Below are 72,089 nucleotides of genomic sequence, written 5' to 3' on the forward strand. Positions count from 1 at the left end.
TCAAATATTTTATAGAAAAATAATAGTTGATGGTCCGGTCTACCCTACTCCTCAAATTAATGATAAAATAGTAAGAAAACCCTTTTTCTTTTTGAAGACTAAGTTATTTTGACCGGTTCATGTAACGCCCGGAAAATAAGTGTATAGTTGATTTGGACGTTTGTGACATTTATTGGAATTGTACCGTTTTTGGAGTTGTTTCAGTCGGTATTAGTTCGGGATGGCGGACTAATATTTAATTGAAGGTTTTCATATTTTTGGTACCGGAAATATTATTAAGGTAATATTCCGCGTTTTGGGGCGTTTGAACGATATTTGAGCGTAGGGGCATTTTGGTCATTTCCGCGAGGAAGATATTTTCTTTATAAATAAAACAAAGATAGAAAGAGAAAGGAAAGAAAGAAAGAGAAAGGAAAGAAAGAAAGAGAAGAGAGAAAGAAGAAGAGGAAAAGAAGGAAAAGAGGAGGAAAAAGTGTAGATTGGTGGATTCTCGACCGATTCGAGTTCCGATCGTTGCTATAGCAAGGTAAGGGGGTGAATCTAATTTATCTTGGATGTATGATTCTTATAGTCTTGTTCTTGTTCTTGTTCTTGTTCTTGTTCTTCTTGTTCCAATTTCCACAATTTTCTTGTGTGATCTTTGTTTGATCTAAGTTTGTTTGAGAATGATTGTATGATGAATAAATGATATCCTTGTTGTGTTGTGGTGATTGATCATGTTTGTTTTTCATTTCTATGGCTTGATTGAGTTTGGGTAAAAAGTTAGGTTTTGGGATAGATTGGTGAATCAACCATGAAAAGGGTGATAATAGGTTGTTTCTATGGTTTGTATGTGTTGTATTGGTGTTGTAATGATGTTTTGGAGTGGTTTTTGTGGGTATAGGGGGCCTGGAACAGTTCTGGTGCGTTCTGGTTTTTTCTGGGTTTACGCAGGTCCGCTGAGCGGAGGTGGGTCCGCTGAGCGGAGGTCCTGTTGCAGAAAATTCTCTGCGAAGGTCCGCTGAGCGGAGCTGAAGCGGATGACAGCTTTTTCTGTTTTTCCAAAACTTTGAAACTTCGTAACTCTTGAACCGTAACTCCGATTTTGTCGCCGTTCGAAGCGTTGGAAAGCTAACGCAATGAACTATATTATTATCTAATTAAATGATTCATAGGATGTAGTATTCCATTATTTTTATTAGGATCAAGTGATGAGTTGTGTAGTGTGTTCAATTATCCAAACTTTGAAACCTTGTAACTTTTGATCCGTAGCTCCATTTCGTACGCCGTTCGAAGTGTTAGGAAGCTAGTTGGATGTTCTATATGATAGCATAGGCTTGGTTAGCTTGTTATTAATTGGTTATGAGGTGTTGTTGATGAAAACACATAATTGTTTATATGCGCGATATGATTGGTAAATAATCATAGTGCTTGGTTGTAATTGATAATGATGTGTTGTGTGAATGTTATCGTATTGGTACGAGGTATGTGATTAGTTGTCGATAACATGAGATCATGTTCATATGTGTTATGTATTAATGAATGTTCATTCTTGATATGTGACGATGTTTGGTTGTTTGTTATTAACATGATGTGTGGCCTTATGGCAAGTAAATGTTGTTATGAGAATGATGTATTATCATTGTTGAATTGTTGTTATTACAACTTGTTGATGATGTATTGATGAAGTTGTGGGCCGATGGCCAATATTAATTTGATGTGTATAAGTGTGTTATACGTTCATCTATGCCGATGTGGCCAGTATGTTTGAACGGTGAATGTGTGTTGTGTGCTTATTAATGCCTGTGTGGTAATTATGGTGTGATGTAATTGATAACGATGTTATTAATTGGTGATGTATCCTTTTGGATAGAATATAAACGGTGTAACGTGGGTATGTGACCGTGTTATATTGTTGATGATGTTGTTGTCGTGTAATAGAGTCATATATTTGCACAGCATAACATTTCATTACGTTAATGGCGGAATGCTATTAGCAGGTGGCCTGAATTGGCAATTATTACCAGTGGGGGCTTAATGCTCGGTAAAAAGGTGTATTTGCCCGAGTGGCAAGAGGTCATCAGTGGGGGCTAAATGCTCGATGACGTTTAGTCGTAGCTTGATGCTCGACAAAGGTGTATTTTCCTGAGGGAAAGAAGTCCCAGCATAATGCTCGGCAAAGGTGTATTTGTCATAATGACAAGGGGAGTTTTACTCCGGATTTGGTACCACATGCATATGCATAGTCGAGTCTCATTCATCATTGTCTGTCTTTATAATTTATGTTATCATTCATGTGTCACATTACTTATATATTGATTGTGGTTGAATGAGTGGATTACTTTGTTGTATGATTCTTGATGATACTTGTTGGCATTACTATAATTGTCATGCTTTCATTATGAATTATATTCTCACCCTTCTGCTGATTTGATGCTTGAGTGGCATCCTGCAGATTAGCCGCTTTGGGAGTCTTTTGGAAGAGGTAGTTCTCCAGTCGGTCTTGTCAGTTGCTCTGATACGTAACACCAGGGAGTCGGGAGTCTGTTGTTATTTATTTATATATGACTCTTTGAACATGTATATGTGATAATGTGTTGATGTGTATTGTAAACACTTTATTTTGGAAAACTCCTCTTTGAGAGTGAGAGATATATGTATATATATATGTTCATATCTTCCGTGTGTTATGTATCATTTTATTGGCAGGTGTGTATGCTTTTGGCATCGTTGATGTCTGTTTATTTTCTAGGTGTTTGTTTGGTTTCTTAGTGTAACATCCTAATTGCGATTGTATGAAATTTTAAATACTCTGATATTTGTACCTATATGCCTGGGTAGAATTGGGGTGTTACATTAGTGGTATCAGAGCAGGTCGGTCTGTCCGGCCAGTGTTGTCTAATGTTGTTTAATTCCTCAGTACGTGATAAGTGTGTGGAGCACTGTCAGTACTTGTTGTGCCTCTAGTCAGTTGTATGCAGGAATGGTTTGAAGCTAAGTGGGGGAGAAGATATGCTTCTCGGATATGTTTCAGTTGCAAGATGTTAGTATGCTACTGAGGGCAGCAGTACTAGTGTTGTTGGAATTTGTTGTTTTCTGAAGTGAAGGCGACTTGGACTTAAGACTTTGGTTGTTAATCAAGTTGGAGTGTCTCGGAGTAGATTTTGGTTATTTCTAAAGAATGGAATTTAGAAAGTTGTGATGCTCTAACGCTACTGATGGACTATGAAGTTGTTGTTTGAGTAGCCTTGTGTGAGGTGTCGTTGTTGGATCAATGACTAAGGAAAGTATTGTGGTAGACTTTGTCGTAGGAGTTATTGAGGTTGTTGGAAACGTTTTGGAACTCGAGTAAGAATTAGGAGTATGAAGAGATGAGTAGAATCTCAGGTATTTTGTTTTGAGATATTGTTAGAAGTGTTTTGGTACGTAGCTACCGGACGTCGGTGTTAGCTGGTTTAGATGATCTTGGGAGGTTTGTGAATTATGGAATCATAGTGCTTCTGTGCTATGAGCAAAAGTTGGAAAAGAATATTATTAATGTTAGTACTGATAGTTTATACTCTATTATGATTGTCGGCTACCTATTGACAAATTGAGGACTTGATCACCCTTAATCTCTTGTTGATAGTAGACGGAATCGTATTGGATGTGATAGGCTTATCTGGCTAGTTTGATAATATTGGAAGTGAATGAGTCGATGCAAGGTGGTACGACGTTGTTTATGTTGTCGACGATTTTGGATGTCCTTGAGAAAGAGTAATTGTGGGAATTGCGGATAGTTGCGCATTTGTATAAGTGTTTCTTGAAGGATTAATTGATTCATCGTCGAAAGGAGGAATTCTGTCTTGGAGTTCTGTTTTGACGGATTTAGTTCCTAGAAATATTGTTGTGTCGAGGATTCCGTGTCGGATGCCATCTTTTGAGTTGAAAGAGTTGAGGAGTCGACTTAAGGATTTCCTGAGAAGAGGTTTGTTCATTCGAGTGTGTCGCCGTAGGGTGCACGTGTTTTGTTGGTTAAGAAGGAAGGTTCTATGAGGCTTTGTGTCGATTTTAGACAATTGAGAAAAGTGACAATTAAGGAAAAGTATCCACTTTCGAGGATTGATATTTTGATGGATCAAGTTGGTTTGAGCTTGTTTGTTTTGCATGTTTGATTTGAGGTGTGGGTATCATCAGTGTGAAGATGGTCATGCTAAGTACTTGAGAATTGTTTTGTCCGTGTTGGGAAGAAGAAGTTGTTTGCTAAGTTTCCTTGTGTGAGTTTTTGGTTGAGTGAAGTGAATGTTCAAGGGGTAAGTGGAGGTTTATGCTTTTATGCAAGTTAAGATTTTTGAAAGGATTTATCTGTCACAAGATTTAGAGTTGGCAGTTGTTATTTCTGTTTGGGAAATTTGAAGGCACTAATTATTTGGATCGAGATTTGTGTGTGTAAGTGACTACAAGAGTTTGAAGTATTTGTTTGATCAGAACGAGTTGAATATGAGAAACCATTGCATACGTCTATGTTGATGATTCGAGTATTGTGATTGTTGAAGCAGTTGTGAGATTTGAGTTTGGTTCGTAAAGTGACTTCTTCAGGTGTTGAACTTTATACGTGGGAGCTTACTTATGGTATTCTCGATGAGATTAGAAAAGGTCAGAAATCGGATTTGAATGGGTTGATAAGATGACATTTATTAGTCAAAGGTAAAGATGGTGATCTTCGGATTGATAAGAGCAATGTCAAGGGATGTCATGATCAAGGTTGTATTCCTAATGTTCGGATTTGAAAAGAGGACTTTGGATGAAGTGCGTCATATTGATTTGAGTATTCATCCTGATGCTACTAAGAGATATCAAGATTTGAGAAGGTCATTTTTAGTGGCAAGGTAATGAAGAAGGATATGAATGGATTTGTTTATTTGTGTTTGACTTGTCAGGAGTCGTCTGGTTTCATGTAACTGTTATCCATTCCTGAGTAGAAGTGGAATAGCGTTTCTATGGATTTTGTTTCTGGTTTGCCGAGGACGTTGAGTAATTGTGAGGCGATTTGGGTCATTGTGGATATATTGACGAAATCTGCTCATGTTATTTCGATAAGAATGGATTAACCGATGGGAGTACTGGCGAGTGGTATGTTGATAAAATTGTTTGTTGGTTTGTTTGTTTGCATGGTGCTTCGAAAGGTTTTGTTCAGATTGAGATCCGAGGTTTATTTCGGAAATTTTGAGAAGGTTCTCAAGGTACCTTGGGTACGAAGTTGCGTTTGAGTTTGGCGTATCATCCTCAAACGGATGGTCAGACTGAGAGGACGGCTTGGTCACTTAAGGATCTATGAGGGCTTGTGTTGTGAAACAAGGATGTGTTTGGATTAGCTTTTGCCTTTGATTGGATAATACAAAGACTTTTGCCTGGTGTGCGAGCTGACACGGCAGATTAAGAGGTTGAGTATGTTAAGAGAGAACAATGAGTTTCTAGTGAATACTAGGAGGAGTTGGAAGTTGGTTATGAAATTGGTAAATCTGTTTGTTGTGGGAAATCAGAGTGTGCATCGGAAGCGTGAAATGACGCGGTTCGTATGTGTATGAATTGTTAGAGTTCAAATTGTGGACAGTGGATGTGGTAGGAATTATAAGACCACCAGATGTTTTGGTTACATGTTTGACTGCTATGTCTTGGCATGGTTGTTTGGATGTTGTGTGACCGGGTTGTTGTCTGTGTCTTGATTATTTCTTGTGTTTTGGTGTTAGTCGATGAGTGCATTGTATGGGCATTGCATCTCGTTGTCGTTGTTGTGTTTTGGTTGTTTTGCTTTTAGCTAGAGTGGTTCGTTGTTTGGCGCTGATTGTGTCGTTGCTTTCGTGGCTTGATAGTTGGTTAGTCGGAGGCGATAGCGTATCCAAGTTTGTTTGTGTTTGGGATATTTCCGAGGACGGAAATCTTCTAAGTGGGGGAGAGTTGTAACGCCCGGAAAATAAGTGTATAGTTGATTTGGACGTTTGTGACATTTATTGGAATTGTACCGTTTTTGGAGTTGTTTCAGTCGGTATTAGTTCGGGATGGCGGACTAATATTTAATTGAAGGTTTTCATATTTTTGGTACCGGAAATATTATTAAGGTAATATTCCGCGTTTTGGGGCGTTTGAACGATATTTGAGCGTAGGGGCATTTTGGTCATTTCCGCGAGGAAGATATTTTCTTTATAAATAAAACAAAGATAGAAAGAGAAAGGAAAGAAAGAAAGAGAAAGGAAAGAAAGAAAGAGAAGAGATAAAGAAGAAGAGGAAAAGAAGGAAAAGAGGAGGAAAAAGTGTAGATTGGTGGATTCTCGACCGATTCGAGTTCCGATCGTTGCTATAGCAAGGTAAGGGGGTGAATCTAATTTATCTTGGATGTATGATTCTTATAGTCTTGTTCTTGTTCTTGTTCTTGTTCTTGTTCTTCTTGTTCCAATTTCCACAATTTTCTTGTGTGATCTTTGTTTGATCTAAGTTTGTTTGAGAATGATTGTATGATGAATAAATGATATCCTTGTTGTGTTGTGGTGATTGATCATGTTTGTTTTTCATTTCTATGGCTTGATTGAGTTTGGGTAAAAAGTTAGGTTTTGGGATAGATTGGTGAATCAACCATGAAAAGGGTGATAATAGGTTGTTTCTATGGTTTGTATGTGTTGTATTGGTGTTGTAATGATGTTTTGGAGTGGTTTTGGTGGGTATAGGGGGCCTGGAACAGTTCTGGTGCGTTCTGGTTTTTTCTGGGTTTACGCAGGTCCGCTGAGCGGAGGTGGGTCCGCTGAGCGGAGGTCCTGTTGCAGAAAATTCTCTGCGAAGGTCCGCTGAGCGGAGCTGAAGCGGATGACAGCTTTTTCTGTTTTTCCAAAACTTTGAAACTTCGTAACTCTTGAACCGTAACTCCGATTTTGTCGCCGTTCGAAGCGTTGGAAAGCTAACGCAATGAACTATATTATTATCTAATTAAATGATTCATAGGATGTAGTATTCCATTATTTTTATTAGGATCAAGTGATGAGTTGTGTAGTGTGTTCAATTATCCAAACTTTGAAACCTTGTAACTTTTGATCCGTAGCTCCATTTCGTACGCCGTTCGAAGTGTTAGGAAGCTAGTTGGATGTTCTATATGATAGCATAGGCTTGGTTAGCTTGTTATTAATTGGTTATGAGGTGTTGTTGATGAAAACACATAATTGTTTATATGCGCGATATGATTGGTAAATAATCATAGTGCTTGGTTGTAATTGATAATGATGTGTTGTGTGAATGTTATCGTATTGGTACGAGGTATGTGATTAGTTGTCGATAACATGAGATCATGTTCATATGTGTTATGTATTAATGAATGTTCATTCTTGATATGTGACGATGTTTGGTTGTTTGTTATTAACATGATGTGTGGCCTTATGGCAAGTAAATGTTGTTATGAGAATGATGTATTATCATTGTTGAATTGTTGTTATTACAACTTGTTGATGATGTATTGATGAAGTTGTGGGCCGATGGCCAATATTAATTTGATGTGTATAAGTGTGTTATACGTTCATCTATGCCGATGTGGCCAGTATGTTTGAACGGTGAATGTGTGCTGTGTGCTTATTAATGCCTGTGTGGTAATTATGGTGTGATGTAATTGATAACGATGTTATTAATTGGTGATGTATCCTTTTGGATAGAATATAAACGGTGTAACGTGGGTATGTGACCGTGTTATATTGTTGATGATGTTGTTGTCGTGTAATAGAGTCATATATTTGCACAGCATAACATTTCATTACGTTAATGGCGGAATGCTATTAGCAGGTGGCCTGAATTGGCAATTATTACCAGTGGGGGCTTAATGCTCGGTAAAAAGGTGTATTTTCCCGAGTGGCAAGAGGTCATCAGTGGGGGCTAAATGCTCGATGACGTTTAGTCGTAGCTTGATGCTCGACAAAGGTGTATTTTCCTGAGGGAAAGAAGTCCCAGCATAATGCTCGGCAAAGGTGTATTTGTCATAATGACAAGGGGAGTTTTACTCCGGATTTGGTACCACATGCATATGCATAGTCGAGTCTCATTCATCATTGTCTGTCTTTATAATTTATGTTATCATTCATGTGTCACATTACTTATATATTGATTGTGGTTGAATGAGTGGATTACTTTGTTGTATGATTCTTGATGATACTTGTTGGCATTACTATAATTGTCATGCTTTCATTATGAATTATATTCTCACCCTTCTGCTGATTTGATGCTTGAGTGGCATCCTGCAGATTAGCCGCTTTGGGAGTCTTTTGGAAGAGGTAGTTCTCCAGTCGGTCTTGTCAGTTGCTCTGATACGTAACACCGGGGAGTCGGGAGTCTGTTGTTATTTATTTATATATGACTCTTTGAACATGTATATGTGATAATGTGTTGATGTGTATTGTAAACACTTTATTTTGGAAAACTCCTCTTTGAGAGTGAGAGATATATGTATATATATATGTTCATATCTTCCGTGTGTTATGTATCATTTTATTGGCAGGTGTGTATGCTTTTGGCATCGTTGATGTCTGTTTATTTTCTAGGTGTTTGTTTGGTTTCTTAGTGTAACATCCTAATTGCGATTGTATGAAATTTTAAATACTCTGATATTTGTACCTATATGCCTGGGTAGAATTGGGGTGTTACAGTTCATCCTAATTAAATGTGTTATGTATTCGTTAATAATTGCGAGCAAATGTTTATGTTTTGAAGAATGTGACATCTTAGTTTTGTGATGAATATTTTAAATGAATTTTTACTCTAATTTTATTATTATTCGCCGGGGTAAATTAGGGTGTTACACCAAGTTTTCCAAAGAATCATTATGATAAGAGTCATGATCAGATTGTGAATTTGAGAGCTCCAATTTCTACCAACATGTTTGAATAAGCTTTTGGAACTAGTTCTATCAATGTTCATGACGAGCAATCGCTCCATCCAATGCCAGAAAAGTAAGGTGTGCCCGTATCTAAGAAATATTCATGTGTACGTGTATGTTTGTGATCGACACATCTAAGAAATAGCCTTGCAAAAAATTTAGCACTCTAACGCTCTTGTCTATATGTAAATGAGCGTTAGGGGGGAGATGCTTTTTGCACCCCGGTAACACTCCAAGCTCAATGCCTTTTAAAATATCCAGAGTTTAAGTTTGTCATGAACCCCTTACTAATATAACTTCCCTGGTGAACATGTCAATATACTCAAGTAACGTCTCCTCTTACTTTGTGGAATGGTTCTAAGAAAGACCAATATATTCAGTTGGAGTTTGCGTGTTGTGAAGTGGGATGTGCGCTCATCGCACAGTTTTCTCCACAAATTTATGGACTTGTCAATTGTGATAACTCATTAACAACACATGGGTATTTCACCATGTCTTTCTTTTATTTGTGTTGGCACACTCTTGCAGGATTCTTTCATTTGATGTGTTTAATGTAGTGTAATTTGAGAACCAAACGGGGGTCTTGAACAAAGTCATCACGACCCTTTTCATAAGCTTCCAACTTTGTGAAATTCTCCAAAAACTTAGGGATGTGGCATTAATAATTAATTTTAGGAATGAGTTCTATCGACAGTGAGTGAAAAACTAGTCAATGGAGTTGTGCTCGTGCTTTCTTTGTGAACTAAGTCGTCATGGTCCCTTTTGTTTTAATATTTGTAAAATTGATTTATATTGATATTAATTTTTATAATATTTAAAGTATTTTATTTTTGTTTCTTCTGATAAAAAAAAATCTAAATATTTAAATTTTCATGAATTATAAAATAAAAAAGTGACATTTAAAATGATTAAGGTAAAGAAACAAAAATGAATAATTAAATAATCATTTTATCTTGTAGTTATAATTTGTTAAAAAAAAATATTATCATTATAATTAAAACATAAGGAAATTGCAAATACATCCATAATGTCTTATTTGTTAGTAGAGTTTACAAATAAATAAAGTTAACAAAAAAAAATGCTGAGATTAAATTATTACCTAAATGCATATTGATTTGAAAATCAAAATAAGTAATAATATAAAAAATTGTTGAGTGAAAACAATGTTTGAATTTGAAAATGACATAAATTGAAAAATGAAGATACACACATTCAGTTTTTACGTTTACTATATTACCTTTCATTGCAGCAAATAAATTTAAGTGTGATAACATTAAAACCAGAGTTGAACAGAAAGCGGGGATAGCTCAGTTGGGAGAGCGTCAGACTGAAGATCTGAAGGTCGCGTGTTCGATCCACGCTCACCGCATTCTATTTTGAAATAAGCATTTTTAACGAAACGAAACAAACGCTCACCGCATTCTATTTTGAAATAAGCATTTTTAACGAAACGAAACAAAGAAAAAACTGAAAATAATAAATGGAGATGCGGGGTATCGATCCCCGTACCTCTCGCATGCTAAGCGAGCGCTCTACCATCTGAGCTACATCCCCATGTTGTTTAATTGCTTGGAAAGCCAGTATCTGTTTGTTATACTCCGTTAAGAAACTGTTGTGTTGTGGGCATAAATAAACATAATTTAATTGTTAAATAATAACTTTAAATCATATTTGTGAGTCTCACACATAAGTGAAGAGACCATGTTTTGTACAGGTGATTCTTTTTATATTAAATCATTCATTTTATGTACTCTAAATCGTAATAATAAAACCATAAATAATCTTGAATTAAAATAAATAAAGTATTATTATTTTGATATATTTTCTTTTACATGCTTAATAAACTCAGCCTCTTATTATTAAAATATATTAATCTAGATTGTTTTTTTTATGACCCCAATAACAAGGTTGAGTTCAAAAAAAATTATTGTTATCGCATCCAATTGTTCTTGAATATTGTTCCGTTCGAGAATTAAAAATCGATGATCTACCTCCACGAAGGAACCAAAAATGAAGAGTGTTGGATAGTAAGAAAATTGACATAAATTTAAGATGTGAATGACTTTATTGATATAATAGAAATTATATGTCTTTAATTATTATTTTATATTATATGTAATTTATTTATATTATTTTAATTTATATTATTTGACTTTACCGATTCATAACACATATCAACATATATCGACTATAATATGCTTGAATTCTTCAAATATTACGAAAAATCAAATGTATTCACCTTCGACTATGTAGAACACTGTTTGACACTACTACACGCAGGCCACTCGTAAGCAACCATCGCAACCTCGATTGTTGCTAAGATGCAGTGCCCCAAACTTGCCTATTTCCATGCTTGGTAAGTACACCCGCTAGATGGATCTCCTTGATTTTGAGTCTAGATTTAAGAGTTTCTTTCTTCATTGTATGTAAGTGAACTTATTCTATATAAGTTAAAACCAACAGTGGAACACCAACTTCTTCTTAATTTCTAAGAGGGTCTCTATGTTGGATCATAAAAGTATCTATTGTGTACTTTAACCAAGACTGAAGCAACAACTTACTCCAATGGCTTACATTTAGAAACTAATCACCAATGGATATAAAATGTCACTTACATCTAAAATAAACTAAGTTGTAATGTCATTGTTAAAATACATGTTCACATCAGTTTTCCGTAGCAGGATATACATATTACAAAAGATAAATAAATGATAAAAAATCAATGCAAAGACCATTCACCAGTTTACTTATCTTATAGTCCCAAGTTGTTTTGAGGTTGTTGTGGCCCTTAACATGCACTTGTTCGCTCGAAAGGATGACCAGAGACCCTTGGAAAGATCCAATGTTTTTGGGATCCAGCTAGAGCCTATGTAAATGCTCAAAAACATTATGTATTTTAGGCTTTAATGGTCAATTAATACATGTTTGACATCCTAGTTGGTGCATTGAATAGAGATAACCACATGATGGTTGTGTGGGGGATACACAATCCACGCCTTCTCTCCAAAAGGTGATTTTAGGCTCCTAGTTCCTACCGACGACACTGAGAGCTTTTGTGGGTGTGATGTTTGTTGTAAACATTTATTGGGCATACCTTCTATAAAAGGAGCTAAATCATCTATCCACCCTTGTGATACCCCCAACGATGGTGTTGATAGTTTTCTTGGAACTTTGCTCGAACATCCTTATGAGAAGATGGTGGAAGTAATCGAGAGTAAATAATATAAGTGGCCCAAGTTAGTTTTATTGAGGTCCCACGATAGGCACCAATTTTACTAACTAAAGTTACAAATGTGTAACAACACCTAGGGGATAAGGGTCGCCAAAGGATTTAAGATTGTTATGGCATTGAGAGTTAGGTCACGTGAGGCGAGAAGTTAATATATCAATGTATTTTCTCGGTATTATTTGTTGTCCATGAGTATCACCATACTATTTGTCATACCCCAAAATTTGCCTACACTATTTCTCTTATACAAATTCAAATCAATACACAAAGCTCCTAGACATACTCTCCTATACAAGGCTCTGAAACTAGGGTTTGGCTTATTCAAAGGAAACTCAGTGAATCAATGGCTCCAAGGCATCTCATATGGCTCAATACATCTCACATCATCTCTATGACAAGTATCCAGGCTCAATTCAAAAGAATGGTCACTCAATTGTTCAGAAAGTCAACAGTTGACTATCTTGACCTAAAAGTCAACTGTGGTCAAAGTATAGTCAAAACTCCTGATTTTTTGTCAAGGTCCTCATATTGAAGTACCATTCACCATTTGATCAAGAATTGATCATGGTTCATCAAGGAAAGATCAGAAATCAACAATTTCAAAAGTTCTAAATTAGAGTTTGTAAGAGAAAGTCAACCCAATTTTGATTGAGCATATCTCCCTCATACTATATCAGAAGTTCCTCAAGCAAAGCTCATTTTGAAGAAAATTTAATTCTCTACAACTTTGGTGTTGGGTCCAAGATCCAGAAATGCTTCCGCATAAGAGATATAGGCCAAAACATTACAGGTCCTTCTAGAAGATCGCAAGAAGTTGTTTTTTGTCAGGAGCAATATCATCAAGATAAAATCTCCAAATGAAAAATATGTTCCAAAGTGGCTTATAGAGGGCATCTTGGGCTTTCCAAAAGTCCTAGAGCACCTTCATAGGACAAATATTGAGTGATTTATGATCGAGAAGCTGGGAAAACTTAAGAAGAGTCATGAAAGCCAAATTGAACAATTGTGGATTTCTTGATTAATAGACCTAATATTTTCACTTCAAACATGACCATAAGCCTAATAAGGACCTCTAAACCCATGTTCACATTTTTTTCATTTTTATTTACATTTATTTGAATTTTGTTCAATTAAATGGCAAAATAAATAACATAAAATATGAGATAAGTGAATAAAATATTATGGTCTTATTTTCTATCATCCAAAGGCCCCAAGAACTGTACGTGAGTGTCCAAAACGTGGAAAAGGGCTGAAATTAGAATGGGACCAAGAATGGTAAGTTTTGAATCAATTCCAAATCAAATCTCCATCTCACTCCAATCAAAGATTTGATCCATGCTGATAAACCTAATTCACACCACTACAAATAGGGGACACGATCAGACCCTGAGGGAGGGTTTTTTTGGCTGCAAGAAACCTATTCCAACGCTTCAAGAATCGTGAATACAAAGGCATTGAGCAGACCACGTTTTAGGGCGATTCAGATCAATCCAAGCATTCCTATTTCCTATTGATTCCTCGATACATCTTGAACGTGAATCAATTCTCACCAGCGATCAGAACACGTTAAGACGTATCCTTGTATTCACGTTTTGTTCCAATTTTTTTTAAGTTCGAATGCGTTCATAATCGCATCCTAGACCGTGTTTGGATACATCACTGTGTTTAGAATCATGCTTAGAAAATTTCTGGATAGTTTAATTTGAATCTCGTTGCAGGATGAGAGTTCCACCATGGCTAGGGTTCGTGGGTTCCAATTTGGGGATTTTCATTCAGAGACGAAATTAACACAAATCAATGGGCCTGTCATGTTTAGAAAAGGATTTCGGAACGAACCATGTGTTCGATTGGGATTTATTCGTGGTATTTTGTTGTTTACGCATTTGCAGGGATATGGCAACATAAGAAAACCGTAGGCAAAAGTGTTGCCTAATTCCAGAAATCTCACGAAGAAGAAGAAGGAGAACGGCGCGCGTTTGTGAATTTGAATCGTTCACTTTCGCTTATTAACGTATGCGTGGTTTACATAATCATGAAATGAAGCGTAGCGCAGGTGGCGAAGGGAACGTATTCGCAAGTCACTAGACCTGGGTTCGATTCCCAGGTTTTGTTATTATTTTTACAAATTGTTTAATGCAGATCCAGCGTGGCCGTTTAACTTGCGCATACGATACACCTCCGATTATCAACCACCAGATCACCACTAGCAGCAGATCCAACAGCCCTCAACATGCAGGCGCAGCATACATCTTCAGACGCCAACCTCACCGGAACCCAAGCTGAGTTCCCTTTGTTATTTTAATTAAATAATTTGTTTTCTTTTATGTAAATGTTTTGTTTAATATTATTTCTTCTAAATTGTTTTTTTAATACTTCTTTAAATTTCCTTTTTATAAAATCATCTATTTTCAATAATCTTTATTTCATAATTTATTAATTAATTTAATTTGATTATTAATACTATTTTTATGATTAAATGTTTAAATTAGTTTAATCATTTAATTGTTTAATTATCCTATTGATTGATGAAAAATACATATTAGGGTTAGAGAATATAATCGAAACCCTATTTTTTTCGATTTAATTAATTAGGTTAAAAACCAATAATTAATTAATTCGATTTTATTTATTCTATTAATCATGGTTAACTTGTGCCTTGGTGAAGGTTTGTGAGGTTTGTCTTTAGTTCATTCATACACTAAAATCTTTCCTTGTGCAGTTTTTCAGGGTTAATCAGTCAAAGTCCTCCCGACTACGCGCCACGCCTCTTCCGAAGCTAAGTCTCGACTTTTATTTTATTATTTAAATTTCATTCGCATTATAAAATTATAATTAGGGTAAAAGCCTCGAAAGTCAATGGACTCTTTTGCACTCACGTCCTTTATTTATTTTTGCCTATTTTTTAGGGTTGACCTCGAGGCTACTTCCGACTACAAACCATAACAGATCAAATCAAAAGCTAAGTCCTATTTCGTATTTATTTTAAATAATCATTCTATTTTATTATGTTTTTTATCCAATTAGGATTAAATTTAATTGTCATTGAATTAGCCATACACTCACTGCTTCCTATTATTTTCTATCAATTCTCAATGATCAGAGTCAATGCTTCATATTCAAGGCAAACCTTTGCCCATTAACCTTCATCAATCGAAGCTAAGTTTCTTTTACCCTTTTTCTGTGGGTAAATGTTATGTTTATTTTTTAGGTTAACCCTAGTTGCCTCTGAACAAATAATACACTCACTCTCTTCTGTTTATTCTTTCCTTTTCAATTTTCAGGGTTTGTTGACCGCCAAGGCTACGAGTTTTGGTAACCCTAAACTCTAACCTTTTATTCTTCTGTTTTTAATTATTACTTATGTCAAACCCTATTAAGGGATCCGCTGGTTACCATTTCCCTCCCCATATCTGTTTTGGTTATATTATTTAAATGCGTGGTTAGTAATCCTAGGGAGTGCAACTTTTGAATTGAACATAGAACCACTAAATTTACAAGATAATATATTCGAATATGATCACGTGATTGATGCACACACGCACACTTTTGGGTAACCCCTCTGTTGCCTTGTTGCCTGTTGCCTGTTGCCTTTATGTTTGTTTTGCAGAATAAGCCATGTCCCTCGAATACGAGGATACCTCAGCCATGCTGCCTCGATATGTAAAGGTCATACGACCCTAAATGATGCTGCCTTCGATACACAAATATGACCTCGACCCTCGGAAGTTGCCTACGGAAAAAGGCTGAGGTATCTTCTGGCTGCCTACGAATAAGGCTTATTCTGATCCTTACCTTAGACTACCTGCCCTCCTATGGCATGGGACAGTCTTATGGCAAAGGATGTTTCGATGACCCTTCTACCTCCAAACGAAAGGCTTCCTGCCCACTTATGGCAAGGATTGACCCTTGCCCACTTATGGCAAGGATTGACCCTTTCATTCTGAAAGGCTAAAAAGAGACCTATCATCTGAGTTTAAGGTAATTGCCCCTAATTGCCTTGCCATGCTCTATTTTCTATATTCTTTCTCAAAATTCTTCAAAAGCTGGCTACGCTCATTTACGAGCTAAAGTCCATTTTTTTTCCTCTTTCATCTACATTTTCTGAAAACGAGCGAGCAAAGCAATTAAGAGCCCATGGAAAACCATGGATGCAAAGGGTGCCTTACACCTTCCCTTTGCATAAATTACCCCCCGAACTTAGATTTCTTTAAAAGGTTTTTTTTCTGTTTCTTTTAGCCTTTCTGAATTTGTTTGGATAAAATAAAAGTCGGTGGCGACTCTTGCTTACCGCGACATTTCGATCGATAAAAAGTCAGTTCACCGTATTACAGAACTGGCGACTCTGCTGGGGAATTATTTCGATAAAAGAGGGGTTACCTTAAAAGTTTAGGAATCACTTAAATGTTTTCTATTGTTTGCTTTGTTTGTTTTATTTTTCAGGGGCTGTTTTGGGAAAATTGAAGGACGAATCCTATTCCCGGATTCAAGAACACTTAAGATTAGGAGTGACATAGTCATGGCGACCTCTTTCACATATGTGGGAGATGAGTCAATATGAAGTTCACGCTTGAGTTAGGACTCCATAGCATATGCACACCTTTCTCAAATGAGGGGGGTCTATGTATGTGTCTGTGGGTGCGCCGGAGCTCAAGGACCTTTAGTTACCCTTAACCCATCCTGGCCTTTAGGAACTTAGTGGGGGGACTACTCTTGACAAATGTTAAGAACTAGTCTCTACCCGATGCTACAATTCAGATAGGTTCTTTCTCAAAGTATCATTGCATGGTGCGAATGCATCATGTCCGAGGGTGCTTTAGAAGGGCTGACAATTCTGGATAACTTGTAGAACCCGTTGCTGAAATCTCCTTATCCATAGAAATACCCTTGGGAAGGACACCTAATCAGACTCCATGCAAGCCTTAAGCCAAAAATTGTGTGACTTGTGTGACTTGCGTGACTTGTGTGACCTGTTTATGTTTGCTACTAACCTTCGTTCTTTGCAGGTTTTGTTAAAAGGACGTGTTTGCCCTTACTATCTCACACTATGCCTAACAAAATTCATTCGCATAACATCATGACATCATAAGCATAACATGATTAACTAACCCTTTCAAGGATCTTAGGGATTTAGGGCGCACAATTTCAGGTGCTCTTATCAAGGACTGAATTCCTAATCAAGGGGCAAGAGGATTTACTTTCCTCTGGCCATATATCTTCCAATTCAAAGACTCGATACCTAGCAAGGGGCAAGAGGATTTATTTTCCTCTAGCCATATACTTTCAATTTTAGAAGTATCCCGAATCAGAGGCGATGACCCACTCGATATGGTGAGCTTGATTCTCAAAGAAAGACGTTCAAATCAAAGTTCAGATTTCTTCAGACCAAGGCGCGACCAAATCATTTTCTAATGTTGCTAACTAAATGCCTAAAGAACCTTGAAAATATTGCATTTGCATTCATAACATCGCATAACAGGTTTCTCACAACAGGTATCTCTTCCTCTCTTGTTGTTTACTTCAGCATAAATGGATTTCGAGCAATCAGTCAAACACCTCCAGGCTCGGAATACCCGATCCCAGACTTTGATTCTGAACTCACCTAAGGGGCAAGAAGAATTGAAGGCACTCATATTCTTGGGGTACAATTACAATGCGAGATGCGCTTATTATTCGAACAATCATGGTTATAGTGTAAAGGATGGTAGACCGATGAAGCGTGCGATTAAAGATTTAATCATGACACTCAAATCAGAAAAGACCACGACAATGAAGTCACGACAACTGAGTCACGACAATGAAGTCACGACAACTGAGTCACGACAATAAAGTCACGACATCTGAGTCACGACAACAAAGTCACGACAACTGAGTCACGATAATGGAATCACGACAACTGAGTCACGATAATGGAATCTCGGCAACCGAGTCACGATAATGGAATCGCGACCACAAAGTCACGACAACTGAGTCACGATAATGGAATCACGACAACTGAGTCACGATAATGGAATCACGACAACGAAGTCACGACAACTGAGTCACGATAATGGAATCATGACAACTGAGTCACGATAATGGAATCACGACAACAAAGTCACGACAACTGAGTCACGATAATGGAATCACGACAACTGAGTCACGATAATAGAATCACGACAACGAAGTCACGACAACTGAGTCACGATAATGGAATCATGACAACTGAGTCACGATAATGGAATCACGACAACAAAGTCACGACAACTGAGTCACGATAATGGAATCACGACAACTGAGTCACAACAATCAATTCACTCATATGATCCAGATGCTCGGGGCAATTGAGCCAACGAATTCTAACACCACCCTCCTGAGACTCCTGTAGTAATCACCATTCCCATGCCTAGTCATGACAAGACTGATTGATGTCTAAATGGATGAACTTTTAATCATTAGCTTTACTTTCATTTGCAATTTCTATTCTGTTTGTTTAAACATTTGAATTATGATAGACATTATCTGTTTTAATAATCATCGTCAGTGCATTGCATATGTTTGTCTTGAATAAATTATTTCGCTACCACTCATTTTAAATTGTGTCTATACTCTGCATATATTTTGTGATATTCAAGTCCTGCTAAAGCTGTATACCTTTTGAGGGAGGATGACGAAAACGATACCGCAACCTCATACAATATGCTTTCGAGCAGACTATGCTGACGATGTACAGGCATTGTTTCAATTCCTAAACAGTGGAGATATAAGGATGATAATCCCTCGTCAACCCCTTTGAGCCTAAGGAGTAGAAGTTTTCTTTCTAAATAAAACCCTTGATCATAACCTGGGGCAGGGTAGTTCTCAGTTAATTTGGCTGTGCATTCTATTTTAAGAGAATCATTCAGTACACCTTTCAACAAAGGTCTCAATCACAAACGTTCAACCGCACACATCAAAGAAGTGTTGGAGATGTCAGTCAAAAGACAATGATGGTTCATCAATCATTAAGCAAGACAGTCAATATCAAAAAAAAAAAATGAAAGAAACATATGTACAAAGAAAAGCCTGCTAAGTCAAAAATCAAAAAGATGACTTAGGCAAAAATCAAGGCATCCCGCTGACTGTAAACTCAAAATAAACAGTTCAGGCAAAAGTTAGGGATATCGAAAAGACGAAAAAAGAGAAGTCAATAAATTCCTGAACAACACAATGCTGTGACTACTAAAAGAAGGAAGTGACTGCCGTCTCAAAAGTTCTCTTTGCTCGTGAACCATCGTCATTACTAAAGGTGTAAATCCAAAAGTCTCTTGGAATCTGAATGCATAAGACGAATCAACTGAGCTTAGGACTGAAGATCATCACGAAGAGGGGTGGGTACAATAAAAATTTGAGCCTTTATCCTTTGTTTCTTAAACCGTGAACCAAGCCACGTTACAACCCTTGAAAGTCCTAATTGAAGCTTGGTTAGTTCGAAAGCATACTGTCACCAAAAAAGGTATCCCGACTCCTTAAGGTTTACTACAAATGTTAAGTTGATATCCTGTTTTTACAAACATCACATTGTTACAAATAGCATGTTTTTACAAATATCACGCTTTTACATCTTTTGTTTTAATGTTTTCAAAAACTCAAGACAAACGTATGCATTGCATTTCATGAATTCATTATTAAACATATTCTGCTACATAATTTCAAATGTTAGCACCAGAAAGAACTTGCACATGATGCAACTAATGACTGAAAGTTATCCCGACGGACAAGACTACTCCGAGAAGCAATGTCTCTACGTATACAAGGGGCATGGCCCGTTTTGCCCAATCAATCTGGGGCAATCAAGTCAAGAGTCGAAGAATCTCTCAAATGCCAAAAAGTCAAGAGGCATACATCGCAAGAGGGTTTCGAACTATGTCACGATCAAATATGGGGCAATCAAGTCAAGATTCCGAGAATCTCTTATGGATACTCGAGCAATCAGGGGCACACATCCAAGTACACCTAAAGATACCCCCCAATCAACATGGGGCATTGTCTTGAGCCTATGAGCGCTGGGAGCATATCACCCATAGTGTACCTTTCATAAAGTCCTCGCGAGGCGAATCTTACCAAAGTTCCTGCTAACTGGGGCAAATCTATGCAAGTCCAGTTTGACATCTTCGATCAACACTCAGTGGCATGTCCTGAATCAAGTAGTAAGTTACTATGATACTGGGGGCAACTTTCCAGACACCCACATCTCCCCACAAAGCCACGTTCGTAAGATCATATCCCCACAGAGCAATTCTCAAGAAGATATCTTCAAACATATTCGTCTCAACAAAGACATGACTCCCCAACAGAGTTTACATCTCCCGCATTACCGGTCATCCAATATGTTGCTCTTCTCCAACATGGTTTATCTCTAAAATCAGGGTACATCAAGTCACTGATCATCTCCAAGCAGAAATCATAAATTCCCAGTTGAGCATCTTCAAGACAAGATCAGACAGTACAATTACAAGGACATAAAGATCTACTTTCTTAATCAAAGACAACAAAAATCATATTCACATATCATATGTCATAAACATATTCATACACTGCATACATTACCTCATAATGAACTCATACATAACATGCAAAAGCTCTCATTTATTTTGAGGGATTCATTACATAACCCATGCATCATGACATGGCATAAAGATTACCTTTTTCAGAATACAGGTACCGACAAATGAACGAAATCTCCAACTTTCCAAGATCTAATTCAGCTACTACGAATGGTACTGACACGATCAACGCTCGAAGATCTAATTCATTTACCACGAACGGTAATGACACGATCACTTTCAAAGTCTAATTCAGCTACTACGAACAGTACTGACACGACAAAAGATCTAATTCGGTTACTACGAACAGTACTGACACGGTCAACTCTCAGAGATCTAATTCTATCATCACGAACGGTGTAGACACGATCACTGACCTTCTCAGTCTAATTCAGCTACTACGAACGGTACTGACACGACAGAAGATCTAATTCAGATACTACGAACGGTACTGACACGATCAAATTTCAGAGGTCTAATTCTATCATCACGAACGGTGTAGACACGATCACTGACGTCCACGGTCTAATTCAGTTACTACGAACGGTGCTGACACGACAAGAGAGTCTAATTCTATCATCACGAACGATGTAGACACGATTATCTCTCCAAAAGATCTAATTCATTTACTACGAACGGTAATGACACGATCAACGCGCAAACGACATTTCTCAAACTTCAACTACCAGATGGCATCCACAAGCCCATCTCCGACAAAAGTCCCTACTTCAAGTAGGGCAAATTTCTTGGTATTCTAGTATTCAATCATCTTCCACCTTCAGATACCGACTGACATACAAACCACTCTACATCTTCAGGTTTAAGATAATTGAACAGGGGCAGCTGTCATACCCCAAAATTTGCCTACACTATTTCTCTTATACAAATTCAAATCAATACACAAAGCTCCTAGACATACTCTCCTATACAAGGCTCTGAAACTAGGGTTTGGCTTATTCAAAGGAAACTCAGTGAATCAATGGCTCCAAGGCATCTCATATGGCTCAATACATCTCACATCATCTCTATGACAAGTATCCAGGCTCAATTCAAAAGAATGGTCACTCAATTGTTCAGAAAGTCAACAGTTGACTATCTTGACCTAAAAGTCAACTGTGGTCAAAGTATAGTCAAAACTCCTGATTTTTTGTCAAGGTCCTCATATTGAAGTACCATTCACCATTTGATCAAGAATTGATCATGGTTCATCAAGGAAAGATCAGAAATCAACAATTTCAAAAGTTCTAAATTAGAGTTTGTAAGAGAAAGTCAACCCAATTTTGATTGAGCATATCTCCCTCATACTATATCAGAAGTTCCTCAAGCAAAGCTCATTTTGAAGAAAATTTAATTCTCTACAACTTTGGTGTTGGGTCCAAGATCCAGAAATGCTTCCGCATAAGAGATATAGGCCAAAACATTACAGGTCCTTCTAGAAGATCGCAAGAAGTTGTTTTTTGTCAGGAGCAATATCATCAAGATAAAATCTCCAAATGAAAAATATGTTCCAAAGTGGCTTATAGAGGGCATCTTGGGCTTTCCAAAAGTCCTAGAGCACCTTCATAGGACAAATATTGAGTGATTTATGATCGAGAAGCTGGGAAAACTTAAGAAGAGTCATGAAAGCCAAATTGAACAATTGTGGATTTCTTGATTAATAGACCTAATATTTTCACTTCAAACATGACCATAAGCCTAATAAGGACCTCTAAACCCATGTTCACATTTTTTTCATTTTTATTTACATTTATTTGAATTTTGTTCAATTAAATGGCAAAATAAATAACATAAAATATGAGATAAGTGAATAAAATATTATGGTCTTATTTTCTATCATCCAAAGGCCCCAAGAACTGTACGTGAGTGTCCAAAACGTGGAAAAGGGCTGAAATTAGAATGGGACCAAGAATGGTAAGTTTTGAATCAATTCCAAATCAAATCTCCATCTCACTCCAATCAAAGATTTGATCCATGCTGATAAACCTAATTCACACCACTACAAATAGGGGACACGATCAGACCCTGAGGGAGGGTTTTTTTGGCTGCAAGAAACCTATTCCAACGCTTCAAGAATCGTGAATACAAAGGCATGGAGCAGACCACGTTTTAGGGCGATTCAGATCAATCCAAGCATTCCTATTTCCTATTGATTCCTCGATACATCTTGAACGTGAATCAATTCTCACCAGCGATCAGAACACGTTAAGACGTATCCTTGTATTCACGTTTTGTTCCAATTTTTTTTTAAGTTCAAATGCGTTCATAATCGCATCCTAGACCGTGTTTGGATACATCACTGTGTTTAGAATCATGCTTAGAAAATTTCTGGATAGTTTAATTTGAATCTCGTTGCAGGATGAGAGTTCCACCATGGCTAGGGTTCGTGGGTTCCAATTTGGGGATTTTCATTCAGAGACGAAATTAACACAAATCAATGGGCCTGTCATGTTTAGAAAAGGATTTCGGAACGAACCATGTGTTCGATTGGGATTTATTCGTGGTATTTTGTTGTTTACGCATTTGCAGGGATATGGCAACATAAGAAAACCGTAGGCAAAAGTGTTGCCTAATTCCAGAAATCTCACGAAGAAGAAGAAGGAGAACGGCGCGCGTTTGTGAATTTGAATCGTTCACTTTCGCTTATTAACGTATGCGTGGTTTACATAATCATGAAACGAAGCGTAGCGCAGGTGGCGAAGGGAACGTATTCGCAAGTCACTAGACCTGGGTTCGATTCCCAGGTTTTGTTATTATTTTTACAAATTGTTTAATGCAGATCCAGCGTGGCCGTTTAACTTGCGCCTACGATACACCTCCGATTATCAACCACCAGATCACCACTAGCAGCAGATCCAACAGCCCTCAACATGCAGGCGCAGCATACATCTTCAGACGCCAACCTCACCGGAACCCAAGCTGAGTTCCCTTTGTTATTTTAATTAAATAATTTGTTTTCTTTTATGTAAATGTTTTGTTTAATATTATTTCTTCTAAATTGTTTTTTTAATACTTCTTTAAATTTCCTTTTTATAAAATCATCTATTTTCAATAATCTTTATTTCATAATTTATTAATTAATTTAATTTGATTATTAATACTATTTTTATGATTAAATGTTTAAATTAGTTTAATCATTTAATTGTTTAATTATCCTATTGATTGATGAAAAATACATATTAGGGTTAGAGAATATAATCGAAACCCTATTTTTTTCGATTTAATTAATTAGGTTAAAAACCAATAATTAATTAATTCGATTTTATTTATTCTATTAATCATGGTTAACTTGTGCCTTGGTGAAGGTTTGTGAGGTTTGTCTTTAGTTCATTCATACACTAAAATCTTTCCTTGTGCAGTTTTTCAGGGTTAATCAGTCAAAGTCCTCCCGACTACGCGCCACGCCTCTTCCGAAGCTAAGTCTCGACTTTTATTTTATTATTTAAATTTCATTCGCATTATAAAATTATAATTAGGGTAAAAGCCTCGAAAGTCAATGGACTCTTTTGCACTCACGTCCTTTATTTATTTTTGCCTATTTTTTAGGGTTGACCTCGAGGCTACTTCCGACTACAAACCATAACAGATCAAATCAAAAGCTAAGTCCTATTTCGTATTTATTTTAAATAATCATTCTATTTTATTATGTTTTTTATCCAATTAGGATTAAATTTAATTGTCATTGAATTAGCCATACACTCACTGCTTCCTATTATTTTCTATCAATTCTCAATGATCAGAGTCAATGCTTCATATTCAAGGCAAACCTTTGCCCATTAACCTTCATCAATCGAAGCTAAGTTTCTTTTACCCTTTTTCTGTGGGTAAATGTTATGTTTATTTTTTAGGTTAACCCTAGTTGCCTCTGAACAAATAATACACTCACTCTCTTCTGTTTATTCTTTCCTTTTCAATTTTCAGGGTTTGTTGACCGCCAAGGCTACGAGTTTTGGTAACCCTAAACTCTAACCTTTTATTCTTCTGTTTTTAATTATTACTTATGTCAAACCCTATTAAGGGATCCGCTGGTTACCATTTCCCTCCCCATATCTGTTTTGGTTATATTATTTAAATGCGTGGTTAGTAATCCTAGGGAGTGCAACTTTTGAATTGAACATAGAACCACTAAATTTACAAGATAATATATTCGAATATGATCACGTGATTGATGCACACACGCACACTTTTGGGTAACCCCTCTGTTGCCTTGTTGCCTGTTGCCTGTTGCCTTTATGTTTGTTTTGCAGAATAAGCCATGTCCCTCGAATACGAGGATACCTCAGCCATGCTGCCTCGATATGTAAAGGTCATACGACCCTAAATGATGCTGCCTTCGATACACAAATATGACCTCGACCCTCGGAAGTTGCCTACGGAAAAAGGCTGAGGTATCTTCTGGCTGCCTACGAATAAGGCTTATTCTGATCCTTACCTTAGACTACCTGCCCTCCTATGGCATGGGACAGTCTTATGGCAAAGGATGTTTCGATGACCCTTCTACCTCCAAACGAAAGGCTTCCTGCCCACTTATGGCAAGGATTGACCCTTGCCCACTTATGGCAAGGATTGACCCTTTCATTCTGAAAGGCTAAAAAGAGACCTATCATCTGAGTTTAAGGTAATTGCCCCTAATTGCCTTGCCATGCTCTATTTTCTATATTCTTTCTCAAAATTCTTCAAAAGCTGGCTACGCTCATTTACGAGCTAAAGTCCATTTTTTTTCCTCTTTCATCTACATTTTCTGAAAACGAGCGAGCAAAGCAATTAAGAGCCCATGGAAAACCATGGATGCAAAGGGTGCCTTACACCTTCCCTTTGCATAAATTACCCCCCGAACTTAGATTTCTTTAAAAGGTTTTTTTTCTGTTTCTTTTAGCCTTTCTGAATTTGTTTGGATAAAATAAAAGTCGGTGGCGACTCTTGCTTACCGCGACATTTCGATCGATAAAAAGTCAGTTCACCGTATTACACTATTGTATATATAGTTCTAGGGACCAGAAACCGACTTTTTTAAAATGTAGAAACCACTCTAAAAATGGGTGGTTGGTTCCCCGAAATCTAAGAAGTATAGTTAAATCCCATGACTTCATATATAACGTTTGTTGACCCAATACATGCTTTAAGTCTGACTGCGTGTTATGGATGGAGCCATTAGAAGTATGAGATGTTTCAGAATGAAACTGAATCTATCTTCAACAAGGGGTTTTGTAAATATATCAGTCCATTGATGGTTTGTATTAATGAATTTTAAGAAAAGAACCCCCTTCTAAGTATAGTCCCTAATAAAATGATGCTTGATTTCTCTATAATCTTTTGAGCGTTCAGAATATCCTAACATGAAACATTTTTGTGCCTAAGAATCAAGCTTGTTCAGATGTTCTTTGGTGTTCAGAATATACCAAGTACATCCAAATGGACGGAAATAAGAAATGTTGGGCTTTCTGTTCTTCCATAATTCATATGGAGTCTTTTCCAGAATATGTCTTATAGAGATTCTATTTTGAATGTAGCACGCTGTGTTAACTGCCTCTGCCTAGAATTGTTTAGCAATGTTAGTCTCATTGATCACGTTTCTGGTCATTTCTTGCAATATTCTATTCTTTCATTCTACAACTCTGTTTTGTTGGGGAGTTCTAGGACAAGAGAAATCATCAGAAATGTCATTTTCATTAAAAACTTTTCAAAACTTTTATTCTTAAACTCACCACCATGATCACTTGTGACCTTTACAATGAAGTGCATCTTAAACGAAGTGCATCTGTATTGGTTAATCACCAATTTCAATTCCAACTAGATTGGTTATGTTAGGAATTTAATTTCCAATTGTATGTACCAATCAAGGGTCAAAAAGGGAGAGAACGTGGAAGCTTGTTTTGCGGGTAATACATCTTTAACTAAGATAAATCATAAGGTTAACCTTAAAGACAAATATCAAGACAACACTAAAAGAATCTACAAGGTAAATCATATGGTCAATCTTAAAGACAACTAATGGTAAGTCAAGCACAATGCTTAAACGAATAAATATGCAAACCCAAGAGATGTGGTTTGATGAACTTGACCATTTATAGAAAAAGACAAACAATGAGCATTTAGCTAAAGCCTCAAGTGATCTCAAGAAATATGAACACATAAGATAACTCTTGGACTATGCAATCTTTCAAAGTAGCTTTTCCATCCTTGAGTATTCAACTCTTGACTTAAATCAAAGTTGTTGGCAGCCAAGTTCTTGAAATCCATAATTTGTTCACAAAGTACCGTTAGGTCTTGAGCAGGAGTGATACAATGAACCTTAAGATCTCTCATAGTAATATGATGTTCATCAAGGGTTGGTTCAGTTTTCGAGCTAGGATGAGCATTGGATGAAGATGCGTGAGTTGTGAAGGATGAAGAAAAAACAGTTGTGGATGTAGAAACAGTTGTAGATGATGACCCTGGGCGATTCAGACTTTGTTCATGCTCTTGAGAGAACTTAGCAGCTTCTTGTGGTAGATGATCCATGAAAGAGTAGTTGAGGAGAAGTCAAAGATGATGACTTTGTTGAGAAGAAAGAAGAACTCAGTGAATTGTTGAGAGAGTTAGGGTTTAGGGTTTCTAAAAAGTTTGGAGGTGAATAGTGTGGTTGTGCGTGTGAGTGTACATAGAGTATTTGAAAAGGTGAGAAATCAAGAGATAGTACAATCATTAGGGGAGATTAATGAAGATCATAATTTTGATTTTAACCAATTCCAAGAAAATAAAACACACTGCTCGAGTGTCATTAGTTATGATTAATAATAAGTATAACTAAGGTTACACATATTAATCATGCCAAGAGACACGTTTGATGTACTCAGATTATGGAAAATCAAACGATTCCCATCTGATCAGAGACGTTTCTGACCAAAAACATCTTCTGATAACTGAGGTTGTGATAAAGATAAACTGACAGCAGTATATGAATTTTAAAAATAAAAGAATAACTTTTGACATACCTTTTCACTTACCTCTTTCCTTCTTCAGAATGTGTGTTGATCCTTTTCAGAAGCATTCTGATGATCTGGCTTCTGATGCTTGTGACGCATCCTGATTGTGCTGGCTTTTGAATATATATGGCTTCTGATCTTCATCTTCTTTGAATTCCAGAGGGAATTTCGCTTTTCCCATCATACTTATCAAACTCAGCTTTTTCTTTTTCTATGAGCTTGTTTCTGACCACCCAACTGGTTCCAACTAAAAGGATACCTTTAGGTTTCTGAACAAGATCACTATTTTATATATTTTTCTATTTTTATTTATCCTTTTCTTTTTGTTCTGTGAGATCAGAAGGATCAAAACAGATTAAACTACAAGATTCTTCCACATCACGTGTTTATATGTTTTAAATTCTGTAGCTTTTTGAGCTTCTACAGTATCCTTAATAACGAACACTTATTCTCTTTGGTTTCAGAGCCAATAATCATACCTTCTTGATTACCTCTGAAACCAACAAGGTCTCCATGCCTAAGTTCCCAATGTTGGAACATACGTCTTTCTCTTGTCGTATGTTTCAAGTAACTATTCCTCTTGAATATCAGAGTCTGGCTCATTTCCTGTTGTCAGAACATTCTCTGAAAAGACTCCATTTGTGCTTACTCCAGCCACAAGAGCTACTTTTCCCTGTTCTTCATCAGAATCTCTTTCTTCTTTTGAGTCAGAGTCATCCCATGTTGCCATGAGGCCTTTCTTTGCTTTGAACTTCTTCTTGGGCTTGTCTTCTTTTGTGAGCTTTGGACAATCATTCATGTAATGTCCAGGTTCATTGCACTCATAACATATAACTTCTTGGTCATAAGTTCTTCTTTGACCAGATGATCCGCTTCTATCTTTTGATATTCTTGATGCTTGAAATTTGCTCTTTCTATGTTTCCATAGTTGAGTCAATCTTTTGGATATCAGAGACACCTCGTATTCGCTTGTGTCTTCTTCTCCTGAATCTTCTTTTGTTTGACACGCCTTTGTCTTCTCAAATTTTGACCTTAGAGCCACAGACTTTCCTCTCTTCTAAGGTTCATCTCCTTGAAGCTCAATCTCATGAATTCTCAAAGAACTTATAAGTTCTTCAAGACTAGTATTGTTCAAATCCTTTGATAGTTTCAAAGCAGTTACCATTGGTCTCCATTTTACAGGCAGACTTTTGATAATCTTCTTAACATGATATGAAGTAGAGTAACCTTTGTCCAGAACCTTAAGTCTTGCAACAAGAATCTGAAATCTTGAAAACATCGTTTCCGCATATTCATCTTCTTCCATCTTGAAGGCTTCATATCTCTGGATTAGGGCCAGAGCCTTTTTCTCCTTAACTTGAGAGTTACCTTCACGAGTCATCTTGAGAGAATCAAATATGGAGTTTGCCATCTCTTTATCAATGATCTTATCATATTCAACATAGGAAATAACAAATAACAAGATTGACCTGGCTTTGAAGTGATTCTTGTAAGCCTTCTTCAGGTCATCATTCATTGCACTTCTTGCAATCTTGACACCATTTTCATCTACTGGATAACTGTAGCCATCAGCTACCAGATCCCAGAGATCAAACTCAGATTCCATGAAGTATGTTTCTATTATATCCTTCCAATAGTCAAAGTTTTCTCCATCGAACATAGGAGGTTTTGAACTATAATGATCTTTATTCTTATTATCAATAGCACAATTGTTGGTAGAAGTTCATGTGGTTTCAACCATTGTTTTTCACTCAGCCTAGATCGACACTGAACATTGTTAAGTGCTTAATAAAAATTCAATCTCTTTATCACTCCTCAAAACCGGAGCTCTAAGGCCAACTGAAGGTGTGAAAAACACTAGAAAGGGGGGGGGGGGGTGAATAGGGTTTTTAAAACACAAAGCTTTTTATAAAAATATTCCCCTTTCTTGAAACTACATGTTCTTTACTATGGATAATAACAAAAAGATGCAAGAAGGAAAGAACTCAGTATTTTTATACTAGTTCACTTGAGAACTCTCAAGCTAATCCAGTCCACCCTTCCGAGGTGATTTTGCCTCCCTCAATTGAGGAATTAATCCATTATAACCGAACCGATTACAATCGCACGAGCCAAACCCTGTGACTAATGACCTACACAGATAACCTTTGTGACTAAAACCTGCACATGGTTGTGTGGATGTGGTGGCTTAATGTTGTTGGATTTAGGTGTGGTTACAATGTTGTTGGGTTTGGTACAATTGTGGGTTGGTTTTTGGGCGTATGATGTAGCTCTTTGGTGTGGATTGACCAAATATTGCTCTTGAGCCAGACACAAATTTGTAAAAATTGATGTATACCAACACATATAATGCATAGTTCGTCTCACAACTTCCGGGCTGATTGGATCGGTTAAGAGATCGTTATTATTTTACCGGTGGTCGTTTGGGTGAACGGGACGGGGACGGAAAAATACGGTTCCAATCGCTGTGTAATTCATTTTCAAGTAATATTATTATAAGTTGTTTTCATTTCAATTTATTAATTATTTATTTTATTAATTTTTTTTTATAAAAATCACTTAAAACAACTGAGTAGCCGGACTAAATGACTACTGCATGCAACAACTACATGCATGCGCCACACTGAATGACTTGACAGAAGAGCCACATGCTCCTCTAGCAAGCCATTCAATGTAATTAACGAACAATATTGTAAAATCAAATATAATTTATCTTTTCAATACTAGTTTAATTGGGTTTCTTAATTTGCGTGAAATGTCTAAAACTTCTTATAATTTGAAACAAAGAGTTACTAGTCTTAGCTCATAAAACCAAAATCTTTTGATATAATTTTTTTTCTCAAAAAATAAAAAACTTTATTATTATTATTATTATTATTATTGTTATTATAAATATATTATTATTATTATTATTATTATCATCATTATCATTATTATTATTATTATTATCATCATTATTATTATTAGACTTAAATTGTCAGTTGGTCCCTGTAAGTCAGTGTGTTTTTGATTTTCGTCTATGTATCTTTTTTTTCTTGGGAATGATCCCTCAATGTTAAAATCTTTTTGATTTTAGTCTATATAGTTAAAATCCGCAGGAAAATTCGAAGAAAAATTCGCAGGAAACATGCAGATTTTTCTGTGAATTTTAGTTTTAATGACTAAATCCGAAAGAAATTCAATATTTAAGGACTTTATCCAAGAAAAAAAAATACATTGACAAAAACTAAAAACACGCTAACTTACATGGAACAAAAAACTATTTAAGCTTTATTATTTTTATCATTATTATTATTATTATTATTATTATTATTTTTATATTTATTTTTATTTATTATTATTATTTATTGTTTGGAAGAATAACAATTATTATTATTATTCTTTTTATTTTTTAATTTTAATTTTTATTATTATTATTTTTTATCATTAGTATTATTATTATAATTATAATAATAATAATAATAATAATAATAATAATAATTATTATTATTATTATTATAATTATATATGTTTATTTATTTTATTTTTTTTGGAAGAATAACGATTGAACTTTCAATAAAAAAGAAGGAAAAACGATTACGGAAAAATTGCATTGCTATGGAAACGCTGATATAGATTCGAAGTCGAGATCCAGCGCAAATTGCAGTGGGTGTAACTTCACCGAATCACAGATTCAACAACAACCAACAACTGATTCAATCAATTTCAAACATCCTTCTAAACTCAGATTCATCAATTTGATTTAGGGTTTTGAATCATGTGGAGCACCATTGCCAATTTGAAGGAGAACTTGAACAAGATTGCCCTCGATGTTCACCATGCCGACGACGATGAAGATGACGTCGATTTCGCTTCGTACGGAATCCAAGCCGACGGCGAGAGTCCTTCCGTCTCCGATCGCCGGAATTCTCGTGGCTCCGTGCACTCCAATTCGATTCATAGATCGCCGGCTCCAAACGGAAATACCGATGATTCCTATGGTTCCGAGGTATGCATCCTGAAATTCACGAAAAAGTGGCTTAAGTTGCACTTGTCGGTGCCGTTTAGCTTCTGAACTATATCTAGCATTGTGTGATTGTGGATTCTGTACAAGTAGTTGTATTGTAGAGATTTCAAATTCTAATTGAGAGTCCAAACAGATTAACAAATCGCAGGGTTTAATTAATGAATGGTGTTATTGAATGCTATGCTTCAAGATTATTGAATGCGTGTTATACTGAGGCGAAGAAAATAAATTTTATTGGCTTCAAGATTCGCACTGGCAACAAAATTTCTCAACCTCAGCATATGTAGTCTGTGAAAAATTTCGTATGTGCAAGTGCAACTTTTCGCTATGTTACTAGTGTTTGTCTTGGATCCGAGGGAGTTATCATTTTATACGCCATATGGCTATCTATTTTCCTGCTCATACATAGATTGCGAGAAATTTCAACTGTATGAATAAGATCTTCTTAATATGCTGTCATGCAGTGTTTAGAGTGTATGGATTGGTCTAGGATATTAATAACACAACTATTAAGTTTACAGCCCTTACATCTGTCTATGTTCGTATTCATATGATTTCATGCCTGTGGATAGGGTTAGTTGCTGGTGTTAAGTTTTGTTTGTTTATATGTTTTTTGTGAAACTTTTTTGTCGTCCATTATCTGAAGTGGGTAGTTTTGTTCATCATTAGGGTGAAATGGTGACTATAACCAACTAGTAAGTAATGTTTCAATCCACTTCTTCTCTTAACAGAAGGTTCATGCTTGAGATTGTTATGTATTATTAATTTATTAGGTGTTTGTCCCTTATATTTTCCCTTGAATCCTCTAGTTAAATATGGTACGTTGATTAAAATTGTCTTTATATTTTATGGTATTTCTTGTAGATAGAGCAATATAGAGCAGAAATCAAGAGACTTGAAGCATCTGAAGCGGAAATTAAAGCACTATCAGTTAATTACGCAGCTCTATTAAAAGAAAAAGAGGTACAGCTAGCTGTCATTTTTCTACGTACTGGTAATATATCGATTATTTTTATGTTCCTTCTAATGTTGGAGCTTCTTAATGTTCAGTTTCAGCTGTTGGGCAGCATTAACCATTCTTTTTAAACTTGTTATGGACCTTGTATTGTTTTGCAAACAACAACAGTCAATCCATATTCTATTTACACTTGGTGGGTTTGCCACATGCCACTGTGTTCTATATCCAACAAAAGTTTATGAAAATCGTTATGCATTTAAATAATTTGTGTTCATCTACTTATCATGAAGTTGCCTCTTGTTTATCCAGTTTTCACTTGATACTCTGTTGGTGTTCTTCTCACATTACCGCACATACCTTAGTTAAATTTGCATTATCTTCCCCTCAATAATTGCTCTAACTTTCCTGTGGATAATGTAATTCCAAAGTTTTATATGTCTCCTTTTAATCTACCATATTCTCATCTTTGCTACACTTATTTTTTTCTCTCAAGTCATATCGCGTTTCACTGCGGTTGTTATATAATCTGTAGTTGTCCGGTAATTACCCTTTTCTATTTTTTACTGTATATTTTCATCCACAAATTATGATTAACTTGAACATTTTTTGATGCCATCCATTCAACCTGAATCCTTCTGCTAGCCGTCCCCATTAATCTTTTTTCCCATCACATTGTAAGATGGATCGAAGTCACAAATTAAACTGTACATCTAGCGGTATGATGTAATCCCCAATCGGGACCTTATATCATACTCCCTCCGGTGTCGAATATAAGCAACAAAAAAATATATCTTTGGTCTTAAATATAAGCAAAAGTCACCTATAATTAGTACATTCAATGTCATTATTCCAAATATATAATCCTACTTTCTTTCACATTTCTATGTTTTTAACGATTTCCAAAGCAAAAAGTAGGGGTAAAATTAGAAAGAGTGTAACACTTAAATGAATTTAGACATTTTTCTTAAAGGGTGAGTTTTTTTTGTAAAGTTGATTATATATTTTAGACCGGAGAGAGTATTTGTTTAAAATAAGATGAACTCAGCTGCAATTTACCATTTGAAAATAAAATAAATATATCCTTGCATTGCATCTCTGATAGGAATCAACTTAGTATTCTAGGAAATAAACAAATAACAGTAATGCTGAGCAAATATTCTGTTTGTATTCAATAGTGGCTAGAGTTCAAATGGGATCTAGCTTCAAGAATTACAACAGATTAGGGCAAATAAGAAAGTCTGCAGAAAAAAAAGAAATAAAAAGAGAGGCTCTTCGAGAGGCCTTTGCTCTCCTAGGTGGGAATTCCACTACAGTACTAGTCTGCCTCCACTACTGCTACAGGCACTATATTTATTCTAAAACCTAGGATGATACTCCTATCAGAGGCTGCCAGCTGTCTGACAGCTGTGACAGCCCATGTGCTCCCTAAAGCACTAACTGTCCTTCATTCTGTTTTGTCTTTTCCTGACATAGAATTTGCCATACCTACCAATTCCCTCCCCTTGAAGACTATCCTTGTCCTCAAGGATAAAATCTGGAAATTCTTCCTTCAACTTGCTAGCTACTTCCCAGGAATTTTCAAACTCTGGCAGATTTGCCCACTTCACCAACACTTCCCTCTCACCTTGTCCATTTAGCCTCTCATCAATAACCCTTTCTGGAAGGGGCTCCAACTGCCAATCCTCATTCATACATGAGGGCAGGGGTTGTGGCAACATTGAAGGAGCAACTGCCTTCTTCAGCAAGGAAACATGAAAGACAGGATGCACCTTGGTATCTTCAGGTAGCTTGAGTTCATAAGCTACAGCTCCCACCCTCTTGATTATCTCATATGGGCCATAGTACCTTGGGCTCAGCTTCTGATTAATTCTCTTAGCCAACTTGTTCATCTTATAAGGTTGAATTTTCAGATATACCATATCTCCTTCCTCATACTCTACCTCCCTTCTGTGCTTGTTGGCTTGATTCCTCATGACATCCTGGGCCCTGCACAACTGCTCCTTCAACTCTTTGATCATGATATTCCTTTCAGCTGTTAGTCTATTCACTTCATCCACAGCTGACAGTGGAACATCTCCTCTGATTAACACAGGTGGTGGCCTTCCATAGAGAGCTTCAAAAGGTGTAATCTTGAGTGAAGCATGATAATTGGTATTGTACCAATATTCTGCCCATGTTAACCATTTTGGCCATTGCTTAGGTTTCTGCCCTGTTACACATCTCAAGTAAGTCTCCAAACATCTGTTAACCACTTCTGTTTGGCCATCAGACTGAGGGTGGTAAGCACTGCTGTATTTCAACTGTGTCCCAGCTTGCTTGAACAATTCTGACCAGAACTGACTTAGAAAGATCTGGTCCCTATCTGACACAATTGATGTTGGAAACCCATGAAGCCTTACCACTTCCTTAATGAAAATCTCAGCAATACTCTTAGCATTATAAGGATGACTAATAGGGAAAAAATGGGCATACTTAGTCAATCTATCCACTACTACAAACACAGTATCCACTCCTTGTACCTTGGGTAGTCCTCCAATGAAATCCATGGAGATATCTTCAATGTTGCCACAACCCCTGCCCTCATGTATGAACACAGTATCCACTACTACAAACACAGTATCCACTCCTTGTACCTTGGGTAGTCCTCCAATGAAATCCATGGAGATATCACTCCAAATCTGAGTGGGAATGGGCAATGGTTGCAGCAAACCCCCTGGGGACAGGGTTTGGTATTTATTTCTTTGGCAAACCTCACAAGACTGCACATAAGCCTGTATTTGTCTCCTCATTCCTTCCCAATACACCACACTAGCAATCCTCTTGTAGGTTCTTAAATGCCCAGAGTGTCCTCCTACAGCTGTGTCATGAAACTCCCTAAGGATCCAAGGAATCCTGGAAGAATTTCTTGGAATTACCACCCTGCCTTCATGGAACAACCTTCCTCCTTTCAACTGAAAACCCTTCTGACTATGAGGGTCAGTTATCAGCTGCTGAACTATCTCCCTTAACTTCTCATCTTGCTGAACCTCCTCCTCCAATCCTTCCCATACTTCACTCTGCACTGTGATGATGTGCCCACATTGCATCTGCCTGGAGAGTGAGTCTGCGGCACTATTCTCCTTACCAGGTTTATACTTGACTTCAAAGTCATAACCTAGCAGTTTTGACAACCACTTTTGTTGCTCTTCTCCCATGATCCTTTGCTCAGTGATGTGTTTTAAACTCCTTTGGTCAGTATGGATCTTGAAGTGCCTTCCCAACAAATATGGTCTCCACTTCTGTATAGCAATCACTATAGCCATTAATTCTCTCTCATAAACTGACTTGCCCTGGGCTCTGTCAGATAAAGTTTGGCTCATATAAGATATTGGTTTTCCTCTCTGCATCAACACAGCTCCAATGCCCTTGCCAGAAGCATCTGCCTCTATCACAAATTCTTCTTCAAAATCAGGCATGGCTAGCACTGGTACAGTGGTCATTGCTTTCTTTAACTCCTCAAAAGCCACTTGTGCTTCACTTCCCCAGTTAAAGTTGTCTTTCTTTAGTAATTGAATCAAAGGCCAAGCAATCTTGCTGTAATTTTTAACAAATTTCCTGTAGTAACCAGTAATCCCCAAGAATCCTCTTAACCCTTTTAAATTCTTAGGAACTGGCCATTTTACCATGTCTTCCACCTTCTTAGGATCAGCAGCCACTCCTCTGCCAGAAATTAAATGCCCTAGGTATTCCACCTGATCCTGCCCAAAAGAACACTTCTTTCTATTGGCAAACAGCTTGTGGTTCCTTAACACTTCCAAAACCACAGATAAGTGCTCCTTATGTTCCTCCTTGCTCCTGCTGTAGATCAGTATATCATCAAAAAATACTAGGCAGAATTTCCTCAAATAAGGCCTGAGTACCTCATTCATGAGGGATTGGAAGGTGGATGGTGCATTAGATAATCCAAAGGGCATCACCAAGTACTCATAATGCCCTTCATGAGTCCTGAATGCTGTCTTGGGAATGTCTTCATCTCTCATTCTTATTTGGTGATAACCTGATTTCAAATCTAGCTTTGAAAAGATGGTTGCCCCTCCCAACTCATCTAATAGCTCTTCAATGATTGGTATGGGAAATTTGTTAGGTATAGTAATCTTGTTTAAAGCTCTATAATCAGTGCAAAACCTCCATCCTCCATCCTTCTTTTTCACTAGCAATACAGGGCTTGAGAAAGGGCTAGTGCTATGTCTAATCACCCCTGCTTGCAGCATCTCTCCCACAATTTTCTCAATCTCATTCTTTTGATAAAAAGGGTATCTATAAGGCCTGAGATTTGGTATAGCAGTACCTGGTTTGAGAGTGATGGCATGGTCATGCTCCCTCATTGGTGGCAGTCCAGGAGGAAGATGGAACACATCTTCATATTCTGCCAGCAATCCCTTCCATTCTGCATGCTCTACTGCTATATCTCCCTCCCCTTTTTGGACAACCTCCACTAGCAGGCCTCTTCCTTCATTGTTCAAAGCCTTCATCATCTCCTTCATTGAAGCTTGTTTGGTACTCAGCACAGGATCGCCAAATATCCAATGCTCATTGCCCTCCTGCTTCCATTTAATCATTAGTACACTGAAATTTGCTTCAATGTTGCCCAAGCTAGCTAACCAATCTAACCCCAACACCAGTTCAGCCCCTCCTAACTCCATTAGGAAAAAATGTTGAGTGTAATCAACACCTTGCACATTAAACTCTAACCCTTCACAAATGCCTTGATGCTTAACCCTCTCTCCATTCCCCATCTCAATCACATAGGGTGCAGTCTCCTTTAGAGGTAAGCCCAGTTGTGCTACTAGCCTTGCATCAATGAAGTTGCTGGATGCTCCTGAGTCAATTAGGGTAATGAGTTTCTGCCCTTGAATAGTTGCCCATACTTTGAAGGCTCTATTAGAAGTATAACCCTGTCTGCTTTGCATTGACAGTTGCAAGGTTTTGAATTCCAACACTTCTTCTACATTCTCCTCAGTTTGAGTGCTTACTCCAAGAGGTTCTCCTTCTTCATCACTACTGATCTCACATAACTTAAAACTCATATGCTTAAATTTGCATATGTGTTCTCTACTCCATTTGTCACCACATTTAAAGCACAGGCCCTTCTTGCTTCTTTCTTCCAACTCAGCAGGATTCAACCTCCTCCCTTTGAGCTTTTCTCCCTCACTGCCCTTTTCTCCTTCTTTCCTAGCACCTCCCACTCCTAACTCCCTGTTTTTGAACACTCCCTTCTCCTTCCATGAGCTCCCTTTCCTTAGGCACACTTCATTCTTTTCCTCTATCAAGAGAGCTCTATCCATGAGGTCAGACAGTCCTTGACTCTCATAAAGTTTCAATTCAGCTTGAATCTCCTCTTTCAATCCATTCAAAAAAATGGAATCCAACATTATCCTTTCCTCCCTCCTTAGAGGAGCTACCAGCCTCTCAAACTTCTCCATATACTCCACTACAGTCCCTCTTTGTTTCAAACTTAGTAAGGGACCCATAGGATTTTGCAACATACCTGGCTGAAACCTTCTCAACACAGCCATTTTAAACTCCTCCCAAGTTCGTAATGGTGCTTGCTCTTCCCACCATTGGTACCAGTTTAGAGCTTTTTCCTCCAAGGCTAACACTACTGCATCCAGCTTGTCACGCATCCGTACCCCATTCAACTGGAAATATCTCTCCACACGCACCAACCATCCAAAAGCATCTTCTCCCTTAAAGATTGGAATCTCCAATCTTCTTCTGTTTCCTAAGAATCTGGAGCCATTCCTCCCACCATAGCGTCGATTCCCTAGGCGAGAATCGTGCGACACTCCGCTTCTTTCGCTTCCTTCTCCATCACCATACTCGTCATCGTTCTCGTGTCTCGAACGGTGCCTGCTAGGTCGTTCATGAATCAGCTGTCGTATTTGTTCTATCGTGACATGAGGCCTTTCTTGCTGCTCTAAAACCAGTTGCCTGATTTGTTCTACTGTCCCTTCCATGTGACTCATCCTCTGTTCCACCAATTCCACTCTATTTTCCATGTTGCTTCTAGTGTAAACCATCCAACACAGAAAAAGAACCAAGGCTCTAGATACCAAATTGATAGGAATCAACTTAGTATTCTAGGAAATAAACAAATAACAGTAATGCTGAGCAAATATTCTGTTTGTATTCAATAGTGGCTAGAGTTCAAATGGGATCTAGCTTCAAGAATTACAACAGATTAGGGCAAATAAGAAAGTCTGCAGAAAAAAAAGAAATAAAAAGAGAGGCTCTTCGAGAGGCCTTTGCTCTCCTAGGTGGGAATTCCACTACAGTACTAGTCTGCCTCCACTACTGCTACAGGCACTATATTTATTCTAAAACCTAGGATGATACTCCTATCAGAGGCTGCCAGCTGTCTGACAGCTGTGACAGCCCATGTGCTCCCTAAAGCACTAACTGTCCTTCATTCTGTTTTGTCTTTTCCTGACATAGAATTTGCCATACCTACCAATCTCAATCTGTTGCTTCTTTCTAAAACTCTGAGTCTTGATATCCTCTTCACCCAAACAAAAGGGTTTTTTTATTTGCTTCAATGTGCTACGTATTAATTTGTGATTCTTTAATTCTAGCATTTGGTAAGTTTACTATTCAACCATTTCAACTTTGCAGGATCACATCATTAGACTGAATAAAGAAAATGGCTCGTTAAAACAGAATTTAGAGGCTTCAAGTCCTGCATCTTCAAATGGCAACTACAAAGTCAAGGTAATCCTATATTTAGATTCAAATTTTATTTATAAGAATTTAATGTTTGTGTTTTGCTACATAAATTTTAAATAAACTATCAATTTAGTCCCTAAACTGACATCCACTCTCCAATTTAGTCCCTAAACTAGGTATATATAATAAGCTGTCCCTAAAGGATATAAAAATCAACTTCCTTGTAAACTGTCATAGTTATTAATGTCAACTCTTGTTGACCATAATTTACTACGATTATTCTAGAGATAATTAATTTGAGTGCTTCATACCTAGTACATACTTCTCATTATATATAATAGTAATACTCAGGAACCACGTTAAAACCATCTCTCGTCAATACATTATATATAATAAATAGTAATACTCAGGAACCACGTTAAAACCATCTCTCGTCAATACATTATATATAATAAATAGTAATACTCAGGAACCACGTTAAAACCATCTCTCGTCAATACAATATTTGACTTTATTTGATTATTTGTTTACAAAGTTCATATACTAGAAGTAGTTTATTTTTGGTATTAATTAACTGGTTTGGAACAGAACTTTTTTTTGAATTTTATTTTTAATGGGCAGTGGGTTTGACCAGTTTCTTTGCAGAACTTTAATTACAGTTATTTCCTTAGTTTTAGGATCGAAAAGCAATGAAGTATTTTTTTATAGCGTGCAATTTATTCTCTTACGGGATGATGCAATTGATTATAAAGCTTAAGTCTTCATTTAGAGGTGTACCCTTATCAATCTTTGACATAGAATTATTGTTGTGGCTTCTAGTTACAGCAAAGCCAATAGTTTTCTTTAAAATATTATTTGACCACAACGTTGGATCAATGTCAATAATAAGAAATATGAATTCTTCTGGCTAGTTGATCTATGTCTTTATAAACTAGGGCTGATTAGAAACAGAGAAAAAATCTGTTTATATTGTTGACTCATCTCATTCAACTTTATAAAAAAGTGAGAAACCATGGTTGCATATATTTATGCAGGGAAGCAGTGACCAGTCATCTAGTCGACAACATAGGTTTGCTACTCAAACGAAAAACCGTTACGCTACAAACAACGGAACCATGCCTACTTTGGAATCCAATGCAATTCCAAGTAAGATGGTATCTAACCATTCAAACTTACAAGAAAAGGACAAGGTATTGACAATTTAGTTTTTTTGGCTATTCATTAGTTATGAACTAACATATCATTGACCATTACGTGGTATTCATGACAACTTAGTTTTTCTTTTTGTTTTTCATCAGCCTAGTATGATTTTGATCAAGAACTTTTTATTCTTCTATCCCATGTCCATGTTCACTTTCATTTAGTCCCCGCATGTAGTGCACCTTCTATAGAAAATGAGCATATATCTTAATTTGACTTTTCTATTTCTATAATTTGAAAACTTATTTTTTTGTCTAATCATTTTGATTGAGACTTTTTGATAGGATATATATTTTTATTTTTTAGTGATGAGTGAACTTGACAACAGATGTATGAATGCCTTCTAGGAGCTAGCAGATTCGGTAGAAGGAAAAAGTAGCCCCACAGTAGCAACACAAGTACCGCATACTCATGAGATACAAAAGTTGAAGTTGGAACTGCAGCAAGAACGAGATAAATTGGCAAACATTCAGCTACAATTCCACGGTATTTATCTGCATATGGAATATCTTGATTGAATCACCATTTGTATGTACAAATAGAAACTGATAATAAATCTAATTCTTTCTCCACTGCCAGAGGAACAGAAATTGAACAAGTCTTTCCAAGAGGAGCTTAAATTATTAAAATTGGAAAGAGACAAAGTAAGTTCATATAAGCATAGATGTAAATTTGATGTTCACGGCTCCAACACCTTTATTTCATAAGTAGTTTACAATGTGAGATCACTGTTGACATAAAGATTTGATAAACAGATGTACTGTGAAATGAATTTCATGTTTTACTGTGTTCTGTAGTCTAGTCTAGGATATCTACTTGTAATTTTTTTGTATTTTGATATTTACTACTTTTAACAAACAATACACAATGTTATAAAGAAAACAATCAAAAGCAATTCTTTTCAGGAAGTTATCTGGTGTAGGAATATATGTAAATAACATTTGATGGACATGATAATGACAAATTATCAGCAGATGAGTTAATAGCCCAATTAGTTTTGCCCACCCAGCTTTCCCTCGAGATCCCTATAAGGAAAACTGGCTTATCTTCAATCTAGAGAAGATAGGCTGCCTTGATATTATGAATTGAGATAGCAATCGGAGTTGAGATCTCCTATTTTTATTTGTTTGTGAATGAAATATCACAAATTGATATTAAATTAAGAAAAAAAATGGAAGAAAATCCAATAACAGTTTTATAAAGGAAGAAGTTTAAGGTATATATTTGGAGAGAACTGAAGAATATATTTGCATGGATTCACGAGAATGATAGGACTAGAAAGTACAAGAGAACACAATATCTTTTTCCAATGCTTCAAAGTTCAAACTCTCAATATCAATATTTATGTGTATATGAGAGGACTTTTTATGTGAGTATATGTGTGTATGTGCACGCGTATGCGTGCACGCGTGTGTAAACGCAAAGTAATAATTTGACCATTTTCTTGCTTGTTTTTTTCTTAATAACTTTAATTGCATCGTTGAGTAATAGATTACATCCTTTTAAGGAATAACGATGCTGGTTTGTTTTATAGATTTGTAACCTGATGAGTTGTGTTATAATTTTTAACTATCTAACCCCTTTATGTATTACTGTTTGAAGACTACAGATGAGGTGAGGCAATTACATAATGAGTTGAATGAAAAAGTATCAGAAATAAAACGTCTGCAATTGGAGTTGACTAGACAGGAAGGTGAAGAAGCAGGCAATGCTATGGATAGCTCTAAACGACTAATAGAAACTTTAGAGAAGGAAAACACCACTCTTAAGGTTTGTAGATAATGCATTACTTTATTTCCCCATAATACAAAATGTTAACCATCTTATCAATCAAAACTTGAAAATAGTTTGTTTTTTGATTTTGTGCTCTCGACTGCGCTCTAATTTATCCTATCTTCACATTGTTAATAGATGGAAAAAAGTGAACTTGAGGCTGCACTCAAAGTAAGTAGGGCGTCTTTCCCTGATAAGAAGTCACCCGATGCTTCTCAAATCCAGAATAGGAATTCAAGTACTGTCAGTGATGTGAGCCCAAACTTCATATTAATATTTACTTTTCAATTTGTCCTTAAAGCGCCATGCTAATAACGGTTGTCTTTATTCTCTTTTATGGGGATTGGTGAAATTGGCTTTTGGTAACAGTTGTCAGATCCCTCCAAAAGTTTCCCTGGAAAAGAAGAGATGGAGTTATCCTTACAGAAGATGAGTAATGAGTTGAAGAAAACACAACAGGAGAGGGACAAAGCAGTACAAGGATTGACCCGCCTTAAACAACATTTGTTAGAGAAGGTTTCATTTTTTAATTATTACATTTATCTGTTGAAGCAAGATTAATGATGAATGAATTTGATATTCAAGACTAGAAAATGTTCCCACTTATCTTTATCTTTTTATGGTTTTCATCTCATAAGTTTTTGTTTCCCCCTCCATTATATAGTTAATTATTGTCTCCGAAATTTTATAATGAGTGTGCATGAACTACAACTGCTTATAGATCAAATATGAATTTAGCATGTCAATCTTTCAGCATCAGACTAACTATTTTCATCTCGATGCTATTCCTTTAGGAAAATGAAGAGTCAGAAAAAATGGACGAGGATACCAAAATCATTGAAGAGCTACGGGATAGTAACAATTACTTAAAGGCTCAAATATCACATCTCGAGAGAGTTCTGAAGCAAGCTACTTCAGATCAGGAGAAACTGAAGATGGCAAACAGCAGTGAAGTTCTGAAGTCGAGAGAAGTCATTGATGACTTGAACAAAAAGCTTACAAACTGTATAAGCACAATAGATGCCAAAAATATTGAACTGATAAATTTGCAGACAGCTCTTGGACAGTATTATGCTGAAATTGAAGCTAAGGTTGTTTTTAGATTTTTTTATTATTACAAATTTTATGCCATGAATTGAGTTGTTAACACACCTTAATATTCCCACTCACCTTTTATATTTTTCTGTCAATATCTTCGCACGTGTCTGTCTGCTTATTGATACACCGAGTAAGCTTATATCTGCTGTTAAATTTTATTTCCTGAAGGAATATCTAGAAGGAGAGTTGGCTCGTGCAAGGGAAGAAACAGCTAGTCTTTCTCAACTGTTGAAAGTATGAATCTATCTCACTTTTGTTAAATTAATATACGTTCAACTTATGCATTGTTGAAAATTTGAATTGAACAGCAATTGGATCTTTGCTGTTTGTAACATAAGTATTTGAGTTTTTGTATCATGTTATACTCTATGTTTTAAACTTTATCTTTTGCTTAAAATTTAACACATCTTGTATTATTTTCCATCATCCCTGATAATTTTGCTTACTATATTGACATTGTATATCGTTTTTTCAACTCAAAAGTATTAAGTCAACTTGTTGGTGTTTAAAATTAAGTAGCATATTATTTTAAATGGATATGTTATTGCCAGGATGCAGATTCTAGAGCAGATATATTGAGGGGTGAAAAAGAAGAAATTTTAGCCAAGCTCTCTCATTCTGAGAAGGTACAATCAGAATGGAGAAGTAGAGTAAGCAAGATTGAGGAAGAAAATGCAAAATTGAGACGAGCTCTTGAACAGAGTATGACACGGCTAAATAGAATGTCAGTGGATTCTGATTTTCTTGTTGACAGGTTGTCATGTTTTTCTTCTGAGTAAAATTTCTATAGTAGAACATTATGATATCGTTCGACCAATGTAGCCCCTCCCAGTCTACGAGAAAGCTGTATTTACAAAAAATAAAAAATAAGCTAGGAACTTTTTTTTCTTATAATGTTTCCGCTTTTGAGAATAAATTATTTACTGGTTTTAATTGTATTTTGACAGGCGCATTGTGATAAAACTCCTTATAACTTATTTCCAGAGAAACCACAGCAAAGAGGTATTAAGTGTTCCAATTGTAGTAGTTACGTTGTATACATTTTTCAGGACTGAAACCCTTTCCTTTATTTCTTCTGTAATAATGATATTTGTGTGTACATGGCGCGCCCTTTTGTGACGGGGGAGAGAAATTAAGGACTCAGTTTTAATACTATTTGCCGAGTTAGTTTATGGTTGCTAGATTGTCCAAGAAAACTAGTATATGACTATATGGCCAGATCCATGAGGATGCCCACATCTATGTGAAAATAGGATAACCAGGCTAAGATAGGATTTTAAGAAGTTACAGTGTTAGTTGATGTTTTAAGAACCATTTAACTTGCGAAGGTTATAAAATTATGTGAAAATAGGATAACCATGCTAGGATAGGGTTTTAAGAAGTTGATGTTATTTGATGTTTTAAGAACCGTTTAACTTGTGAAGGTTATAAAATTATGTTCTCCAGTTTTTATGTTTACTTTTGGCTGTATATATTTTGGTTCCTTCCCTCAACTTTTCCTCCCAATGCTGTGTTCTTTTACTTGATTAGTATTGCTCAAAAGATTTTTTCATGGAGTTTTTGATGTTGGGATAGGTTTTGGACCTAATGGTTCGTATGCTGGGGTTCTCTAATGAGGACAAGCAAAGGATAGGCCTTGCTCAACAAGGTCCAGGAAAAGGTGTTGTCCGTGGTGTTCTTGGGTTGCCTGGCCGCCTGGTTGGAGGCATCTTAGGAGGAAGTTCATCTGAATCAGCTGTAAATGTGGGATCTGATAACCAGGTAATTTCTTCTCTGGTATTAGTATATTTTCCCCTTTGGTGCACTTCATTTGTTTTTCTGCGGGGGTTTCACTTAGAAGGGGGTTTCACTTAGAAGGTGCCAAAGATAAATTCAGATTTGAACAAGTATTTTTCCCCTTCAGTCCTTTGCAGATATGTGGGTTGATTTCCTTCTCAAGGAAACAGAAGAAAGAGAAAAGAGGGAGATGTCTGGAAGCACAGGTGAACCCATGGGTGATTCACGTGATAAAACTACAAATACTAATTCTGCTTCTTCACCACCACCACCACCTTCAAATCAGAGGTTTAGTACTGGAAATGCACCAATCAGTTCTCCTACTAATCAGAATTCCAGTCCTCCCTCTCGTGGATATTTTCAGCATTCTGAACAAATTGGTTCAGAATTCTCAACAGTTCCCCTTACATATTCAGATAGCAGAACAACTAGTGCAAAACTTCTTCCTAGATACTAATATTTTTTTGAATGTAATTACTCAAAGGTAGATATCATTGTTATACTATAGGCATGCAATCTTGTTCAATCAATTCTTTAACATAAATGAGTGTATTATATTCAAAAGTTTCACAAGATTTTTTTTTCAAGACCTTCATAATCTCTTGTGATACTTGCATATAGCTTGTTGGTTCCGCGTCTATGTTTTTAAATTCACATTAGCTGTGCCAGGTTTTGCAATTTCTTTTTAAACATATTCAATTAATTAGAAGGGAGTTGTCCGGAGGTGCATTTTTGTAATAATTTCATATGTACCACATTATATTTTTTCATAATTTAGTTGAGAGACGCATCTCCGTAAAAATTACGTAAGTAAACTTTCGTAATCACCCTTTTAAGCAATAAAGTTTGACTTTTTTAAAGAAATAAAGTTTGACTTTTTTAAAGAAATACACTGATATAATAAGTATACTATCTATCATAATAAATGATTATCAATTAAATTATACATTGATCTAACAAGATTAAAGTGCATATATTAGAATCAATGCCATATTTTAGAATCAATCCATCATTCATAATACTATCAAAATGACAAATTACAAATCATAATACTATTCATAATCTCAAAAACAAATACTATCAAATGCTATTGGGTATATCGGACCACCCCATGTTCCTTCTCTGTCTCTTGTACAACAATGCCGTTTGTGTCTTAGATAGAATGACATATGTGAGGACCCTCACAGAAGTGCCTTCCAAAAGTCTCCCATATATATCCTCTCGTGCAATGACCTCTATACGATAACATGCAGGTAACACATCAACGACATGATCTGTCCTAGTTTGTTCATACTCTAATATCTCTGAATGAGCTTACCTAATTGGATCTACGTGAGCATCTGGTCTCATGTAATGATGTGACATTCTGAAATACCTTGAATGTAGCTGAATGCAGAACTCCATTCGTAAGGGGCTACCTTACTTCGAGCTTTAGCTAGGATCACATATACTCCCTCCGGCCTTATTTATAAGCAAAGATTCCTTTTTTAGGTTCATTGAGTAATGAATGTATCTGGCCTGTATAGTAAACCAGATACATTCATTACTCAATGAACCTAAAAAAGGAATATTTGCTTATAAATAAGGCCGGAGTAGTACATCTCTGCAGACCATAGTGGGAGGAACAAACACATAAGAGTCTCTTTGAACAACATATGGATACCCGAACTAACACATGACTCTCAGACAGATGTGGATATATCAGACGTGACCCACAAGATAACCATTTAGAGTAGAAGGATTTGTTATCAAAGGTACGCGTCTGGTGGTGATCGTCATACGGCGTGTAACATATATCATCTTCTGCAATGCGATCAAGAAACACTCTGAAGGACTCGATCGCCTAATTTCCTCTGAGCGGGATGAATGCGGAAGCACGTGGCTTATCCTCAGTGTAGTAATCAACATATGACCAAAGATACGTGAAAAGTGTTAGAGGATGTATGCTTGGAAATGGTACAAATGAAATATTAGTAATGACGTAACACAATTGAAAATTTGTTCAAGTTAAATTACAAAAGCCTTAGAGCATTAAAGATTACAAAATTATTCCACCTCTTCTCCAAACTTTCTGTCCTATTCGGCCTCCTCCTGATCACTAATAATTTCTCCATCAATAACTTTATTCTGTGGGTACATCTTATTTTGAGGAATCTCAATGTCCGAAGACAAGACATTAGCTTGGTTGCAAAGATTTTAGAAAGTATCAAAGATTCCCTTAATACTAGGTAAGGCAAATTAATTTGGCCCCGGCCAGCCCCGATCGTCCCGCTTTGAATTTAACTGGAAAAACTGATTTAATTGAGAGCGGGTGCGGGAAAAGCATGATTTTTAATTACGGGGGCATAGAATGCTAGTACTCGCCCCGCCTATTAAATTTGATTTATTACTTTATTTTTAATAATTTTATTACTTATTTATACTTAATCCTAAAATATCAAGATTATTAGAATTACTATTTATTTTTTTTGAAAATATAAATTAAAAAAAATGATCAAGCATTATGATTATTTCTAAAATGACCAATTATTTAGTTTAATTATTGATTTTTATTGCTATAGAAAAATATGCATTTTAAAAAAATTACAATTTATGCGGGTGGGACGGGGCAAGGAAACCCGTTCATCGTCGGGGGCGAGACTGGTTCTAGGAGGCAAGGGTGGGACTAGAACATGTGAAAAGTGGTCTCCGATATCAACTCCAAGTGTTAGAAAGGCTTTGGATATATGCGGCGTCTTGCTTTGTGACACATGGCCACACTTCTTAAGAAGTTTGAGGCACCTGAAAAGGGAAGGCAGTTGGAAAATTGGGAGGAGTAATTTCAGTGGCAGTAAGAGTGATCCCCACAGCTTGGAGCTAGAAGATTTAGGTCTCTTGTTCGATCCTTCTTCCTCGATAGGATTCTTATCTCGACCAATTTTGTTATTACCACTAGGATTCAACAGTTGCGGATGGCTGGTCCTCCACTACCTTGCTTGGAGCTCAAGAGCCACCATCTTGGCCTTTTCCCCTATTTTAAAGACTATTGACACACACCATGGTATCTGCAAAACTAAAAAAATTTAGTAAACATCCAAGAAATACCAAAAGCAAGTACAAAACAAATTTCCTCTCTCCATATAAATGTTCATTTCTCTCATGGGCGTCAACCGCGTCCAGTATAACCCGAGTATTGATAAGCCACATATCTTGGATAGAAGACCCCGCATATTTGGGGACCCTTACCTTCTTCAAAACCCATTTGTTCCCAAAAGGTTACCGAATATTCTTTTGTTGACATCTCTTTTAGGATCAAATTTTCATAAGGGACGACGTAGTGGTGGCGCGACTCCCGACTAAAATGGTTTTAGACCCAATATTTATGGATCTTCCCTTTACACTTGGCTGACGACGAGGAAGAGGCGCCGATTGGAATAGGTCTTCCCTTAGGGACCCTGCAGAAGACTGAGTGGGCCTATAGAGCCCGAGGAGTTACCAGATGGAAGCGGTCTTTAAATGTCTTTCAATTGTCCGTGTAAACGCCAATCATCTTGGATGCCTGACAAAATGAAAACATCACATGCCCACGGTAGGGAACCTTAGAAATGCGTGACACAAAAAACAAATTACAAAAGAGAGGCACAATATCCTTCTCAGCCCTTTAACTTTACCTCTGGGTTGCTTCGTTTTCGTTCTACACCAAGCTCGCTCTTTTCAAATCTCATACCTTCTTCTTTTGTTGATGATAATAAAGGTACTAAAGGTTAACAATTTTTCCAACATTTCATTTCAAAATGGTATTTTGTTTCTTCTTTAATGTTGTTATTTCTTTTTTGTTTTTTGTTGTTGCAGGGTGTTCTTTTGAAAATTTTAATGTTAAGATCTTATCCCACCTTCATTGCTCACAAAGCGTTTGAGGAAATGCTTCCAATCATCTCTACACTCATGGAGAATCTTACAATGCAAGTGGCGGTGGTGCTTTGTTGTTTCAAGCTACCGAAAATAATAGCTACATTTCATTGGCAACAAATCCCGATTTACCTTTGAATGCCAATGCATTTCATATGAATTTTGATTTGAGTGTATTGAGCTGGGATAATAAGTTACCTGTTGCCAATGTAGTTCACGATGTTAAGTTTACAAAAAATCATAAGATCCATGCTAACATTAAATTAAGTAATTATAAATCATGAAAAGTGATGTGGTTCGATGGTAGACCCACTTGTGCAACAATCATAGTCTGAATCTCGCTAAAGGATTTTTTTTGGAATTTTCATGAAATTTTGATGATCTTTGTGACAAATATATGCCACGTCAGATGCCACGCATGCATAAATAGACGCCGACTGTGAAAATTAGACGAAAAAAAACCTAAATGACGCCATTTAAGACATAAATGACTACATTTATACTTTTGAAAGTTGAGAGACCAAAATGGACATGAGGTACAGATAAAGGAAAAAAAATATATTTTGTCAAAAAGAGACAAATGGATATTTCTTTACTCTGGTACACACATAAGTATTGGATTACTTTACCAACACCCAGGTTGACAAATGAAGCTGGGAGAGGGAAATATCCATACACCTCAATAACTCCATCCCAAGTCCGCTGAAGTTTGAATGAGAGCTTGAACTTTAATCGAGTAAAAACACACTTGGACAAAGGGACAACACATTCATCAAAGTAGTTGTAGATCTTTTTGCCAATATCAATATGTGAGACTAACCTTTCAGAAGAAGGACCCACTTCTATGTGAGTTTCCTCCACTTCCTCAGCATTATCAAAGTAAGAAATCATTCCCATCAATTCAAGGTCTACTCAGTGGTAAATAATGGCGTCTTCCAGCTCCTTTAAGTCTGCACGTCCTCGTTTAACCATTTCTTCCCGACTGTCATGGCAAAGGTAATGATTGCCAGAAACTGCAGTGTTACTCCTGAAAACAAGATGATCCCTAATCTCTATATCGCTTGGGTCCCAACCATGTGTTGCCTTAAAAGTATTGGTAAAGAACGGTAACCACCTCCCTAAAATTCAGATTGTTGGAGTTACCCACTTCATCTTCTTCTAGGAATCTTCATTACTTTTCTTAGTAGAAGCATTGAGGTGTCGGTCACCCTTCTCCACAGAATCCCCTTCAAATATAGAGATACCGCTAAGTACAATAAAGTTGGAGTTGAGGCCATTAACTTCTAAAGGACCATCATCTCAAACACCAATGTTCTCATATATTGCTGATACTAGAGAATCTCCACCGTCAGACTCATTTATCATGTTCTGGGATATATTTTCTACGTTTGCCATATTGATTACTAGAAAGATAAATAACAAGTGTAAGGAAAAAGGATTATAAATGGTACTTGAGTAAGAAGTGAAACAAAGAGACAACTAAGAGCAAGAAGAACTTGATAATTGGGTTGAATCAGGGACAATGGACCCAAACTAGAGACAAATATGAAAAAAAAAGAAATCACCTGAGCTTAAGAGAAGAAGAAGAAATAGTTCACAAAAAAAGTAAGGCTCAATTATGAGAAGGAACAAAATTTTTTTGAAAGACCAAAATAACCATTATATAATGAAGTCAGATGTAGTGAATCAATGTTGCAGAATGAATGTAAATAAAAGATGAAAAATCAACAGTCAAGATTAACCTGAATAATATAACAACACTTGAGTGCACTCAAACACCTTAGGGGGAAGAGTTACGCCCTAACCTACGAACCTAGGACCACATGTGGAGAAAATCTGTGAAACGTCTCAATGATGATACTGACATTTAATGCAACTCTCCCCGAATCTCTTCCACTTCTCCACGGAGAATCCCGACTAAGAATATCCGACCCAGTTCCTTAAAAGAGTTCTAGTGCATCACAATACAATAAGTCTTGGGGGAAACTGTTATGTACACCGAATACGATATAGGCCCAACTATTCCCTATTGCATATATATCACAACGCAAACAACAAAAGTATGATTCTACTCATAATTAATTCCACCCCTTCATTCGAGGACTAACATGTACATTTGAGTGCTAACATTACATATCCATCCGCATAATTGCATTGAAATAGCTCGTACCAGTGCATCAAAAACTTTATCAACAATTCTTATTCTCGAACAAAACAATATCTTCGTGAAGGGAAAAAACACCGACACTTTTACACCTTTATTTTGTATTGAGATATCATGCGTTATAAAGCATATTAATGCATGCATAATATATATTTTTTAATCTACAATTGAGAATAGATTGCCAACCATCATAAATTAATGTAATTAGAAATCTAAGCCGTTAGTTGAAAAGTTTGTATTGTCTAATAGTTGAGTTATATTTTCTTTGTTTCTTAAAAATTAAAAAGGAGAGTTAATTTTTGATCTGTTTGATAAAAATAACGGTTGACTGATAAGCTAGCTGATAACTTATAGTTTATGACTGATGACTGATAGCTTATGATTTATAACTGATGATTGAGACTGATAATTGATAAGCTAATTAAAATGTTTGGTAAAATTAGCGGCTCAACTAATTTATAAATATAAAATAACATAAAAGATATTTAATACACATTTATTTTATTTTAGATTAAAATAAATTACAAAGGATGAAATTGAATTTTTTGTTAAAATAATAAAGATAAAAAAGAAGAAAAAATATAAGCAAAATAAGCTAAAAAACTATTTCAAATAACGTATGAAAAACAAGTTATAAGATAGCAAAATTAGCTATAAGCTCGTGATGAAATATCTAAAATGTTATATGAGTTTATAAGCTATAAACTATAGACTATAAGTTCAAAAAAGTGTCTTACCAAACAGAGCCTTAGAGTCAAATACTTTATTTTTGTACAATTTTTTTTAGTTTTGTGAAAATATTCATTTGCTTTAAGATTAAGCGAGTGTTTATTTTATGGATACAAATGTTATTTCCATGAATGTGACATTGGAATTCACATATTTATTTGTTTGTTTCAATTTTTAATAAATTATATCGGGGTACTTTTATTTTAAGGAATACATTTTGTTCATAAATTTCTTTATTTTTATTCACATGTCAAAGGATGAAAATCTTACATTGTTATAGAAATATAAAATAACCAACCATAACTTCTGACTCTCATATTATTTTAACATATTTATTTTTCAATTTTTAATTTTTAAAATTTAATTAAAATAAAACCTAAAAAAATTCTCAAAAACTTTGTTCATTTGCGAAACACATTGATAAAAATAAAATTACTGATAATAATATTTCTAGAAATGATATTTCCAACATTATAATTTAAATCCTTTAAACAAACTCTGTTCCTATCGGATATTTTCTGAATTAAATATCTTGTTTGCAGATTTTAATAAAAAAATAAATTAAAAACACAATTTTTAAATCTAAAATTGAAACGATTTGAATTTCACCAACTATAATTAATTGTAATTATGTCAAGGAGTAAGATTCCTAATTATACCGTTGGATTTCCAGATTTACATAACCGATGTAAATTCGTAATTTGACCAAAAGAAAGACGCATTATAATGCTACTGCAACGGCCGCAATATAGTGGGCGCAACGCAATAACTGCATCAGATCACAATGGACTTTACAATCTTCACAAATAATTTTCTTTTCTAAATTTCTTACATAAAACATATTCCAAACATAAATCTCATAAAAATCTAATAATTCATATAGCATCTTAATTCAATTCCTGACTAAAATAATTCTCAATCTAACTATATTTATATATAAAAAAGTCACCTTCTTCGTCTCCGATCAGCACCGTACTGAGAAAGCGGAACAACCTCTTGAAGCGGAGTAGCCAACGGCGTTGGAAGCGGGGAGTTCCGACAAACCGGACAAGAACCGTTAAGCTTCAACCACGAATCAAGACAGCAGAGATGAAAATAATGACGACACTCCGGCATCATTCTCATCATCTCTGAATCCTTGTACTCACACAAACAAATAGAACACGTTGTGTTTTGTCCTAAGACTGTTGCGTTGTCTCGGTTGAATTGAAACCTCGGATAGGAGTTTATCACGTTGTCTTCTAGACCGACTACGGTGTTTTCTTCTGCGAGTTGGTTTTCTTCATCGGTTTCAGATATGAAGATGTCACGTGACAAAACGATACCTTCAGTGTAGTTGTTGGGATTATTGTTGTTGGGGTTGTTGTTGTTGTTGTGGCTGGTGCGGCAACATAGGTAGAAAGAGAGGAAGAGAGTGGCGAGGAGGACGAGGAAAGCGAGGGTTATGGCTATGGAGTAGCCAAGGCCAAGGTTGGTGAAGTAACTGTGAGGAGAGGACATGGAGAAAGGAGAGGAAGAAGAGGAGGAGGAGAGAATAGGGAATTCTCCATTGTGAGGGAGAGAAAGAGAAATTGAGGGAGGAAATTAAGGGGTTAGGATGGGATTATTTTTTTGAGGGGTAAAGGGTGGGTGAGGGTTTCATCTGCTGCATTTAATACTGGGTTTTTGTGGAGAGACTCGAGTTTCAAATTTCAATAAGGGGGTTAGGATGCATTAAATTGTATGGGAGAGAGAGAGAGAGAGAGTGAGAGTGAATGGGAAGTTTTGTTTTGGTTTCAACTTTCTTCTATTGAGATTTGAGAGTCAATTAGAAGTACAAAAGTAGTCAACTACAAAAATACTCTTTGGTTTTGTTGTGTTGTTTCTTGGTTTGCTTTTATTATTATTATTTTGATATTAAAAAAAAAATTAGTTAGGCATAGATGAATGAGATTTCTTTTTTAATAAGTTTTTTCAATTTTTTTTTTAATTTTTAAAAAAATTTATCAATCTAACCACTTCTAAAAAATTTTTTTTTTGCCACACAGAGGAGGCGTCACTTTGTGTGGCGCATGCATTGAAAGTTTATGTGTAGTAGTCGTTCAATGCGACAACTCAGTTGTTTTAGATTTTTTATTTGTTTTAAATAAATTAATAATAAAATAAAAATAAAAATAAAACTATTATAACATTCATTTGAAAATACTATTACAAGGCGTTTGAATAATTTTTTTTACCGATGTCATCGTCCTCCACCCACACGCCTCAAACGCCCGCCGGCAAAATAAACCTGCCCAAAAATTTGCATTCGAGATCTTTGATTTTGATCTTTTGGAGGTCGTTCTTTTATGTTCTGGTTTGTCTGAGGTAGAGGTGTTTGATGCGATGGTCCTGGGACAATAGTCGCATCGTATAATTCTTCGACCATTTCTCCCCAACTTGCAGTGCTTTCAAAGAGATCCGCGCCCATGTTGTTGAAGTTGGGTCGACTCGGTTGGGTTACTTGTGGGTGGGGTTGTTGGTAGAATTGGGATGATGAACCGAGTTGAAAATGAAGCATTTAGTCTTGTGGGGTTTGAAATCCATATGATGGTTGAATGCTTTGGTGGTGGGATGTTTGGTTGTATATTGGTTGGGTGCTATGGTAGGAAGGAGATGTGTCATATGTGTCATCATTGTTGTGGTAGGATGTGGTGTCACCATAATGTTGGCAATGGTCAGGGTGTTATTCTTGGGTTTGTGTTTGTGTGTGTGGTATGAAATGTTGGCGGGTTTGGGTGGATGTGGTGGGGTATTGTTGTTGTGTTTGGGTGTGTTGACAATATTGTTGTGGTTGATATTCTTGTTGGGGTTGGTGTTGTTGCTGGTGTTGATATTATTGTTGGGTTTGGTATTATTGTGGGGTTGGTTGTGGGTTTGGTTGTTGGCTGTATGATGAAGCTCTCTGGCGTGGATCGATCAAATATGTTGGGGGAGACAGAAACAAATTTGTAGAAACAGATGTATACCAACCATATATTGCCGAGTTGGTCTAACATCTCCCTGCAAGATTGGGTCAGTTAGGATCAGTTCATGTCGGTGCCTCCACTAACGACATTCTTTTTTGCGAAATCTCTTAAATCAGGAATTCTCCACTGGTTATCCACTCTTAATAGGTGCCATTGTCCCAAACATGTCGGGGGATCCGGGATACCTTGTTGCATACTGAATTGGAGCTTCACACAATCATTATGGTGCATCTCCATAGTAGTGAACTTGATGATTGCTATTTTTGCAGTTCAAATATCAACATCATATGTGTTAATCTCATGGTCGAGACCTAGAAGATATGGCCTCCAGACAAACTGTAGAAAATTATATTATTAATTGCATGTTATTATTAAACTATATTTAGAGGCATCAAGTTGTAATACTTCATCAGGTCCAACACGACCCAGTAGATTTCGATAGACCACTATTGTGTTTTTGGGAGTTTGGTTGTACTTCATCTTTGGGATGAACCACCTACGAATAAAATAGTGTAAATAAAAACTTTTTGTTGTTCATAATATTAAGTAAATAAATTGAATAATGTTGTTAACTTACTTTGTCGTGTAGGGGAACCTAAAAGGCCTGTTGTTGATGGGGGAGAATGTCGGCATTCTCGACCAACTCCATGTTTGAAGAAAAAAAATGCAGAAGTAAAACTAACAAGTATCGTTATATGCATTTTTACACAAAGAACTATAGACATGGGCCAAAACAGTTGAACCCCAACTATGTGTTTATTTTACCGAAATCTCGTAACGGTAAATACACGAGATTTACAATATTACCAGTTGTTTCAGGAAATAGAATCTGACCACATAATATCATAATATAACACCGAGCCTTAATTATTTTTTCTTCCTTGGTGGAATCCACCGTTAAAGTTATTTTTGTGCAATGTTCATTAAGGAGCTTGAGATTAATACCTTGACCCCTAGAATTTGTTTCAATTAGAGGAGCACCCAATAGTTCCTCGCATATGGCGTTGTCTTGATTGACTCGACCATTAACAACCTTACCATTGATGGGAAGACCCAATAACATGTACACATCCTCAAGAGTGACGGTACATACACCGTATGGTAGATGGAAGGTGTGTGTTTCGGGCCTCTATCTTTCCACCAAGGCCAAAATAAATTTATAATTAACATGATAATTTTCTATGTCGATAACATGTCCAAAACCAGCAAACTTCAAATATGGTTCAATAAGTTCATCGTGTGCGACGTAGCCGTGTACACGACAACGAAATCTTGTACTATCCTAAAATAAATAAATAAAAGAATAGTTAAGGAATAGAATTATGAAACTTAAAGTTATAAAAAGTCAAAAACTTATGAAGGATGCAATGTTTTTGACAGTTCCTCTGTGTTGGTCACCATTGTCAAGAGAGCCATTTTTTCTTGCGAGATATTTAGTGTTGTTTAATGAGTTTGTGTGTAAAAATTATGGAATGGAAATTAACATTTATAGATGGGTGTAATGCATGCATGTGATTAAATTATGCATGCAACTTTGTACTGATGTGCCAATCCAACTGGCTTGTCCGTTTTAATTTGTATTGATGCGCTAACCAAGGTGGCACCACCCTTTTAGAATGCATGCAAACTTCATGTAGAGTAGCTGAAGCCTAGGGTCTGCATGGTGGATTGAATGCATGTAGAAATCTTTTACTCTCACGTGATAAGCCATTCCCTATGGCGCATAAGAGTAATTTTAGGAACTATTCCCTATGGCGCATCTGTGTAATTTTTAGGAGCATGCACCATTCCAAGTGGCGCATATGTGTAATTTTATCTTGCATGCAAACATATTATTACCCGTCTATTTAAATACAGTTTACTTATCTTGCATCAGTGTTACATGACTTGCATCAGTCTATCCAAAACACACAATATCACCAAACCAAATTCGCACAAAATGAATCATACACGACATTATATCGATGCTCATGTAAACGGTGAGACATTCGAATGTGCAACATTTGGTTTTAGTTTTCATGATACTGATGTTCTTAGTTATAAAATAAACGGTAGAGAAGGCTATACATACTTTAAAGAAAGACTAGAGGCTAAATAACAATCAGGTCCGATTTATCAAATTAGTTACAAGAGTCCATTCATATTTGACAACAACCAAGTCAGTTATTTTTAATTCAAGATTTGCGACGATGATGATGTTCAGAGTATGTTTAAGACTCATGAACATTATGGATTCAGCGGAATTGAGATATATGTTTTACAACAGCAACCTCAACAGTCTCAAATTGTTGACCCCTCACAAGTTTTTGAAGAAACTAATGACGACGACCACACCAAAGTCGATGTTATCAATGAAAAAGTAGAAGTAGATGAGACACTGGTTGATTCCATGGTCAACGATGACGCTGCAGAAAAAGCGAATGAGCCAATACCTACGATCCATGTGAACGGACTTCCGATTCACATGACGAACTTGAGCTTAGAAGAAGACGAACCAGCCTCCGATATCTTTCACAATCCTTATAGGCAAACCAAAGGGGCTTTAAAAGTCAGAGACAAATTTTGTATAAAAGAAGAATGTGTGCAAGCTATAAGAAACTATCACATGGATATTTCGGTTGACTTCTTTGTAGATCGCACCAACTCAGGGAGGTACATCATTTTATATCGTCAAAAACCAATTTTCCCGTTTCGGCTAGCTGCATCTTACAAGAAGATAAGTGACTCCTAGGTACATTTGATCCAATCCACACTTGCATCGCAACCATTTCGACGCATGATCATCAAAAACTTAGCTCTCAGTTAATATGCCATCAAATCTTGCCTCTCATTAGTAAAGATCCATCATTGAAGGTGAGTACAATCATTTCTCATATAGTTACAAGATTCAATTATACCCCCTCTTATAGGAAAGGGTGGATTACTAGGACTAAAACCGTTGACCTTGTATACGACAACTGGGAGGATTCGTACAAAGAACTTCCAAGATTTTTGACAGCACTCCGGTATTATGCTCCAGGAACTTTTATTAGTCTGGAAACACTCACCGCCTTTGCGCTAGACAGAACTTGTTTTAGTGGATATAGAATATTTCATCTACTGTTCTGGTCATATGAACCATCCATCAAAGGATTTGCATTCTTCAAACCTATTATTCAAATTGATGGGACCTAGTTGTATGGAAAGTATAAAGGAACATTACTAATGGCAGATGCACAAGATGACAACAACAATACTTTTACAATTGCATTCGCTCTGGTTGAAGGCGGGACGACTGGTGGCTGTTGTTTCTTTCTAAAAAACCTACGCTTACACGTTGCTCCTTAACCCAACCTCTGTTTAATTTGGGACAAACACCCCTCTATTAAGAGTGGTTACAATAACCCTGATAACGGTTGGCAAGAACCCCATTCAATGCATGTTAATTTCATTAGACATATTGCTCAAAACTTCATGAAGGAGATAACAGACAAGACGCTTCAAAAGAAGGTGATTAATGCAACACATGCCTTAAAAGATCCATCGCTCAAACACTATCCCGAAGAGATACGGTTGACAAATACGGATGCGTTAAGGTGGATTGATAACATTCTCGTGAAGAAGTGGACTCAGGCATTTGACAATGGTTAACGATGGGGGCACATGACAGCCAACTGAGTGGAATAAACAAACTCTGTCTTCAAAGACATCAGAAACCTCCCGATAACCGCATTGGTTATAGCAACCTATTTTAGGTTGGGGTCACTATTTGATACCAGGGGTTCAAAATGGCGGTCAGTGTTGCAATCTGGGCAATTGTTTAGTGAAAGCTCCATGAAATTTATTCAAGAGGAAACTGCCAAAGCTAACACACAAGGTGTTACAGTGTTTGTCCGTGTTAAAGGTTGGTTCAGTGTAGAGGAGACAATGGATCATAATGAGGGTAGGCCAATGGGGTACTATAGCGTTGAACTAGATAGACTTTGGTGCAACTGCAGAAAGTTCCAAGTATTTCGTATGTCGTTCTCTCGCTTCATAGCAACATATGCACATTCTTGCCTGAATCCTAGAAGACGTCTTAAATGTGTACATCAATACATTCTCGGTGGTGGCAAAGGAGGATTGGTCTGTCTATCAAGGGGACATTGTTTGGCACAATGACCATATGTGAAGGAAGAAAAAGGGCCGCCCTAAAAACACCCGTATTCGAACTGAAATGGATACGACAAATAAAATGATTAGATCATGCAGTACATGCCATCAACCCGGTCACAATAAAAAACATTGTCCGAATATTGGGTCTAGCTCTGCAACATAAGTTTTTATGTCAATCTTAATATGTATTTTATTTTTTGTAATAAAAAAATTTCAATTTAAATTAGACTTTCATTTCATATTTCATTAAACATTTGAGCACAACATACTTAACGCAACCACGCAAACAACAACAACATTGGAAAAAATAAAACAAAACTGAGCACATCATAAAACTAAGTGATTACAATCATCAAGATAATTTTAGCTAGTCCAAGCATCATCATAAAAATGTTGTAAGTTACTCCATTTTTCGTTGGATAATGGGACCAAATCCTTGAAATTTCGTTGGATAATGGGACCAAATCCTTGAAAACCTGTCATGATGACATATCTATACATTTCATGAAATAGGCAATATTCCTTTTTTCTATTTATATTTTCAACCATCGGTTCTCATCAAACAATTTTTTGCTTTATGGAATCCATAAATTCGGTTAAAATCTTTGCCCACGTGAAATCTTAATGGAAACAAATTTTCATGAAAATGGCATCACACAAAACAGCTGTATAGTGTGTCCTTTCATACCTTCTTGCATTAAACTACAGCAATTAAGAAAATATTTAGTCACTTGGTTTTGATTATGTTCTACTAAATCTATCTATACATTACTGTCTCACATTATTTTTCTATTTAATAATAAAATTGACTTTATTATTAAAATATTTGTATCAGTTATAATTAATAAAATATTTAAATAGAATGAAAATCAATAAATATGAGTATATATTAGTAGTGGCCGACCTACTCTAACTCTATGCTGAGGGTATGTTATCTTTCAACAATAATTTTATTTTCAACATCATAATATTTAAATTTACAGCTTAATTCAAATACATATTTTCTGTACTGCCTTATATATAAACACACAAAATGATTTTGACGAAGACAAATTCAAGAATATGATCGGTCAATAATTTAATGAAAAAGTCATGTTTCTCTTTCTCATGCATATCAAACATGTTTGACTAGTTTTTCAACAGGTTTGTGGAGATTATCAATCCCACAAAATAATCCTTATTATTTATTTTTATTATCCATAAAAAGTGTACTGATCATTACTCCTATTTTGTGGGGTTTCTTTTTCTGGAGTTAATAACCCTCACTGTATGCTTTAAAAAAAAACTGTCAGAATTACATAATTGTTCATTGAGAGGTACTGAGGTCTCTCAACGTAGACAACATCATTAGACATAACCTTTTCCTTCATCAGGTTTTTATCCTAATTAACTATGTATTCTTGTCTTCTCTATCGTGCTTTTCAATGACTTTTAAAATGTATTTTAGCGAAGCAATTAAAATTTTTTAAAAAATTTAAAATTCTAAATAATTCAAAAGGTTTAAATTAATTCATTTATTTTTTTTTTTGTTTGGATGAAGTATTAAAATGATTTATTGTTAAATTTTTGAGATATTTTTGTTGAAATGTAATTTACATTCAAGTATTTTGCATTTGATTTTAATTTGGTTCTGCATTTGAGTGTCATTTCATTTGGTTGTTAGTATATAAACCCAAAGTGAATTTCATTTGTAACAAAATTCATAATTTGAGATTACAGAAAATTTAGTTACAAATTAGTTACGTTCTCTTTCTACGTCTACAATTCTTTCAACTTCATCTTCTTCATCTTCTTGTACTTCAATAGAATTCCGCTGCTAACTCCAATAATTAGTATCTAGAGCTCCGATTCGATTCATAGGAAAATATGAGTGTACGTGAGATGTGTGATTGATTTCGTTCCTTAAATTCACACTGAATTAAAGATCAAAATCGAAGAGAATCACACTTCTTGATTCTCAGGGTTTGAGAAACATGAGTGTTGGTGAGAACTAACTTATTTGCATAAGAACGAAGATGAACGGGGGAAATGGTAGCTTGAACATAAAACTTTTAATATTTGACTGAAATAATTGGAATCAATGATCGATTCAAATGTGTATGTTGTTTGGCGCTTAAGATGTTCTTGATTCTGTCAATGACGGTTACACGCCACTTGCAGAAGACGCAACAAAAGCACAAAGAAATACGCAACATGATACATTGAAAAAGTATTATAAGACATTGTTCTATATCCATTAGTGTGTGGATACGAAGGTGTTTGAGAAGATTACTTACACAAAGATGGAAAAAGCGGTGTGGGATACACTTGTGCGGGGCTATGATGGTGACCCATCAATGAAGAAAGTAAAGTTAGAGTCCCTATGCAACCAATATGAGAATCTCAGCATGAAGAACAAAGAGAACGTAGCTGATTACATCTTCAGAGTGATTATGGTCACAAATGAGATGAAAGATTATGGAGAAACACTCTCTAAACAAGTAATCATTAAGAAGGTACTAAGATCTCTTACTCCTCAGTTTGATTACATAGTTGTATCCATAGAACATTCAAAAGACACTAGCATCATGAGAATTAAAGAACTTCAGAGTAATTTAGAGGTACAAGAATTGCGTCTGAGTGAAATGAGCTTTGAAAAGGAAACAGGACATGCTCTGAAGGATGCTTTTGTCAAGAAGAACAAGAAGCAAGCATGGTCAGAGAACAAGAAAAAGAATGGTGGTGATGCTCAGAAGTCAGAATCCTCCAATCCAGATGAGAAGAAACATAAGAATGTTCAACAAGAAAAGGAGAAGTTTCACAAGAGAAAGGTTCAGTGCTATAATTGTAATAGGTTTAGCCATTTTGTTGTTGATTGTTGGTCAAACAAAGAAAGGGTGAAAAAGCCAACATAGCCATAGGAGATTCTGAGGATGAACCCGTGCTATTGATGTCATATGAGAATGATAGTAGAAAAATGGTAGATTGGTGGTACATGGACACTGGCGCGCTGCTCAAACCACCTAACTAGAAATAGGCAATGACTGGTTAATTTTGACTCTAGTAGAAAGACCAACATAAAATGTGTTGATGATAAGTATCTGAATACTGAAGGAATGAGAAATGTCAAAGTAAAATTGAAGAATGGAAAACTATACTAATTAAGGATGTATGATATGTTCTTGGCATAAAGATAAATCTGACGAGTGTAGGTCAGCTGCTTGAAAAAGGTTTTTCAGTAACCATGAGGGACAATCTCTTGAATTTGTATGACTGTAATCAGAAGTTGATTGTGTAGTTTGAACTAGGAAAACATATGACATTCAAGGTGAATGTTGAAACAACAGATACTCAATGCCTTAGTGAAACAAGTGTTGCAAGGGAGAGTGAGATGTGGCACAAGAGATTGGGACATGTGAATTTCAAAAGCTTAGGGCATATGAGTTCAAGGACTCTGGTACATGGAATTCTAAAAATTGTGGCACCAGAGAAATCTTGTGATATATGCATGAGAGGCACTAAACAAGATTTCCATTCTCATCAGAAATGCCTCCAAGAGCAACTCATGCTTTAGGTGTGGTGCATCCTAATGTATGTGGGCCATTTGAGGTACATTCACTTGGAAGAAACAAGTATTTTGTGTCATTTATGGATGAGTTCACAAGAATCGCATGGGTAGCACTCATAACTTCAAACACGAGGTGTTTGCTAAGTTCAAGAAGTTCAAAATGAAGGCTAAAAATCAAAGTGAAGATCCTCAGAATCGATGGTGGATGTGATTTCAACTCTAGAGAGTTCAAGAAGTTCTATGAGGAGAATGGTATTGAGCATGAGGTGACTGCTCCATACACTCAACAACACAATGATCTTGTTGATATAAGGAACACAAATCTTCTTGACATGACAAGAAGCATGCTAAAATAAAAGAATCTGCTTCACATATTTTGGGGAGAAGCTATTGCCACTGCAACATATGTGCTCAACAATTGTCCAACAAAGAAGTTAAAGGAAGTAGTTCCTATTGAGAAGTGGATTGGAAGAAATAAAAGTGTGATCCATTTCAAGGTGTTTGATTTTGTATGTTACAAACATGTCCCGTATACTACTAAAAGGAAATTGGACGACATAAGCAATGTTATGTTGCTTATAGGTTATCAGTGTACATGTGCCTATAAGCTATATTGCCCAATAACCAACAGAGTCCCTATCAGCAAAGATGTGAAAGTTAAAGAATAAGAAAAATGGGATTAAAAATTTCTCAATCAAACTCTAGTGCACTATTAACAATAGAGTCTAATTCTGACTCTAAATCTTCCTCTAAAGGAGATTTTGAGTCTGAAGATGACTCTAACTCTGAAGGAGATTTTGGCTTTGAAGGAGATTCTGAGTCTGAAGGTGAGTCTGAAGGAGATTTAGACTCTAAAGGTAATCCAACCTCTGAAGGTAATCCAACCTCTAAAGGTGGTCCAGCCTCTGAAGGTGGAGCTTCTGAAGGTGGACCTAGCTTTGAAGATGGATGAAAGTCATGAACGAAGAACTTGAGGCAATCGAAAGAAAAAATACATGGGAATTGACAGTTCTACCAAAGAACAAGAAAGTCATCATAGTGAGAAGGTTTTTCAAGATAAAGCTGAAGCTAGAAGGATCAATTTCCAAGCATAAAGCAAGGTTAGTAGCTACATGATTTCTACAGAAATCTGGTCTAAACTAATTTGAAGTGTTTTCACCTGTAACTAGACATAAAACAATCAGACCAGTGATTGTTATAGCTGCAAGTAGGAATTGGCCTTTGACGCATTTAGATGTAAAGTCAGATTTTCTGAATGTTCCATTGCAAAAAGAAGTTTATGTTTTACAACCTCTTGGATTTGTGATAGAGAACAAAGAAGGGACGGTGTACAAGCTGCACAAAGCTTTTTATGGACTTAAACAAGCTCTAAGGTCTGGAATATAAAGATTGATTTGTTTTTCAAGCATCAGGGATTCAAAAAAAAGTGAAATAGAGTATGGTGTGTATATGCAACATACCTTAAATAGCAATGTAATTCAGGTGTGTCTTAATGTAGATGACATATTGCTAACAAGGAGTTGTACTATTGAGATAAACAAGTTCAAAAGGGTTATGATGAATGCTTTTAGATCATATCAACATCTCTCTTCCACATTATACAACTTGTGGGAGGATATAAATAAAGATAATAGTTAAATACATATAATTCGAATTTATATATCATTATTAGAATTTACCTATCGTCATTATATGTATTTTTGTGTTATTAATTTAAATTAGTGTATAAAAATTATTACTAGCATTATTGCAGAATCGGGTATAGTGCAATGTTGTATGTATATATATATATATATATATATATATATATATATATATATATATATATATATATATATATATATATATACACACACACACACGTACATTGCTTTTTACATAATACAATATAAAATGCAATTTATTCTATCCTTTTAATTGAATATTGATAAAACTTGTTACAAGAGCTTATTCAAACTTGCTAGTAGAAGTTAGAGCTCTCTAATTTAAAATTTGATCATGAATCTTAATATAATAATTCTTTAGAAAATTTGGCACATGAAAAACAATATCATATTTCAAAATGGTAAAATTGACTTTGATAGAGACATTCTTCATGTTAAGCCATTGGTCTATATGTCATCTACTTCTTTCAAGGGACACATGTATTCTTTAATTTACGAGATTACAATTATTAAATATTTTGACATCAAATTCCCACCTTTTCCCTAATCTTTAATCATACAAGTTAATTGGTGTTTTACTAATCATAATTAGATTAAGTGCAACACAAATGGAGTTTCAAGGAGAAATCCTAGTATGCCAACTTGTGGTGGCAAATTCAAGGATAATTTAGGAACATTCTTGAAAGATTTCTCAGCTAAGATTGGAGTTTCCATGAGATTATGATTAAGAATATGCTAACATGAGAAATTCGAGAAATCTTTGGCTTGAAACTGACCTAATGATGGTCGATCATTCATGTATTTTTTTAATGTGAATATTGTTCCTTGACAACTTTTAATTAAATGAAAGAATACTTACACACTATATGTTCGTTTATATTTAAGATATGTCACATTTTTAGAGAAGGAAATGCACGTGCATATAGATTACCTAATTCATTTTTTTTGTTAATTATGACACTTGGTGAGATTCACTTCTTATTTGTACTTTAAATTTTTTTTTTTGAGGAATATGTTAGACATATTCAATTATCATTTTGCTAGCTATTTGATGGGTTAAGTTTTATGGTCCGTCATTTTTATTTTTTATTCATTAATTTATCTCTATTAAAAATATTAGACTCAAATTAGTATATTATAGTTATTATTTAAGTTTAATTTTAAAGATATAAAAATTAATTAATTAGCAATAAATATTTGTTCCATGTATGAATTATACGCTTCAACAACTTCTTAAATGAATGAGACAAAATCACTAATCAATTAAATATATTTTATGTAAAAATAAAAATAATTATAATATATCATTTATAATTTAATATAAAACATTACTCAATTCAAATATTTGATATTAAAGAATTAGTGTATAAAAATGTGAATAATTATAATAAATTGACTTAAATGCACTTTTCGTCTTCCTATTTAAGTGTTTTTAATGTTTTAGTTCCCTATTTTAAAATCTAGCTTTTTAATCCATGACATTGATGATTGGAATGAAAAAAATTTTAGTGACATAGTATTGATGACTAGAATAATTGATTTTTTTAGAAAATAATTAATTAATAATTTGAAAATAATTTTTAGACCTATAGCACATTACATATCCGCTTCACTCAAATACCAAAAAAGACATTTAGCTATGCATTGTTGACCTTTATTAGCACTAAAATTATTTTTTCACTAAAATTATTTATGAAAAAACGATGTGGGACTCTTCATTTGCTTCATCTTCCAACTGATTCTTTTCTTTCAAGTGACTGACTCCAATGGCCAGCATGACTAAGCATTATAACCTATCTTACAATATAAATAATCAATCCCAAAATTGAATCATTTTATGCCTCTATCACCTTTTTCTTAACCATCAATAATAATGATAATTGAAAAAGAATAAATTATAGTCACCCAAGATATTCTTCGGTTCAAAAATTCAAACATGTCTTAGAAGCATGTGAACTTTTATAGTACTATAGTTTGTTAATTAATTATCTCAGTAATAAAAAAGAAGAGACCATGCTACTTATAATGATGACAAAACCATCTATAAATGACATTGGGTTCAAGATTTCAACTTTAGGTCCATTTGCACATATGAGGGGATTTTTAATGAGTTTGAAACTTCTAAAAATTCAATCTCTACTATCAGCTTCTTGAAGCTCATGTGTTTTAACAAAAAACTAGGGACAAACATAGTTTTTGATGCTCTAATAAACTCGACTTCATCTAGTATATTAAAAGCAATGCCATTCCTAAGGTTTAGAAAACATGAACATAGTACAAAAGGAAACAATGGAACCACTTTCAACATGGGGGGAATATGCAAATGAAAGTATTTTTCACTAAACAAAAAAAGGTGATAGAAAGAGGATTCAACAACTATAATATCTAAAATATAAGGGTAAACAAGAACAACATAAAACAGAATTTGCAGCAACAATATAAGAAAAGTTTTGTGATACTTCTCTGCCTCTTTCTAAAGGCAGCAAACCATTTAAATACAAGGAGAATTAAACCCTAATGGGCTAGTACGAAATAATGGGCCTGACCCATAACAAATAAACATAAAAAACATAAAAAACTACTATTTAGTAATAAATCCTTGTAGCCATTTGGGTTTGCTTTTCAGTCTGTTGGGCCTAGCATCAATACTATCCGGCCCAAGAACAACCTTGTCCTCAAGGTTGGGTGTACAAAAATCCCCTGCGTGTTTGAACGCTCCAGCCCAGTTTGGAGGCCCATGTGTGGCACTTGTATCTGCATTAGGGTAAACACGCGTGCCAGCTGTACAAGGAGAAGAATTCACGTGAGACAGCTGTCTTGGAAAGGGAGAAAGCGTGTTCCACTTGCTTCCAGTCTGTCCCTTGGAAACTGCAGCATCACGTGGGCAAACGGTCACATTTTTGGAGGGCTGGGATTTTGCGGAAGAGGAATCCAATGTATCATGCGGTGTAGATTGAATTGAAGCATTGGGAAGTACAGAAAAGTCACGTGAAGTAAGTTTCTTGGATACAACAACAGAGGCATTACTAGATAGCAAATCTTCTTTGTTGGATACTTCAGAACTCAACTCTCTCTCTCTATTCTCTCTGTCTTCCGAAACACCCAAAGAGCCAACTTTTTCTTTTCTCTTAGCTTCATCTTCATTCTTCAACAACCCAGAGTTGTGAAGCTTAACCGCTAAAGCGGGACACCCTTCTGAAGCATGCGGCGTACTCTCCTTCGTCCCTTCTTTCTCTTCAATGTGTTTTTCCTTATTCTGTGCAGCTTCTGAACTAAATGGGTTTTGTGTTGTTTGTAGGTTTTGTGAAGAATCATCCGTTGACAGTGACGAACTAGCGATGGCATCCATTGGTGGTTCAAACTCGGTGGGAATGGTTGAATCTGATGGCGTTTCTTCACCGTGGAAGGCTCGGAGCTGAGAAATATGGAACACCGGATGGATCTTCGACGATGCTGGAAGATCCAATCGATAAGCGACAGAGCCTATGCGATGGAGGATTCTGAACGGTCCGAAATACCGTTTAGCCAACTTCTGAGATGTGCGCCGTTGGAAGGAGGTTTGACGGTATGGCTGAAGTTTGAGCAAAACCAGATCGCCGACATTAAAGGTACAGTCTTTGCGGTGCTTATTACCTTGAACTTCCATTAGTTTTCTGCTTTTGTTTAGATTTCGTTGGAGTGTTTGTAACAATTCATCTCTTTTCTGCAAGGACTCTTCCAAGTCTGTCAGATCTGTGGATCCAGCCGTGTATGAGGGAAAAGACAGAGGCGAACGTCCGTAGAGTGCTTCGAAGGGCGTCATTTGTATTGCAGAATGGAAGTTCGTGTTGTGCCAAAACTCCGCCAAGTGTAAGTAGTTGAACCATTTCTTTGGATTCTCACTTGTAAAACAACGTAAGTATGTTTCGAGACACCTGTTTGTAACTTCAGTTTGACCGTCTGTTTCAGGATGGTACGCCGAGCTATACTTCAAAGTCGTGCCTTGTGCTCGAAAAAGTTCCTTCCAAAAGGTGCTGAGGAAGAGAGGATCGCGATCTGAGACGATAGACTCTGGGACTCCATGTAATCGGCAGATCTCTACTGAAAAACGAATGGCCAGATCCTTTGCGGAAAACTTGGATGGAAGAGCAATGAAGTGAGAGTACTTAGTAAGCCTATCGCAGATAACCCAAACAACTGTGTGACCATAAGAGTTAGGTAAGTGCGTTATAAAGTCCATACTTAAGTCATTCCAAACTTTTGTAGGAGTCGGTAACGGTTGAAGCAGACCCTGTTTCTTTGTAGTCATGTATTTGCTTTGCTGACATATTTGGCATGCTTTAACAAAATTTTTGATGTCTGTGTATACACCAGGCCAAAGGAAGGAAGACGATAACCTAGCCAAGGTTGGGTGCAAACCCGAATGGCCACCCTCTGGTGTACAATGGTACTCTGTGATGATTTGTTGTCGCAGCCTTTCTGTCTCAGGTATGAAGATCCTTTCTTTGAAGTAAATTAGTCCATCTTTGACTTGGAAATTATTCTGTGGTGTGGGATCTGTTTGGGTCTTTGTATGAAGTTGTTTACCAACAGGATCTGACTGGTAGTATGTTTTCAATTGTTTTATGATGTGAGGGACCGGAGATGAAATGGCTAACAAGAGAACTTCCTCATCGTGTGCGATACGACTCAAAGCGTCAGCCACCTGATTTGCCTTTCCAGGTTTGTAGTGAATCTCAAACTCGAAACCTTGTAGTTTAGCAGCCCACTTTTGTTGTTCTGGTGTCTGTATCGTTTGAACTAGGAGATTCTTTAGGCTCTTTTGATCTGTAAAGATATGAAAGTGTCTCCCTATTAAATATTGCCTCCATTTTTTGACAGCTTCTGTAATGGCGAACATCTCACGAACATAGACAGAAGATGCTTGAAGCCTGTTACATAGTTTCTTGCTAAAAAACGCGATTGGGTGTCCATCCTGGGAAAGAACTGCTCCCACTGCAACTCCAGAGGCGTCAGTTTCCAGCACAAAAGGCTTGGAGAAATCAGGAAGAGCAAGAACTGGAGTTTTCGTCATCTTTTTCTTTAGTGTTGTAAAAGCTAAGTCAGCTTCTTTGTTCCATTGTAATTTTGGGAAATGTAATAAATCGGTGAGAGGAGCGGCGAGAGAGGCGTAGTGACGCACGAATCGTCTATAAAAGCCGGTGAGCCCTAAAAAACCCCTGAGTGCCGTGAGTGAACGTGGCTTTGGCCAGTCTAGAATAGCTTCGATTTTTGCTGGATCTGGGGTTACACCATCACTTGAAATAATGTGACCTAAATAATCAACACTAGGGACAGCAAAAACACACTTGGATAACTTGGCATAAAACTGGTTAGATAAAAGTAACTCTAAAATCAATTTTAAATGATGTGCATGATCTGAAATGGAAGAACTGTAAATGAGTATATCATCAAAGAAAACTAAAACAAACCTTCGCAAATATGGTCGTAGAATATCATTCATGGCCGATTGAAAAGAACTAGGAGCGTTAGTTAAGCCAAAAGGCATTACCAAAAACTCATAGTGTCCATCAAAGGTTCTGAATGCTGTTTTATGTATGTCCTTTGGTGTTACCCTAATCTGGTGATAACCAGATCGTAGATCAATCTTAGAGAAAATAGTTGCCGATCCTAATTCATCAAAGAGTTCATCGATAGTGGGTATAGGAAAACGGTCCCGAATAGTAACAGCATTAAGAGCTCGATAGTCCACACAAAATCGCCATGTACCATCTTTTTTTCGAACCAACAAAACTGGGGAGGAATATGGGCTGTTGCTGGGTTTGATAATCCCTTCTTGTAGCATCTCTTTGATAAGTTCAGTCATAGCATCTTTTTGGGAGTGAGGGTAGCGATACGGTTTAACATTGACTGGGGGAGTATTGGGTAAGATTGGGATATGGTGGTCATGGTTTCTGGCTGGGGGTAAACCCTTAGGTTTGGAAAAAATGGATGAGTGGGATTTGATAATGCTTGAAATATTTGGAGACAGTGTCTTTGGGAGTGAGTCCAGAAAGTCTGATAGGGTAGATGGAGAGTCCATTTCTTTGTCATAAGAAGTTTGACACAGTAGGAGGTGCATTGAGGCAACTGAATTAGTTTGGAGAAGGTGACAGAAGTTATTATAGGTGGATGGTGAAATGAGGGTTTGGTTATCACCTGTAATAGTGATCTCGTTGTTATTGTGAGTGAATGAAATCTTGGGAATTGAAAAATCTGCCATAAGGGGGCCTAGGGTTCTTAACCATTCCATACCTAGAACCACATCTGCTCCTTCTATGGGAAATAAGTGGAACGAAATTGAAAATGAAGTGTTTTGAAGCTTAATAGGGACCTTTGGACATACACCTGAACATGATAGTTTAGATCCATTTCCCACCATCACAGAAAAATTTGGAATAGGTTGTGTTGGAAGTTTGAGATGTTGGGCTATGCGTGGCTGTAAAATGTTATGAGTGCTACCTGTATCAATCAAAACAGACACCGAAAGACCTTTTATAGATCCAGTAAACTTTAGTGTTTTGGGAGAAAAATATCCATTGGCTGCTTGAGGTGACAGTTGGAAGTAAGTGTCATTAAGTTCTGGGTTGGAAGTGTTGGTATCACTAGGTTCATCCCCCTCAATAGTCGTTTCAGCCTCGTCATCCTCTATTAACAAAAGGAATTTACCATTGGAGCATTTATGGCCAGGAGTGAATTTCTCGTCACAATTAAAGCATAGTCCTTGGGCGCGTCTTTCTTGTAGTTGGGCATTGGATAACCGACGGATTGGTAGTTTGGGTGGTTGGTTTGTAGTAATGGGCTTGCTGTTTGTTGGTGTGGTTTGGTTTTGGGGGGTGGATTTCGAAATTTGAGCTGAAAAAGGTTTAGGATATTTTGGTTTAGCTTCCCGAATTTTGGATTCAACTAGCTTGGCCAACCCGATAGCTTGAGAAATGGAAACAGGTTTGTGAATAGCCAACTCGTTCTGAATTTCTGGTATTAAGCCCGAAATAAAACAATTTAGGATTGCATCTCTTGAAAGCCCAACAACCTGATTCCCAAGTTTTTCAAACTGTGCTTGATATTCAACAACTAAATGAGTTTGTTTTAACTTAAACAATTCTGCCTGGTGGTTGGCATATGTGGAGGGACCGAACCGCAACTCCAACGCCTTTGTAAAAGAAATCCAATCCCTTAATTCGTTGTTATGGTGCATCCATTTGAACCATCCGAGTGCCTCTCCCTTCATGTAAAAGGACATCATGGATAAACGATTTTCCATAGGAATGTTATAGAAGGTAAAAAACTGATCCGCTTGAAACAACCATTCCAAGGGACTGGTGCCGTCGAACATTGCAAGTTCAATTTTTGGTGTTTTGAATTGGGGACTAGTAGAGGATTGGTTGAGATGAGGGTATGGTAATGGGGAAAATTGAGGATTGGGAAATGGCTGGGTTGGGGGAATTAGGGTTGGGGCGGTGTAGTAAATGGGTTCCGCAAAGGGTTTAGTGGGAAATAAACTTTGGGATGCTGTTCGGTAGGTTTAGGAATTGGGAAATGGTTGGCTATTTATGAGGGTGGTGGAAAGGGAAGGGATGGTCGTATAGGGTCTTGTAAAGGGGGGGGTGAAGAAATAGGTGTGTGAATAGTAGGTATAGTGGAGGGAAATGTAAGAGGGAAAGAAAGGGGGTTATGGGGAATACCTGCTGAGCTGGCAGCGTGAATAGCAGCGCTGTGAACAGTAGTCGCGGAGCCCACAGTAGGTGAATGAACAGCTCCTCCGTGAACAGTGTTTCCGGAAACAGTAGCAGCAGGCTGTTTTTCAGCTTGAGCTGCTAGCTTTGTAAG

General features: G+C 36.3%; 2 protein-coding genes and 2 non-coding genes across 4 annotated transcripts; 2 read left to right on the top strand and 2 right to left on the bottom strand.

Moving 5' to 3' along the window:
- The first annotated feature begins 10,159 nt into the window (after nucleotides 1-10,159).
- Nucleotides 10,160-10,232, top strand: TRNAF-GAA (transfer RNA phenylalanine (anticodon GAA)). Its single transcript has one exon. It is a non-coding gene; the product is annotated as a tRNA-Phe (tRNA).
- Nucleotides 10,233-10,344: 112 nt separating this feature from the next.
- Nucleotides 10,345-10,417, bottom strand: TRNAA-AGC (transfer RNA alanine (anticodon AGC)). The gene has a single exon. It is a non-coding gene; the product is annotated as a tRNA-Ala (tRNA).
- Nucleotides 10,418-31,169: 20,752 nt separating this feature from the next.
- Nucleotides 31,170-45,715, top strand: LOC131628118 (golgin candidate 3-like). The gene is made up of 15 exons (XM_058898983.1): nucleotides 31,170-31,603; nucleotides 32,486-32,584; nucleotides 39,231-39,326; nucleotides 40,316-40,471; nucleotides 40,829-40,967; nucleotides 41,061-41,125; nucleotides 42,084-42,251; nucleotides 42,393-42,506; nucleotides 42,624-42,770; nucleotides 43,049-43,345; nucleotides 43,521-43,586; nucleotides 43,904-44,106; nucleotides 44,300-44,354; nucleotides 44,928-45,113; nucleotides 45,256-45,715. Exons 1-15 carry the CDS (start codon nucleotides 31,373-31,375, stop codon nucleotides 45,583-45,585), a joined length of 2,352 nt encoding a protein of 783 aa, XP_058754966.1. The 5' UTR covers nucleotides 31,170-31,372; the 3' UTR covers nucleotides 45,586-45,715.
- A 6,796-nt stretch (nucleotides 45,716-52,511) lies between these two features.
- Nucleotides 52,512-53,699, bottom strand: LOC131628114 (RING-H2 finger protein ATL67-like). Its single transcript, XM_058898980.1, has one exon. The coding sequence runs from the start codon at nucleotides 53,407-53,409 to the stop codon at nucleotides 52,855-52,857; it is 555 nt and encodes a 184-aa protein (XP_058754963.1). The 5' UTR covers nucleotides 53,410-53,699; the 3' UTR covers nucleotides 52,512-52,854.
- Between the last annotated feature and the right edge of the window lie 18,390 nt (nucleotides 53,700-72,089).

This window comes from Vicia villosa, unplaced genomic scaffold, assembly GCF_029867415.1.
Source record: "Vicia villosa cultivar HV-30 ecotype Madison, WI unplaced genomic scaffold, Vvil1.0 ctg.000423F_1_1_1, whole genome shotgun sequence".
Taxonomy (NCBI): Eukaryota; Viridiplantae; Streptophyta; class Magnoliopsida; order Fabales; family Fabaceae; genus Vicia; species Vicia villosa.

Bases quoted from the DNA above. Each gene is read 5' to 3' on its own strand.
- LOC131628114 (XM_058898980.1), bottom strand. From the start codon at position 53,409: ATGTCCTCTCCTCACAGTTACTTCACCAACCTTGGCCTTGGCTACTCC.
- LOC131628118 (XM_058898983.1), top strand. From the start codon at position 31,373: ATGTGGAGCACCATTGCCAATTTGAAGGAGAACTTGAACAAGATTGCC. The intron at 32,585-39,230 runs GTACAGCTAGCT...TCAACTTTGCAG, and splicing joins CTCTATTAAAAGAAAAAGAG to GATCACATCATTAGACTGAA. The intron at 42,507-42,623 runs GTGAGCCCAAAC...TTTTGGTAACAG, and splicing joins ATTCAAGTACTGTCAGTGAT to TTGTCAGATCCCTCCAAAAG.